We start from the raw sequence: 71262 nt of genomic DNA on the forward strand, positions 1-71262 counted from the left end.
TGAGCTAGCAGCGCTCTCACTTTGTTGCTCTGGGACAGTTCAAAACAACCATCGGCCCTCCTCGCTATTTCCACCCCTAAGTAGTAGCTCACTGGCCCCAGGTGCTTGATAGTGAACAGCTTACTGGCTGTTTCTTGAAACCATGCTAATTGTTGGTTGGAGTCCACTAAGACAATCAGATCGTCCACAAAGATGAGGACTATCATTCTGGACTCTCCCACCACCCTGCTAAACATGCAAGGGTCTGCCAGATGCTGGTTGAATCCTACTTTCATTAATGCTGACTTCAAACACTTGTACCATGCGTGTCCGGCTTGTTTCAAACCATACAAGGCTTTGTTCAGTTTTAACACACCACTCCCACCATCAAAACCGGGGATTTGTTCCATAAACAGCTCCTGGTCTAAGGGGGAGTTCAAATAGGCTGTCTCGAAGTCAAAGTGATGGGCTTGTCGCCCCGTACTTCCAGCCTTACACAATGCTGCCCTGAGGGTTTCAGCTTTTAAAGTGGGGGCAAACACTTGCTGATAATCCAATCCCTTCCTTTGGCTGAACCCTCTGGCCACTAACCTGGCCTTTCGTTGCACGGCTCCGTTTGCGTCTTTCTTTAACCGGTAGGTCCACCTACAGGAGATAATGTTCCGGTTGCCCGGCCTTAGCACCTCAGTAAACACTCTGTTTTTCAGCAAGGAATCATATTCCTTCTGCATTGCGGCAAACCATGCTAGCCTTTCTTTACTATCTAGCTTCAGCACCTCCTCGTATGTTTCCGGTTCAGGGGTGCTGACTTGGTTTGCACTTGGGAACCCGTATCTAGCAGGAGGGATGCCTTTTGTGGCTCTAGCCGACACCCGTGGCCCTGTGCCAGGATTCGGCTCACCTTCTCCAGCCCCACTGGGTGCCACCTCCTGGGCTGGGCTTCTGGGCTGCGCTCCAACATTCTTATCAGTACTTGGCAGCATTCCCAGGTCTCTTTCCGTAGAGTGCAATCTTGCCCAGCTGGACTCACTAAATCCAGCGGACCTACTAAAGGTTAGCTTCGCCCGCTTATCACAAAAGCGATATGATTTGGTTTCTGGCTGGTAGCCCAGAAAGGTTAGGCTCACTGCCCGGTCACCTCCTTTCCTTCTATGTTTCAGAGGAATATTCACCCAGGCTTGGGTTCCAAATACCCTCAGAAAGCTCAAATCTGGGCAGTGGTTATATAGCCGCTTATAAGGCAAATCATTTACAGGCTTACACCAAACCCTATTATGTACGTATGCCGAGCAATGCATCGCTTCCGCCCAATAACGAATTGGCAGCTTTGCATCCTCGAGCATGCTGTGCATTAATGTTTGTAACACGGCGCCTGTTCGCTCGGATAGCCCATGTTCTTGGGGCGTTGCTGGGTTCGTCAGACGGTGGGCAATGCCCTTGTTCTCCAGCCAACGTTTCATCTGGTTAGATAAGAATTCCCCCCCTCTGTCGGTTTGTACAGCCAGGAGATTAACCCCTAATTGTCTCTCCACTGCTTTGACCCACTTGGTGAATGTCTTATACACCTCAGACTTATGCACCATGGTGAAAACCCACGCGTACCTCGTGTGGTCGTCGGTGGCCACCAAGCAGTATCTCCTCCCCGACAGACTCTTTGGCAATGGGCCAATAACGTCTAAATGGACTAGTTCCAGGGCTCGTGTGCTTTCCCTTGAGCTTTCTTTAGCAACAGCACACGCCTTGCTTTTGGTCTTCTTGCAGACCTGGCAATCCAAGTAACATTTGCAAGGATTTACTTTCAAACTAGGCACGAGCTCCAGGGTTTTCTTTAACGCCCTAAATCCGCAGTGCCCAAGTCTCCTATGGAGCAAATGTATACAATTATTGTGCACAGGCTCATTCGACACCTGAGCCACCTGGGCACAATCACTCTGGACCACATACAGTTTACCTTCCCTCTTTCCTGTCACAAGCAACTTTCCCCCACCTCCCAGGATTTTGCAGCAGGTTTTCTCAAATCTCACCTGGTATCCCTGGTCAAACAGTGTGCTAACACTCAACAGGTTAGACTGCAGTGAGGGTACATACAACACATTTTGCAACATACATTTCAGTGCAGGAAATTCCACATTGCCTGAGCAAACAGAATTGGCAGTGGTCCCATCAGCCAATCTCACATACTTATGCTCAGGACTGTCAATGTTTTTCAACAACTCCTTCTCGCAGCAGAGATGGCTCGTTGCCCCGGAGTCTAAAATCCAAGCAGACCCTGTGCTCTCTACTGCAGACGTGACCAGCCGGGTTGCTTCCTCACACGGGCTGGCGGTCCTCCGCTCTCGCCGCACACGCCCCCGCCTCTTCTCCCTCTCAGGGCAAGCTCGGAGCAGGTGCTGCGACGACCCGCATCCATAGCAGCGACGGACTGCAAACGCAGTCGGCTCCACTTCCTCCACCTTCGGACGCCTGCCAGCAGCAGAAGCTGGCTCATTCTTGGCTGTCTTCCCGGACACACCGATAACAGCACGCTGCCCGGCCGACACCCCCGGACAGCTCACGGCCGCAATTCTCTCTTGGAAGTCAAGCAGGTGGGCACAGACGTATTCCATGGTCAGGGTCGCTACGTCCACCGTCTCCAGAGAAGTTATCAGGGGAGTGTACTCAGGTGGCAACGACGACAGCAAAATGTACACTCTGTCGTCTGGAGCTACAGTCTTGCCTCTTGCCTCCAGCTCAACGAAACAGTCCGTTAGCCGTTTGATGTGATCTTTCACACACCCTCCAGCCGGCATAACGGTGCGGAACATCCTCCTTGTCAAGGCCATGAGGGAACCAGCAGTGGTGCTAACATGCACCGCACTCAACGCGTCCCAGGCAGCCTTGGGAGTGTCCTTCCCTCGCACATAAACCAGCTGGTCATCTCCTATAGATAGCACTATGTTGGCCAGTGCCTTATCCGACAACACAGTCTCGGCAGGAGATAAGTCAGCAGGGGGGTTACTCACGAACAGCCATTGCCCTTCACGCTTGAGGTAGTGTTGCATTCTCAGGCTCCACACCGCGTAGTTGGCTGAGGTGAGCTTCTCAACGGCTACTCCAAGCTGTTGCTGAGCCATCGTGCCGACTCCTCCTCACGGCCGGCTGCCGACGTCCCTCTGGCTCTCAAACAGAGAACGGTGGTGCTTCTGTGTCCTTCACCGGCGTTCCTCGCCTCCGGCTCTTTCCAAACTCACAGTCAGCTCAACTCTCAACTCTCTCCTCCGCGCAGCGGAAGCGCCCTGGGCCCATAACCCTGTCGGAGCGGGAGTAGCAGAGTGAGGGAGATGACTTGCCCGACACAGGGCTTCAGGAAAGAAAATCAGGCAGACACGTGCAACTAGTGCCAAAAGGTGTATTAACATATATACACAACAAGTGCTCTCTTGTGCAGTCTATACAATATCACCTCCACGGACAAAGTGCTTCGCCTAACCACCATCTCACAGGGAGAGACCTGTGTGATGCACACACAGATCATATATAGTCCAAGCAGCCAATCCTGGCCGTGCTGACTCAGCAGATTGCATCACTTGGCTTCTGCCGGCTCAAGCCGGTCTGCTGATCAGGTCACTGTGACCTAGCCTGGCAGCTAGATCACCAGCTGTCATACTGTAGCTGTCAGACTGGGTTTATGTAGATTCTTGCTCCAACAGATCCAACATGGCTTCCCTTGTGTTCTTATGTGACACAGAGTGTTGGATGGGTCATTGGCCTGATCCAACATGGCTTCTCTTCTGTTCTTATGTGATACAGAGTGTTGGACTGGATGGGCCATTGGCCTGATCCAACATGGCTTTTGTTATGTTCTTATGTGATACAGAGTGTTGGACTGGATGGGCCATTGGCCTGATCCAACATGGCTCCTGTTATGTTCTTATGTGACACAGTGTTGGACTGGATGGGCCACTTGCCTGATCCAACACGGCTTCTCTTATGTTCTTCTGTGACACAGAGTGTTGGACTGGATGGGCCAATGGACTGATCCAACATGGCTTCTCTTCTGTTCTTATGTGACACAGAATGTTGGACTGGATGGGCCATTGGCCTGATCCAACATGGCTCCTGTTATGTTCTTATGTGACACAGAGTGTTGGACTGGATGGGCCATTGGGCTGACCCAATATGGCTTCTCTGACTCTCTGAGTCGAGGATTCTTACAAAGAGAGTCGGGATTGAGTCGGCGAAAGCACAGGGAAGGAAGACAAGCTAAATGAGACAGAATATCTGCACTGTCCAAATAGATTTTAAAAAAAAACATAAAGCTCATCTGAGTATAGCGCTGCTGGCAACATCTGGACCGCCAACTGTGCATCTGGCACTTGTTGCAGGAGGGGAAGAGAGCTCTTTGGGACTTGTTAGAAATGAGCACTTGTTGCGAAAGGAGGAAGATTCAGCCTTTGGATGTCTCCCGTTTGGCATCGGAGAAGCGCCAGAAGAATTCCAGTGGAATGCGGAAGTCCTAGCTGTGTGTTTCCCTGGGTTTGATGCTGATCTAACCGGGCAGCCCGTTGACTAGCGGGTTGCGCTTCCTGCTCATATCTATCCGCTGCCTTCCAAAAACTGTCAGCGTTTGGTTTTCGGCCCAGCAACTGTCAAAGGACCATGGAGTCTGGTTGATCCAAGGTCTTGCCTATAAATACAAATGAATGCTACAGCTCTAGTCTTGACGCATGACGTTGTCACCGCAGTGATAAAACCTACATCCATACGAACAGGGCGCTTTTTTTGTAGCAGGACCTCCTTTGCATATTAGGCCGCACACCCCTGATGTAGCCAATCCTCCTGGAGCTTCCAGCAGGCCCTGTACGAAGAACCCTGTAAGGAATTCTAGCAGGACCTCCTTTGCCTATTAGGCCACACACCCCTGGTGTAGCCAATCCTCCTGGAGCTTCCAGCAGGCCCTGTACGAAGAACCCTGTAAGGAATTCTAGCAGGACCTCCTTTGCATATTAGGCCCCACCCCACTGATGTAGCCAATCCTCCTGGAACTTCCAGTAGGCCCTGTACTGAGAGCCCTGTAAGCTCTTGGAGGACTGGCTACATCGGGATTGGCCTAATATCAGGGGCGGAATTCTTGCAGGACCTCCTTTGCATGTTAGGCCACACACCCCTGATGCAGCCAATCCTCCTGGAGCTTACAGCACGCCCTGTACGAGAAGCCCTGTAAGGGATTCTAGCAGGACCTCCTTTGCCTATTAGGCCACACACCCCTGATGCAACCAATCCTCCTGGAGCTTACAGCAGGCCCTGTACGAAGAGCCCTGTAAGGAATTCCAGCAGGACCTCCTTTGCATATTAAGTAAAGTAAGTAAGTAAAATTTTATTTGTATCCCGCCCTCCCCCGCCGAAGCAGGCTCAGGGCGGCTAACAATATAATGACCAATGGTACATTAATAAATGAAACAGTAATACACAACACAATGACCAATGGTACATTAAAACAATTACAGCAAGAAACATTAAAATTGGACATTAATTTAACCTTAAAAACCAGTAGAACATTAATTAAACAAACCGTAACATTATCATTGACGCTATTCTAGTTAGCGCTGATGGCGGATATTTCTTCATTATAGAATTGTAATTCAGCTGTTCATAAAAGCTAATTTAAAAAGGGTGGTCTTGCAGGCCCTGCGGAACTGATCAAGGCTCCGCAGGGCCCGCACCTCCTCTGGGCGTTGGTTCCAAAGATATGGGGCCGCAGCCGAAAAGACCCGTGTGCGAGTGTTCTGTAGTTTAATTTCTCTTGGCCCAGGGGTAGTCAGTCTGTTTTTTCCTACTGACCTCAGTGCTCTCTGGGGCTCATACGGGGAGAGACGGTCCTTCAGGTAGGCCGGTCCTCGGCCATGTAGGGCTTTAAAGGTAATAACCAGCACTTTGTACTGGACCCGGTATACAATCGGTAACCAGTGCAGCTCGCGTAGCCCCGGCCGTATATGTTCCCATCTTGGGAGACCGAGCAACAGCCTGGCCGCCGCGTTCTGCACTAGCTGTAATTTCCGGGTCCGGCACAGAGGCAGCCCTATGTAGAGGGCGTTACAGTAGTCTAATCATGAGGTGACCGTCGCATGGATCACCGTTGCTAGGTCCCGATGCTCCAGGAAAGGGGCCAACTGCTTCGCCCGCCTCAGATGGAAGAATGCTGACTTGGCAGTGGCTGTTATCTGGGCCTCCATTGATAGTGAAGGCTCCAGCAAAACACCCAGACTCTTCACCCGCTGTGCCGCCTTTAGCTGCACACCGTCGAAGGTCGGGAGAGGTATTTCCCCTCCTGGAGCGCCGCGACCCACACAGAGAACCTCTGTCTTTGCCGGATTTAACTTCAGCCCACTCAGTCTAAGCCACGTTGCGATAGCCCGTAACGCCCGGTCCAGGTCTCCCGGGGCGGAGGCGGGTCGGCCGTCCATTAGCAGATAGAGCTGGGTGTCATCTGCATATTGATGGCAACCCAGCCCAAACCTCCTGGCAATCTGGGCAAGGGGGCGCATATAGATGTTAAATAACATTGGGGAGAGAACTGCTCCCTGAGGCACCCCGCAATCTAGTGTGCGCCTCTGGGATCGTTCACCCCCAATCGCCACCCTTTGTCCCCGACCCATGAGGAAGGAGGAGAGCCATTGTAAAGCGGACCCCCTAACCCCAATGTCGGCGAGGTGGTGGATCAGTAGCCGATGGTCGACCGTATCAAATGCAGCCGACAGATCTAATAACATCAGCACCGCTACACCGCCTCAATCCAGTTGCTGTTGGAGGTCATCTGCCAAGGCGACCAGGACCGTCTCCGTCCCGTGACCCGGTCGGAAGCCAGACTGGCATGGGTCTAGGACAGAAGCGTCATCTAGAAATCTCTGTAGCTGCAACGCCACTGCCCTCTCGATAATTTTACCTAAAAATGGTAAATTAGACACCGGTCGGTAGTTCGCCAATTCGGCCGGGTCTGCTGTAGATTTTTTCAGGAGGGGACGGACCAAGGCCTCTTTCAAAGGCGTTGGAAAACGCCCCTCTAAGAGGGATCTATTTATGATGTCCCGTAAAGGACATCTAAGCTCCCTCTGGCAAGATTTAATCAGCCAGGAGGGGCAAGGGTCCAGATCACATGTTGTTGGGCGAGCAGCGGAGAGAATTCCATCAACTTCTTCCAGGCTGAGTGTGTCGAAGTGATCCAGCAGTAAATCCGAAGACAGGCGCGGAGCCTCAGTTTCACTTACTGCATCTAATGTGATAGGTAGGTCTTGGCGGAGTGACGAGATTTTATCTGCAAAATATTTCGCAAATGCCTCGCAGCCTATTTCCAATTCTCTAACGTTTGGTTTGCCTTGTGGCAGAGTTATAAGATCTCCAATTACCCTAAACAATTGTGCTGGGCGCGAATTTGCAGATGCAATTTTGGCTGCAAAGTATTGTTTCTTTGCAGCCTTGACTGCCATCTCATATGATTTCATAAACGTTCTATAGGATGTTCTCGTCGCTTCGTCCTGAGTATGCCTCCACCGCCTCTCTAGTCATCTGAGCCCTTGCTTCAGCTGGTGTAACTCCAAGGTGTACCATGGAGCCAGCCTCACACGAGGGCGCCGGGGTGCAATTTCGTCGATGGCCCTGGATAGCTGGTTTTGCCAGACTTCCACCAGGTCATTGAGGGAATCGCCAGTGGGCCAGGGATCCCTCAGGGCTATTTGGAACCGTTCCGGGTCCATCAGGCCCCGAAGGCGAGCCAAAATAGGCTCTCCGCCCATACAGGGTTGGGATGACATCTCCATACGGGCCTTAAGGGCTAGGTGATCCGACCATGGAACCGCTTCATCTGCTTCATATTAGGCCACGCCCCCCTGATGTAGCCAATCCCCTTGGGGCTTTCAGCAGGCCCTGTACGAAGAGCCCTGTAAGGAATTCTTGCAGGACCTCCTTTGCATGTTAGGCCCCACCCCCCTTATGTAGCCAATCCTCCTGGAGCTTTCAGCAGGCCCTGTACGAAGAGCCCTGTGAGGAATTCTAACAGGACCTCCTTTGCCTATTAGGCCACTCCCCCCTGATGTAGCCAATCCTCCTGGAGCATACAGCAGGCCCTGTACGAAGAGCCCTGTAAGGAATTCTAGCAGGACCTCCTTTGCATATTAGGCCACACACCCTTGATGTAGCCAATTCTCCTGGAGCTTCCAGTAGGCCCTGTACAAAGAGCCCTGTAAGGAATTCTAGCAGGACCTCCTTTGCCTATTAGGCCACACATCCCTGATGTAGCCGATCCTCCTGGAGCTCTCAGTAGGCCCTGTACGAAGAGCCCTGTAAGCTCTTGGAGGACTGGCTACATCAAGGGTGTGTGGCCTAATATGCAAAGGAGTTCCTGCTACAAAACAAGCCCTTTGTATGACCAAGTCAAGATGGGGTAGCCACGGTAGTTTGTCTGTAGCCGCAGAAAAGAGCAAGAATCCAGTAGCGTCTGAAAGACTTAACAAAATTTGTGGTAGCAGAGGAGCTTTCAGGAGTCTCCGCTCACTTCTTCAGATGGTATCTGAAGGAGAAGACCATAGATTTATACCCCGCTCTTCTCGCTGAAGGAGAGTCTCAGAGCGGCTCACAATCTCCTTTACCTTCCTCCCCCACAACAGACACCCTGTGAGGTAGATGAAGACATTGGATTTATATCCCGCCCTCCACTCCGAAGACTCTCAGAGCGGCTCACAATCTCCTTTACCTCCCCCCCCCAAAGCAGACACCCTGTGAGTTGGGTGGGGCTGAGAGGGCTCTCACAGAAGCTGCCCTTTCAAGAACAATTCTTCCAGAGCTATGGCTGACTCAAGGCCATTCCAGCAGCTGCAAGTGAAGGAGTGGGGAATCAAACCTGGTTCTCCCCGATGAGAGCTCACACACTTAGCCCAGGAACTTCGCCAATCAAAGCTCCAGTGGCCTAGATAAAGAGTCCGCGCGCTTCACCACTAGATCAGGAGCAACAGAATGGGAGCTTGGTGGATCTAGCCCATAAAGATCTGATCCACTTGGGAGAGCCAGTTTGGTGTAGTGGTTAAGTGAGTGGACTCTTATCTGGGAGAACCGAGTTTGTTTCCCCACTCCTCCACCTGCAGCTGTTAGCATGGCCTTGGGTCATCCGTAGCTCTGGCAGAGGTTGTCCTTGAATGGGCAGCTGCTGTGAGAGCCATCTCCAGCCCCACCCACCTCACAGGGTGTCTGTTGTGGGGGAGGAAGGTAAAGGAGATTGTGAGCCGCTCTGAGACTCCTCGGAGTGGCGGGCGGGATATAAATCCAATATCTTCATCTACCTCACAGGGTGTCTGTTGTGGGGGGGGGGAGGTAAAGGAGATTGTGAGCTGCTCTGAGACTCTTCGGAGTGGAGGGCGGGATATAAATCCAATATCTTCATCTACCTCACAGGGTGTCTCTTGTGGGGGGGGGGAAGGTAAAGGAGATTGTGAGCTGCTCTGAGACTCTTCGGAGTGGAGGGCGGGATATAAATCCAATATCTTCATCTACCTCACAGGGTGTCTGTTGTGGGGTGAAGGGGAAGGTAAAGGAGATTGTGAGCCGCTCTGAGACTCTTCGGAGTGGAGGGTGGGATATAAATCCAATATCTTCATCTACCTCACAGGGTGTGTGTTGTGGGTGGGGGGGAAAGTAAAGGAGATTGTGAGCCGCTCTGAGACTCTTCGGAGAGGAGGGCGGGATATAAATCCAATATCTTCATCTACCTCACAGGGTGTGTGTTGTGGGTGGGGGGGAAGGTAAAGGAGATTGTGAGCTGCTCTGAGACTCTTCGGAGTGGAGGGTGGGATATAAATCCAATATCTTCATCATCTCTCTCCGGCACAAGTTCCAGGGAAAGGAAGGTCAGCAGTAGAAAGCCTCTTGGACAATTGCTTTTCATCAACCCCATGCCCAGGGAGGTCTCCATTTGTGTTGACTGTCTGGCACCAAGACATTTTTGAGAGGTGATATGATCACCATCTTCAAGTACTTGAAAGGCTGTCACTTAGAGGATGTTGTGGAATTGTTTTCTGTTGCCCCAGAAGGTCAAAGCAGAACCAATGGGTTGAAATTAAATTAGAAGAGTTTCCAGCTCAACATGAGGAAGAACTTCCTGACCGTTAGAGCAATTCCTCAGTGGAACAGGCTTCCTCGGGAGGTGGTGGGCTCTCCTTCCTTGGAGGTTTTTCAACAGAGGCTAGATGGCCCTCTGACAGCAATGAAGATCCTGCGAATTTAGGGGGAAGTGTTTGTGAGTTCCTTTCATTGTGCAGGGAGTTGGACGATGACCCTAGAGGTCCTTTCCTCTGCTTCTATGACTCAGACCAAACTCTGACCAAAACCCTTGTCCCAATCAAGAACATAAGAGAAGCCATGTTGGATCAGGCAATGGCCCATCCAGTCTGATCCTCTGTCACAGTGGCCAAAAAACCAAAACCAGGTGCCCTCAAGAGGTCCACCACTGTAGGCGAGTACCATCAATACCCTGTGGCTAACAGTCACTGATGGACTTCTGATGAGCCAGTTTGGTGTCATGGTTAAGCGTGCGGTATTTGGGCGAACCGGGTTTAATTCCCCACTCTTCCACTTGCACCTGCTGGGATGGTCTTGGTTTAGCCAGAGCTCTGGTAGAGGTTGTCCTTGAAAGGGCAGCTGCTGTGAGAGCCCTCTCCAGCCCCACCCACCTCACAGGGTGTCTGTTGTGGTGGGGAGAAGATAAAGGAGATTGTGAGCCACTCTGAGACTCTGTCCTTGAAAGGGCAGCTGTTGTGAGAGCCCTCTTAGCCTCACCCACCTCACAGGGTGTCTGTTGCGGGGGAAGAAGATAAAGGAGATTGTAAGCCGCTTTCAGTCTCTGATTCAGAGAGAAGGGCGATGTATAAATCTGCAATTCTTCTCTGCTCCATATGGTTATCCAATCCCCTCTTGAAGCTGTCGATGCATGTAGCTGCCACTGCGTCCTGTGGCAGTGAATTCCATGTGCTAAGTCAAGCTTTTTAAAAAAAATTTGGCAGTTTCCATCTCCCCACCACCACAGACACACACACACGGCACACTGGGGATTTCTCACCCGCCACCAAACGACCGTGGCCAATAGTTTGGCCGGATGCAGGATTACTCCGGTCTAAGCCCACTGAACTCAACGGACTCAGACCGAGGCAGAAGGCGTTTCCGCACTCGCTAAATAACACAGTTTTCAATTCACTTCAGCAGCTGCTTGCGAGTGGCTTTTGCTGTTTCGTGGAGTTAAACCCAGTTGCAAAGTGCATTGAAAGTGAATTGAAAGTGTGTCGGTTAGTTTGTGTGAAAGGCCCCACGGTGTAAAAGACAGCCGTCCTAGGAGAAGCGGAAGGCAGCAGGAAAAGAGGCAGATCCGGCGTGAGATGGATGGACTCCATCCAGAAAGCCACGGCCTACTGGTTGCAAGCAGGTTGCCTTGAAAGGGCAGCTTCTGGGAGAGCTCTCTCAGCCCCACCTACTTCACGGGGTGTCTGTTGTGGGGGGGATGGGGGAAGAGAGAGGAGATTGTGAGCCGCTCTGAGATTCGGAGTGGAGGGTGGGATATAAATCCAATACCATCGTCATCGGCCGTTTTGTTGAAAAATAGGTGGCGGAGCTAATGAGCATAACTCGTAACCATATCCCTACTAGCAGAAAGCAACCCGATGCTACAAAAGAAGAGAGCCCTAGACGAGCGAGGCCTGCTTGGGCAGGCTAGAGATCCAGCCAGCCCAAGCAGGTCTCACTCACCTGGGGCTCTCCTTGGCCACACACACCCCCACAGTCAAAAGGCCAGCCAGCCACCCACTGCCCAAAATCACATGAGAAGTGGAGAAAGGGTGGCGTGGGCTTCTCCAGCGGTGAATGAGGGCTGCCGGGGGCGTGGCAAAGCCCCGGTGTCTGGCTGGCTGCCCGCTCTTCTAATCCAGGGATTGTTATGCAGCTGCACCTACGATTCAATGGACAAGGTAAGTGGGGAGAAGGGGAACCCTCAGAAATGTTCAGGAGCTGCGCTCCTCTGAGCTCCTGCTGAATCTCAGGCCCGATCATCATCCGTGGCTGCCGCTCACCATGTGACGGAGCAGCAACTAAAAGAGAAGGCCTGTTCGTTCCGTTCTGAGCACGGTTTGTACCGCCTGTGCTGGGCGGCTTTGAACGGCTAACCTGTGGTGCGACTCTTGTCTTGCCCACCTGCCGAAAGGGAACCGAAACATTCCTTCTCCGGTCGTGTTGTCGGGGAGCGGGTGGAATGCAGCAGCCGATGCTCAGAACAGCTCACTTTGTGCGGAGCCTCGAGAACTGGAGTTTTGCACGTCTTCCCAGGCTGCAGCTGTTTTTAGTCTGCCTCTCCCCGCCCCCCCCACACACACACCACCACCAGCCGCCTCCACCCGCAGCAGCACCGGTTTCCTCCTCGCTTCGGACTAAGATTGATGGAAGCCAAGAAAGATAAGTTTGGAGCGACGCAAGAGCAATTACCAATGTGGAATTATGCTGTAAGTAACATATATGCCAGGGATGGCCAAACTTGCCACATAGAATAAAGATTGACGTTTGAGAGCCGCAAGACGGGAAGGAAGGATGGAAAGGAAGGAAGGCAGATAGATGGTGGAGGGAGAAAGAGGTGGAAAGAAAGCAACTTTAACTTTAAATGCATTCTCCAAGCTGCCAGCTGGCTAGGCCTGGAGAAGTGATTTTAAATGCCTTCTGATCAGGTGTGGGGGCTTTGAGAGCCACACGATATGTGTGAAAGAGCCACATGTGGCTCCCGAGCCACAGTTTGGCCACCCCTGGTATATACCAAGAGATGATGTATTTTGTTCCGTTCCTTCCTTCCCTTTTTTTTTAATAAACGAAAAATCGATAACCAGAATTGGTTGAGGTTTGCATGGACCGATTCTTCCCGGTAGAATTTAGCACCCTCTTTTTTGAGCCTGCGCACCCCTTTGGAATTCTTACACAGCATGGGAGGTGCAGCCGCAAAATGGCTGCCGCAGGGGGTGGAGCCAGTCACAAAATGGTAGCTGCAGCTTACCTTCAGCCACACGGTGAAGATCCTTGTGCTGTGGCGCCAGCTGCACAGCCAATCAAATTTCTTATGCCCAATCAGAAGTCTTGCTGGGCAAAAGCCCAACCAGCCCCGCCCGCTTTCAAAAACACATTTGGTGGGCACCAAGAAAGGCGTCGGCAGGTGTCTTGGTATCCATGGGCACCACCACCTTGTGGACCCTGATATAGGGTTGCCAAGTCCAATTCAAGAAATATCTGGGGACTTTGGGGGTGGAGCCAGGAGACATTAGGGGTGCGGCCAAGATCAAGGCTGTGACAAGCATAATTGAACTCCAAAGGGAGTTCTGGCCATCACATTTAAAGGGATGGCATACGTTTTCAATTCCTTCGTTCCATAGGAAATAATGAAGGATAGGGGCACCTTCTTTTGGGGCTCATAGAATTGGACCCCCTGGTCCAATCTTTTTGAAACTTGGGGGGTATTTTGGGGAGAGGCACTAAATGCTAAACTGAAAATCTGGTGCCTCTACCCCAAACAACAGCCCCCCTGCAGAGCCCCAGATACCCGCAGATCAATTCTCCATGATTTTCTATGGGAATAAATATCCATAGGGAATAACAAGAGTTCCCAGCAGACATTTCCCTCCCCTCCCCCCGCTTTCTGATGACCCTGAAGCGGGGGGAGGGTCTCCAAACCGGGGGATCCCCTGCCCCCACCTGGGGATTGGCAACCCTACCCTGATATAGCATATATTCTTGATTTTGAAACCTACAAAACATTCACATCCGCTTATACAAAAGCAGGGCTCTTTCTGTAGCAGGAACTCCTTTGCATATTAGGCTACACAACCCTGGTGCAAGAGGGATCGAAAGGGTTCTTGGGGCATGCTTTACAGAAAGAATGTGGAACAGCCACCAGCAGCCCCAAGTTCAAACCACGCACAGTTATGCTCGTGTGCTAGAACACTTGCAGAGTGCAGGCCTCAGATTCAGCAGGAGCTCACAGGAGTGCAGCTTCTGAACCTTTCTGAGGGTTCCCCCTCCTCCTCCCCACCTACCTTGTCCATTGAATAGGAAGTGGAGCTGCATTACAATCCCTGGATTAGGAGAGCGGGCAGCCAGCCAGTCAACAGGGGTTTTGCCACGCCCCAGGCAGGCCTCATTAACCCCTGGAGAAGCCCATGCCACCCTTTCTCCACTTCTGATGTGATTTTGGGCGGCAGGTGGCTTGCTGACCTTTTGACTGAGGGCAGAGAGTCTCAGGCGAGCGAGGCCTGCTTGAGCTGACTGGATCTCTAGCCAGCCCAAGCAGGTCTCGCTCGCCCGGGGCTCTCTTTTCTTGCATCAGGTTGCTTTTGACTGGGGGGGGGCATATGCTAAAGAGTTATGCTAATGAGCTCCACCACTTATTTGTCTACAAAATGACCCCTGGCAGAGTGTATTTATTCTCGAGAGATCCCCCCTCGGGTGCCTCCTTCCAAATAAGGGACTTGCAATAATCAGTGTTTAGGCTGCAGAAACTTTTGGGGATTAAGAACCAACATGCCAACTAAGAGAAGCGATTGGATTTATACCCCGCCCTTTGCTAGCCAGAGGAGTCTCAAGAGTGGCTTACAAATCTCCTTTCCCTTCCCCTCTCTACAATAGACACCCTGTGAGGTCGGTGGGGCTGAGAGAAGAAGAAATTGGATTTATATCCCGTCCTCCACTCCGAATCTCAGAGCAGGTCACAATCTCCTTTCCCTTCCTCCCCCACAACAGACACCCTGTGAGGTGGGTGGGGCTGAGAGGGCTCTTCCCAGAAGCTGCCCCTTCAAGGACAGGGTCTCAGAACGGTCTATAATCTCCTTTCCCTTCCTCCCGCACAACAGACACCCTGTGAGGTGCATGGGATTTTGAGAGCTCTCCCAAAAGCTGCCCTTTCAAGGACACAGTCTCAGAGCAGCTCACAATCTCCTTTCCCTTCCTCCCCCACAACAGACACCCTGTGAGGTGCGTGGGACTGAGAGAGCTCTCCCAAAAGCTGCCCTTTCAAGGACAGAGTCTCAGAGCAGCTCACAATCTCCTTTTCCTTCCTCCCCCACAACAGACACCCTGTGAGGTGCATGGGACTTTGAGAGCTCTCCCAAAAGCTGCCCTTTCAAGGACAATCTCTGTCAGAGCTATGGCTGACCCATTCCAGAAGGTGCAAGTGGAGGAGTGGGGAATCAAACCCAGTTATCCCAGAGTGCACACTTAACCACTACACCAAATTGGCTCTCAACTGAATGCTCTCCCACAACTGCTCTCTAGCAGAACAGACTTGAGGAGAACTTGTGGCATCAGCAGGTGCATGTGGAGTGGGGAATCGAACCTGGATCTCCCAGATAAGAGTCCGTGCACTTCACCACTACATGAAATTGGCTCTCAATTATCCACTCATGTTAAGTTTGTCGCTTCTTAGGTATGCTGATAAGCATTCTTATCCTGGTTCCTCGACCTCTGCCTCTCTATGTTGATGTAGCTTGGCTCTTTCTTTATGAAAGGTTGATGTAGCTTGGCTCTTTCATTCTGAAAGGCTGATGTAGTTTGGCTCTTTCATTGGGACAAGTTGCTGAAACCTGTTGAATTTTATCAACTCCAAAACGTTTTAACTTTTTTTTTTGGCATGGATACAAAGATGCTCCTGCAGACACTACTGCTTGTTTGTGTGTGTGTGTGTGTGTGTGAGTGTGTACACGCATGTCACCAGTCTTCTTCCTGTTGGCCTCCCTCCCTAACTCTCCCCATCTTTCTGGAGCTTAATTTCGTCTTTGGTGAATAAATCCAGGCGGGCAGCCGTGTTGATCTGAAGCAGTGAAACAAAGCAGGAGTCAAGTAGCACCTTTAAGACCAAAAAAAGTTTTAGAATCATAGAGTTGGAAGGAACCTCCAGGGTCATCTAGTCCAACCCCCTGCACGATGCAGGAAATCCACAAATACCTACTCCAAATTCACAGGATCTCCATCGCTGTCAGATGGCCCTCTAGCCTCTGTTGAAAAACCTCCAAGGAAGGAGAGCCCACCACCTCCCGAGGAACCCCTTGCAGAATGCAAGAAACTCACAAACACCTCTCCCTAAATTCATAGGATCTTCACAGCTGTCAGATGGCCATCTAGCGTCTGTTGAAAAACCTCCAAGGAAGGAGAGCCCACCACCTCCAGAGGAAGCCTGTTCCACTGAGGAACCGCTCTCACCATCAGGAAGTTCTTCCTAATGTTGAGCCGGAAACTTTGATTTCATTTCAACCTATTGGTTCTGATCCTATCTCATTACATTTACTAAACCCACTTTCACCAATAGCTATATAGCCTCAGTATTCCGATGTATTTCTCTTTTAGAATAGCATATCAGAAAAATGCTTTTTTTGTATTGATATACTCAAATAAGGGATATTGGCTGTTTATCTCATTACATAATCCACTATTTTAATGCATTTTTTTTAAAAAATGGCAAACTAGAATGATGTTTTTATATGTGTGTTACATGTTTAAATTAAACCTCTGAGAACCTTATGCCCTCCTTTTGACCCAGAGCAGACTCTCATTTATTGCAAGATACTTAATGGACATCAGTCTGTTATTCTGGCGTTTATTACTGTTTTTGTTGTTTTAGCCAAGTGGATACGGGGCTGGCACTCACAAGGCCCCGGCTTGGGATTCTTTTAATCTGCTAAGGGACGTTTTCATGATTCTGCATGCTGATTCACTGCCCACTTTCTCTATATTTAGGACCGCTTGCCATTCCATGCTATCGTCTGATGAAGTGTGCTTAGAGCACGCGAAAGCTGACATTCTGAATAAAACTTGGTCGGTCTTAAAGGCGCCACTGGACTCTGTTTGGTGAACAGAGATGGCTAAGATCAGCATTCGTGCAGGACCGCAGAGAGGTTGGATATGCGTGCGCAGAAATGACTAGCTAATTGGTCCCCGACAGTTAATTTCTAAGTTTGGCACCTAAGATGCAAGCGTGCCACTCAGAGCAATTGATATACGGTAGGTCAGTTGCCCATTTTTAGAAGCAAGTCATAAGAACATAAGAGGAGCCATGTAGGATCAGGCCAATGGCCCATCCAGTCCAATACTCTGCGTCACTTAAGAGAAGCCATGTTGGATCAGGCCAATGGCCCATCCAATCCAACACTCTGTGTCACACATAAGAACATAAGAGAAGCCATGTTGGGTCAGGCCAGTGGCCCATCCAGTCCAACACTCTGTGTCACATAAGAACATAAGAGAAGCCATGCTGGATCAGATCAATGGCCCATCCAGTCTGACACTCTGTGTCACAAGAGAACATAAGAGAAACCACGTTGGATCAGGCCAGTGGCCCCTTGAGTCCAACACTCTGTGTCACATAAGAACAGAAGAGAAGCCATGTTGGATCAGGCCAATGGCCCATCCAATCCAACACTCTGTGTTACACAGTAGCCAAAAAACAAAACAAAACACACCAAGTGCCACCAGGAGGTTCACAAGTGGGGCTAGAAGCCCTCCCACTGTGCCCCCCCCCCAAGCATCACTGCCCCAGACAGTTCCAACAATATGCTGTGGCTAATAGCCACTGATGGACCTCTGCTACATATGCTTATCCAATCCCCTCTTGAAGCTGGCTATGCTTGTAGCTGCCACCACCTCCTGTGGCAGTGAATTCCACATGTTAATCACCCTTTGGGTGAAGAAGGACTTCCTTTTATCCGCTCTAACCCGACTGCTCAGCAATTTCATCGAATGCCCACGAGTTCTTGCATTGTGAGAAAGGGAGAAAAGGACTTCTTTCTCTACTTTCTCCATCCCATGCATCATCTTGTCAACCTCGATCATGCCGCCCCGCAGTCAACATTTCTCCAAGCTAGAGAGTCCCAAGTCCCATCATTTTGCTTGATCACACACAGCAGCATCGAGCCCCCCCTCCCCCAACTTCTTATGTACATGCCTCCCCAAACATCACAACGTCACAAAAGAACTTTGGTGGTTTTTTTTGTTTTTAATTGACAGAAATAAGTGGCGTCTTCAAAATATACTTTGTAGGAAAATGAAACAGTAATCTTTACAATCCAGTTTTTCCTCGTTTTAAAAATTCCAGTGTATATCAGACTCCTGCTGCGGGGCGTGGGTCTCCCACCGTGCGCCGCCAAAAATCTGTGCAAGGACTCGGGGTAGCCGTCAAACTCGTTACGATCGAACAGTATAAGGTCTGCACTGCAGTCAGTTCAGGTTATCGGCGGGGAGGGGGGCTTGCTTTGAAGACCAACGCAGGAAGAGCGGTGGTCCTGGGTGCGGGAGACAAGAATCATCTCTTTGCTCAATCCCACCCCCCCCCCCAAAAAAAAAATCGCTGAGCTCCTTGGGGTAATTCACACCTTTTGCCCCTCGACAAGTCAATACTGTAATGCAAATACAGAATCCCTTTTGTACCCTATCAATGTGATAAATAAATTGCAGCAATAGGAGAACTGGGGGAGGGGGGAGGGAATCTTTCGGCAATTTAACGAGCCGTCCACGCTCCCAAGTTTCTAGTCCCTGGGAGACACGATCTTGCGTGGCCCGGATTATCTGTTGCGTGGGGTTATTGCTGACTTTAGTTAATTTGCCCTAAATCAAGGCGGGTTAACTTTGCATAGTTTCCTGCTACGGTACATTGAGGGACGGTGGGAGGGGCCAGGTCAGCTTTCTGGAGAGCCCAAAGTGGTTTGAATATCCTGGGCTGCAGCCACCGGGGTTAGCAGAGGACGCAGACACAGAGTGCTGTGAGACCTGCAAGCCTGCGTGTTTCTCTGTCCAGCCCCAGAGCGCTTCCGTCGATCTCACATGACGCTGCCTCACGCTGAATCAGGCCCTTGGGCCTGCAGGGCCGGTATTGTCAACTCAGACTGGCAGCAGCTCTCCAGGTCTCAGGCAGAGAAGTCTTCCAAATCTCCTACCACCTCGTCCTTTTCATTGGAGATGCCGGGGATTGAACCTGGGACCTTCTGCCTGCCAAGCTGTCCTGATCCTGTGCCTAGTGAGGCCTACAGGCTCCAGAGAAGCCTGCCTAGGAGTTACTACAGAAAGCCCACATCTCCCAGGATCCCCTCTGATTGGGTGGCCAGGTTTTGGAGGGGTGGGACCTGGGAGAGCATAAAAGGGCCAAGCACAGACAGGGTGGGTTCTCTCTGGGAAAGGCTGCAGGAGAGATCCCTTACCCAAGGGGTGTGTGGGTGCTCTGGGCCGTCCCTTGCAGACCCTGGCCAGAGTGGTGGCAGCCAGCAGAAGGCCCTCCTAAACCCTGCTGTGTGACACAAGCAGATGCTCTACCACTGAGCCATGGTGCCTTCCTTGAATAGAACTCTCACACAAAACTTCCTTGTATTGAATCAGACCATCAGGGGTCAGTACTGCCTACTCAGACTGGCAGTGGCTCTCCAGGGTCTCAGAGTGAGATCTTTCCCATCCCCTCCTGCCAGGTCCCTTTCACTGGACATGCCGGGGATTGAACCTGGGACCTTCTGCAAGCTGAGCGGATGCTCTACCACTGAGCTACAGCCCCACTTCATGGCTCTCCAGGGTCTCAGGTGGGGGTCTTTCCCGTCACCTCCTGCCTGGTCCTTTTAACTGGAGATGCCGGGGATTGAACCAGGGACCTTCTGCATGCTGAGCAGATGCTCTGCCACTGAGCCACAGCCCCACTTCATGGCTCTCCAGAGTCCCAGAGTGAGGTCTTTCCCATCCCCTCCTGCCTGGTCCCTTTTACTGGAGATGCCGGGGATTGAACCTGGGACCTTCTGCAAGCTGAGCGGATGCTCTGCCACTGAGCTACAGCCCCACTTCATGGCTCTCCAGGGTCTCAGAGTGAGGTCTTTCCTATCCCCTCCTGCCTGGTCCCTTTTACTGGAGATGCCGGGGATTGAACCTGGGACCTTCTGCAAGCTGAGCGGATGCTCTACCACTGAGCTACAGCCCCACTTCATGGCTCTCCAGGGTCTCAGGTGGAGGTCTTTCCCGTCACCTCCTGCCTGGTCCTTTTAATTGGAGATGCCGGGGATTGAACCAGGGACCTTCTGCATGCTGAGCAGATGCTCTGCCACTGAGCCACAGCCTCACTTCATAGCTCTCCAGGGTCTCAGAGTGAGGTCTTTCCCATCCCCTCCTGCCTGGTCCCTTTAACTGGAGATGCCGGTGATTAAACCTGGGACCTTTCGCACGCCAAGGGTCTCTTGATCCTATGGACCCAACGGCAGCCCCTTTGGCTGCGTTCAGACTCGTCTATCTTTTACCGTTGTTGGGAGTTCTTTTTTCTAATGAATTGTTAAGCTTTTTTTTTTTTAAGTGGAGGATGGGGTTTCCTAAGTATCCTTTGCCCTAAATCTCCCTTTACCTGTAAGAACTGTTCTCATAAACTTTTTTTATTTACAATACAAGGAGACTCCCAAGAATCCAGCCCTCTCTCTCCCCTCCCCCACATGGCACTAGCTGGTGCAAAGATAAAAGCGTCTTTTGCTGTGTGGCATTTATCGCATCCTTCATCGCTCTCTTCTGAATGGGGCCGGACAGAACAATCACTGTTATTTCCTCTCAGATTATTTGTCTTGGCTGGCAAAGGGCAGTGCCCTTGATTTTGTCCTCTCTCTGTGGGTATATTTTAAGGCATATTGTTGTAAGAACATCAGAAGAGCCTTGCCGGATCAGCCCAGAGGTCCGTCTAGTCCAACATCCCATCTCACACAGTGGCCAACCACTTCCTCTCAAGGGCCAACAACAGGGCAGAGAGACCAAGGCCTTCATAAGAACATCAGAAGAGCCCTGCTGGATCAGACCAGTGAGGGTCCACCTAGTCCAGCCTCTTGTCTCACACAGTGACCAACCAGTTCCTCTGGAGGGCCAACAAAGCATAGAGGCAGAGGCCTTCATAAGAACCTCAGAAGAGTCCTGCTGGATCAGACCAGTGAGGGTCCACCTAGTCCAGCCTCTTGTCTCACACAGTGACCAAACAGTTCCTCTGGAGGGCCAACAACAAAGCATAGAGGCGGAGGCCTTCATAAGAACCTCAGAAGAGCCCTGCTGGATCAGACCAGCGAGGGTCCACCTAGTCCAGCCTCTTGTCTCACACAGTGACCAACCAGTTCCTCTGGAGGGCCAACAACAAGGCATAGAGGCAGAGGCCTTCATAAGAACATCAGAAAAGCCCTGCTGAATCAGAACAGTGGTCCATCTACTCCAGCATCCCATCTCACACAATGGCCAGCCAGTTCATCTGCATGGCCAACAATAGGGCGGAGAGAATGCCACACCCAGAATTGCAATGGTTACAATTTTCAACGTTGTGCTGGGTTCGACTCACTCAGTGAGAACCTTCCATGCACAACCTGGAATGTTACGGGATTTTTGGTTCCGATTAAATCCGTTTCAAGCACAAGATGAAATCTTGCTAAAGTTTTCTAGCTCTATTTACAATGGGCTCCCCCCCCCCCCCATTCTCATTTACGTCGTTTGTAAGTTCCTGGGTCTTCTGTGTTTTCTGCATGCGTTTTTGTCCCTCCAGTGGCCAATTCGATATTACACAGTTTTATATCTGGCAGCCCTCCTCCGCTTGCAGTTTAAACCTGCAGGGAGATGGGCCAGACATAAACCGATGTAAGACTGGTCTTAGCAGTAGTCTGTGCGAAAAGGATCTAGGGGTTTTAGTGGATCATACGCTGAACATGAGTCAACAGTGTGATGCGGTGGCTAAAAAGGCAAATGCAATTTTGGGCTGCATCAACAGAAGTATAGTGTCCAGATCATGTGAAGTGATGGTATCACTTTACTCTGCTCTGGTTAGACCTCACCTGGAGTATTGTGTTCAGTTTTGGGCACCATATTTTAAGAAGGATCTAGACAAGCTGGAATGGGTCCAGAGGAGGGCGACAAAGATGGTGAGGGGTCTGGAGACCAAGTCCTATGAGGGAAGGTTGAAGGAGCTGGGCATGTTTAGCCTGGAGAGGAGGCGGCTGAGAGGTGATAGGATCACCATCTTCAAGTCCTTGAAGGGCTGTCATATAGAGGATGGTGTGGAATTGTTTTTTGTGGCCCCAGAAGGTCAGACCAGAACCAGTGGGTTGAAATTAAATCAAAAGAGTTTTTGGCTCAACATTAGGAAGAACTTCCTGACTGTTAGGCTTCCTCGGGAGATGGTGGGCTCTCCTTCCTTGGAGGTTTTTAAACAGAGGCTAGATGGCCATCTGAGAGCAATTAAGATCCTGTGAATTTAGGGGGAGGTATTTGTGAGTTTCTTGCATTGTGCAGGGGGTTGATGACCCTGAAGGTCCCTTCCAACTCTATGCTTCTATGATCCCCCCCACCCCCTTGCAGTTTAAACCTGCAGGGAGATAGACCAGGCATAAACCGATGTAATATTGAATTGACCAGCAGAGGGAGCCAAACAGGTGTGAACTGCAGGGAGATAGACCAGGCATAAACTGATGTAATATTGAATTGACCAGCAGAGGGAGCCAAACAGGTGTGGAACAGAACTTCCCTGCCCCCAAAAGAAGGAGAAACCTACAAGCAAGGAAAATGAAGATGCGGGAAAGTCAAATGTCCGCAGGAGCTTGTTGTTTTGAAACGAGGAAATTAAAAAGGGCCTCTCTGGTTCAAAAGTTGGTTTTGCTGTGTCAGGGACAGGCTCTTGACTACCCAAAGCTCTTTAGCGAATGATTCACAAAACCACCACCGTGGCAAACACCTAAAAACATTCTGCATTAACACATTCCTTTAACTGGTGGAAACTAGGGCTTTTTTTTGTAGCAGGAACTCCTTTGCATATTAGGCCACACCCCTCTGGTGTAGCCAATCCTCCAAGAGCTTACAGGGCTCTTAGTGCAGGGCCTACTGGAAGCTCCCGGAGGAATGGCTACATCAGGGTGTGTGTGGCCTAATAGGCAAAGGAGTTCCTGCTACAAAAAAAGCCCTGGTGGAAAGAGTCTTTTTATCAGCGAGTTTTAAAAAAGGTTTTTAAAAAAAGAACTGCATATTTAGTTGCTGGTGATAATGGGGTATTGTGAGGTGGGGTGAGGGGAATTAAACCCCCCCCCCCAGCAGATTTCAGTCTTGATTTCTTTTCCTGCTAGGCACCCATATTTCTACACACAGGTGCCGGCTCTAAACAACTACACGGGCTTATGTACAAACAATGCATCTCAAAGGCACACATCCTTCCCCCCCCCCCCTTTAAGGAAAGGGCGACGCCTTTACCCAGCAGCACACAACACTGCTGCAGTTGAGTGTTTAAAAGGTGCCGCTGTAACCAGGGGGGGGGGGCAATTCTAGCAGAAGCTCTTTTGCATATTAGGCCATGCCCCCTTATGTTGCCAATCCTCTGAGAGCTTAGAAGGCTTTTTTTTGTAAGCTCTCGGGGGATTGGCGACATCAGGGGTGTGTGGCCTAATATGCAAAGGAGCTCCTGCGAGAATCCCACCCCCGGCTGTAACTGCCTTTGACCCCCTTTTCCCATTTTGCCTCAAAGTAGAAAGCCTTAAATCTTTACTGTGAGTCTTCCTCCCCGCGCCTGGCGGAGATCTTTCCATCGAACCCTCGTCCATCAAACTCTCTGTGTCGGAACCTTTTGCCGTTGCCTGCCTGGATCGCCAACAAATTCCCCGCCGCTCAAAATCCGATTGACAAGGCAAAAAAAAGGCGTGCGTACGACTGGTCCAGAAACACTACCAGACGTGCAAGGCGACGCATCTCTCTGTGGCTGCCAAATCCCCCAACTCATTCTTGCAGACGTAACTAGAATAAGTTCCCTCTCATCGTTGTAGGCTTTCTTTGGGGTCCTCGCTTTGATATTTTGAAAGATGGGGGGGGGGAGGAGATACAGTGAAATCAAGGGGGCAGAGGGCTCCAGATCTGGGTCACCGGAAAAGAGGAGGGTAATAAGTATTAAAGCTACAAACCCCCACCGCCTATAGGAATCCAAAGATCCTGGACTCAACCAGAGTCCAAAAGTGACTCAAGATCATGTGAAGGAGGTCTTTTTTTTCTGTAGCAGGAACTCCTTTGCATATTAGGCCACACCCTCTGATGTAGCCAATCCTCTAGGAGCTTACAGTAGGCCCTGTACAAAGAGCCCTGTAAGGAATTCTAGCAGGACCTCCTTTGCCTATTAGGCTATACCCTCCTGATGTAGCCAATCCTCCTGGACCTTCCAGCAGGCCATGCTCAAAGAGCTCTATAAGCAGGGGTGGAATTCTAGCAGGACCTCCTTTGCATATTAGGCCACACCCCCTGAAGTAGCCAATCCTCCTGGGCTTACAGTAGGCCCTGTGCTAAGAGCCCTGTAAGCTCTTGGAGGATTGGCTACATCAGGGGTGTGTAGCCTAATATGCAGGGGTGGAATTCTAGGAGAGGTCCTTTGCATATTAGACTCAAGAGCATGTGAAGGAGGTCTTCCTTATAAGACCTCCTATAAGGAATTCTAGCAGGACCTCCTTTGCCTATTAGGCCCCACCCCCCTGATGTAGCCAATCCTCCAGGAGCTTACAGCAGGCCATGCTCTAAGAGCCCTATAAGCAGGGGAGGAATTCTAGAAGGACCTCCTTTGCATATTAGGCCCCACTCCACTGATGTAGCCAATACTTCTGGAGCTTCCAGAAGGCCCTGTGCTAAGAGGTCTGTAAGCTCCAGGGGGATTGGCTACATCAGGGCTGTGTGGCCTAATATGCAAAGGAGTCCCTGCTACAAAAAAAAAAAAATGTCCTGATGTGAAGTAACAGCGGTCCTGTTTGTTCCTCATTTTAGAGGGGGTCACCGGGCACCGCCTGCCCGATCTTTTTCACCCTGCGGGGCTAGAAACTTTCCTGTTCAAAACCCCCCAGCCAGGCCTCCTTCAGGTCGATTTCGGAACGATTTGCGCCCAACACACTCTGAACGACTCCTATGGACCCTTCGCATCTCGAAAAGCAACGGTTTCGCCTACAGGTTGCCCGATTCTGCCTGCCTCACTTAATGCTTAAACAGAGGCACAGTTTGTGTGTGTGTGGGGGGGGGGGCGTGAAATACATATCAGTGCACATATAATTTTGGGTACAAGCTAGTGGGAGTTCTCTGGGTTTTTTTTTTTTTAAAGTTGTGGCCGTGGCAGATGCCTAACGTGAGACTCTCTGCTCTTATGAAAACAATGCTCTCTCCACTCCCCCCGCTCTGTCGGCACTTGCGGCTGCGATTTCAGTTTTCCTTTTTCTTTCTTTCTTTCTTATTTTGCTTAGTGTGAAGTCCGTTCTCTCTCTGTGTGTTTCTGTTTTTGGAATTATAAATGTGTGTCCTCTTCCTCCTCCAGATCCTCTTTCGTTAGGTTGTCCATCGGGACGATCCAGCTGTCTCCCAGCTCCCCGTTCAGGTTCACCTTCTTCTCCTGCATCTCTGAGGAGGTCTCCATCACCTCCAAGGTGGGGTTGTCGTGGTAGCCATTCTCCATGGTTTGCAGCTCCTCTGTCAGGCGTTGCTGGAAAATAGAGAGGAAATCAGAGAATCCTAGAGTTGGAAGGGACCTCCAGGGTCATCTGGTCCAGCCCCCTGCACAATGCAGGAAACTCACAAACACTTCCCCCTAAATTCACAGGATCTTCATTGCTGTCAGATGGCCATCTAGCCTCTGTTGAAAAACCTCCATGGAAGGAGAGCCCACCACCTCCCGAGGAACCCCTTGCACAATGCAGGAAACCCACAAACACCTCCCCCTAAATTCACAGGATCTTCATTGCTGTCAGATGGCCATCTAGCCTCTGCTGAAAAACCTCCAAGGAAGGAGAGCCCACCACCTCCCGAGGAACCCCTTGCACAATGCAGGAAACCCACAAACACCTCCCCCTAAATTCACAGGATCTTCATTGCTGTCAGATGGCCATCTAGCCTCTGTTGAAAAACCTCCAAGGAAGGAGAGCCCACCACCTCCCGAGGAACCCCTTGCACAATGCAGGAAACCCACAAACACCTCCCCCTAAATCCACAGGATCTTCATTGCTGTCAGATGGCCACCTAGCCTCTGTTGAAATACCTCCAAGGAAGGAGAGCCCACCACCTCCTGAGGAAGCCTGTTCCACTGAGGAACCGCTCTAACGGTCAGGAAGTTCTTCCTAATGTTGAGCCAGAAACTCTTTGGATTTAATCTCAACCCACTGGTTCTGGTCCGACCTTCTGGGGCAACAGAAAAGAATTCTGCACCATCCTCTACATCAGGGGTGTCGAACTCATTTGTTATGAGGGCCGGATCTGACCTAAATGAGACCTTGTCAGGCCGGGCCCCGTTGGACTGAGCCATTTGTGTACCACTTTAAGATTAGGTAGCAGAGATATAAACTTTATAAAGGACACGGACAAAGACAATTACAGTTTTGTTTTGTTTTTTAAAAAACCCTTTGAAATAAAACATGCTTAAAACGTTAGCACTCATTGGTCTTCAAGGTGCTTTCTTTGTATTTCTCCCATGGGATCCAGGGAACTGGGCCAAAGGAAGCTCTGGCTCTTTCCTTCCTTCCCCAGGGGCTCAGGAGGGAGAGGAGCCTCAGCCAATAGAAGGAAGAGAGGCTTGGCTCAGTAGCTGTGCTGTGTGATTGAGAGAGCCTGGCAAAGCAAACTCTGCCTCCCCCACTTCCTCCTCAAGGGAGGAGCCTTAGTAAATGGAGAAAGTAGAGGTTTTGCTCTGTAGTTCCTGTGCGATTGAGTGTGTTGTTACGCAGAAGGAAACGAGAGCGAGGGAGAAGGACGCAGATGACAGCCGGTAGCTCAGGGGCCTGATAGATTTGACACCCTGCTCTAGATGACAGCCCTTCAAGTACTGGAAGATGGTGATCGTATCGCCTCTCAGCCACCTCCTCTCCAGGTTAAACAAGAGGATGGCACAGTGTGATCAAAGCGGAGGCTCTACCAGTGAGCCACAGTCTGACCCCCAAAGGAACCTGTGAGCTTCTCGAGTTGTTGTTGGGTTTTTTTGCCCTGTAATGTTGCTCCGGTCCGGCAGAAACGTGGGCGAGAGGAAACGCCTCTGCCCCAGCAGGAAGATTCATTTCTCCACCAGGTGGAGTGCAGAGCTCTAAGGGGGCTCCTTGTAAAGAGGGCAAAGGAGCTCCATGCATGCTTCTCAGGGGTCGTTTCGCCGAAAAAGAGGTGCTGGAACTCATTTGCACATGCTGCACAGCCCTGGACATCACCGGAAGGTGTTCTAAATAATATCAGCTCAGCGCGTACCTTCAAATGCTTCTTGAATTATGTCGTCATAAAACCTTGCTCCCCATCAGAAGTTCAATTTTTTTTCCCTCCCGTGTAGCCACAGTGACAGGAGGAAGATTTTCATCTTGTCTGCTTTCTATGTTTTGGTTTATTTCCTCGTTTTATGGGGGGGGGGGGTCAAAAGAGATCAGCAAAATTCTCACAGGGGGTTTGAACGAGTGAGCCCAGAATTAAGTATTCTTGTTTGGGGGAGGGGGGATAAGAAAGAAGGAGCACAATAGAAATGAGAAGTTCTGGAGCTCCACTCCTGTTCAAAATGAGGCCGGATGTTTCTAGATATGACCTCCCTCACAGCCCAAAGCACTTCATGTGCACAAACTCCTTCTCAATCTAAAGCTAAGATCGTCCCACAGCTATTCCTGACTGCTTGGAAATAAATGTAGTTGCTGAGATATAAGCCCTTACTATCAGAGTGAACTCTGTGGGGCTTCTGCCCTCTGCTGGCCACTGGATGTAAAAACAGCTTGCTGCCTCCAAACTGAGGGGAGAAAAGTCTTTGGTTTTCTGAGGTGCTGGCTTTAGGAACGTAAGAGAAGACGTGTTGGATCAGGCCAGTGGCCCATCCAGTCCAACACTCTGTGTCACATAAGAGAAGCCCTGTTGGATCAGGCCAGTGGCCCATCCAGTCCAACACTCTGTGTCGCAAAAGAACATAAGAGAAGCCCTGTTGGATCAGGCCAATGGCCCATCCAGTCCAACACTCTGTGTCACATAAGAACATAAGAGAAGCCATGCTGGATCAGGCCAATGGCCCATCCAGTCCAACACTCTGTGTCACATAAGAGAAGCCATGCTGGATCAGGCCAATGGCCCATCCAGTCCAACACTTTGTGTCACATAAGAACATAAGAGAAGCCATGCTGGATCAGGCCAATGGCCCATCCAGTCCAACACTCTGTGTCACATAAGAACAGAAGAGAAGCCATGTTGGATCAGGCCAATGGTCCATCCAGTCCAACGCTCTGTGTCACATAAGAACATAAGAGAAGCCATGTTGGATCAGGCCAATGGCCCATCCAGTCCAACACTCTGTGTCACATAAGAACATAAGAGAAGCCATGCTGGATCAGGCCAATGGCCCATCCAGTCCAACACTCTGTGTCACATAAGAACACAAGAGAAGCCATGTTGGATCAGGTGCTGAACTGGATGTTGTGTTGAACTGGATGGGCCATTGGCCTGATCCAACGTGGCTTCTCTTATGTTCTTATGTGACACAGAGTGTTGGACTGGATGGGCCATTGGCCTGATCCAACATGGCTTCTCTTATGTTCTTATATGACACAGAGTGTTGGACTGGATGGGCCATTGGCCTGATCCAACATGGCTTCTTGTGCTCTTATGCTGGATCTTAACAGAGCCCTAGAAGATGTACAGCACAGAGTTTCTCAGTCACACATGCAGACTGGTTACCTGGTCTTTCCTTTGGGAAATGCGCTGGTGGCAACAGCCATAGATGGCGGCCACGAGGAGAAGGGACGCCGCCATGCAGACGATGGTGATGATCAAGGGCATGCTGAACCGGTCCTCGCTGTCCATGTCTGAGTACTGGCCGGCGTAGCTGACGTTCACTCCAAGCTGCAGAAGGAAAACGGAGCCAGGGGGATGAAATGGCTGGGGGCAAAAGCATCCCTGCTGGAAAGTAAGGGGGAACAGAAGCCACACTGGGGGAGTGATGGTTTTAGTACCCCATCCTGTGAGCTAGTTCAGTCTGGCCTCAGTTCCTCTTGGCGTTCCTGTGACTACCTGCAACCACGGTCATCCTGCCGCTGCCCTAGAACCGACATAGATCTAGGCAAGCTGTATAGCAGGAGTGGCTGAACTTGTTTAACGTAAGAGCCACACAGAATAAATGTCAGATGTTTGAGAGCCGCAAGAGAAGGAAGGAAGGAAAATGGAGGGAGACGAAGGAAGGAAGAAAAACGGAGGGAGAGGAAGGAAGGAAAGAAAGAAGGAAGGAAGGAAGGAAGGAAAATGGAGGGAGAGGAAGGAATGTAAATGGAGGGAGAGGAAGGAAGGAAGGAAGAAAAACGGAGGGAGAGAAAGGAAGGAAAGAAGGAAGGAAGGAAATGTAATGGAGGGAGAGGAAGGAAGGAAGGAAGAAAAACGGAGGGAGAGAAAGGAAGGAAAGAAGGAAGGAAGGAAAATGGCGGGAGAGGAAGGAAGGAAGGAAAATGGAGGGAGAGGAAGGAATGTAAATGGAGGGAGAGGAAGGAAGGAAGGAAGAAAAACGGAGGGAGAGAAAGGAAGGAAGGAAGGAAATGTAATGGAGGGAGAGGAAGGAAGGAAGAAAAACGGAGGGAGAGAAACGGAGGGAGAGAAAGGAAGGAAAGAAGGAAGGAATGTAAATGGAGGGAGAGGAAGGAAGGAAGGAAGAAAAACGGAGGGAGAGAAAGGAAGGAAAGAAGGAAGGAAGGAAAATGGCGGGAGAGGAAGGAAGGAAGGAAGGAAAATGGAGGGAGAGGAAGGAAAGAAAGAAAGAAGGAAGGAAAGTGGAGGGAGAGGAAGGAAGGAAAGAAGGAAGGAAGGAAGGATGGATGGGAAATGGCGGGAGAGGAAAGAAGGAAGAAAGGAAGAAAAATGGAGGGAGAGGAAAGAAGGAAGAAAGGAAGAAAAATGAAGGGAGAGGAAGGAAGAAAGAAGGAAGGAAGGAAAATGGAGGGAGAAGAAGGAAGGAAGGAAGGAAAATGGAGGGAGAGGAAGGGAAAGAAGGAAGGAAAATGGAGGGAGAGGAAGGAAGGAAGGAAGGAAGGAAAGAAAGAAAGAAAGAAAGAAAGAAAGAAAGAAAGAAAGAAAGAAAGAAAGAAAGAAAGAAAGAAAGAAAGAAAGAAAGAAAGAAAATGGAGGAAGAGGAAGGAAGGAAGGAAAATGGAGGGGAAGGAAGGAAAATAGATGGAGGTAGAGGAAGGATCACACTTCTGGAATATGGGGCTTTGGAAAAGGTACTGATCCATGGCATTCTCTGAACGTTGTGGGTGAGGCGGGTGTTAACTAATGTTCCCTCTAAGCTGCAGAGCCTTGTGAGCAAAAATTCTACTTTGTGAGCTCCTGGCATTAAAGTTGCGAGCTACTGCATACATTAGTGTGCTCTGGGGTCATCCTTCCTGAGCTAAGACCAAAATGTGTAAGCTGAGCTGGAGGCTAAAAATCTGTGAGCTAGCTCATGCTAACTCAGCTTAGAGGAACACTGGTGGTAACATACCATAAGGAGTCTGTGCTGGACAACCTTTCTTGATGGCTGGTGAAGGAAACTGCACAACTGAAGTCATTTCCACCTCAGTGTGATGAAGGAGTTCACAGTCACCCATACAGAGTCTAGAATAGAGGTCCACAACCTTTTTGAGCCGGAGGGCACGTTTGGAATTATGGCACATCGTGGTGTGCACAGCCCCCAAAAACGGCTGCCCAAAATGGCTGCCCCAGGAGGCGGAGTCAGCCACAAAATGGCTGCCACATCATACCATCAGTCACATGATGGAAATCCTTGTGCAGTGGGGGCAAGTGCTGCTAAAGCAATGTGTTTTAAAAACCTGGACTGCCAATAAAATCTCCAGCAGCCAATGAGAAGCCTTCTTGGGGGAAAACCCCCCATCTGGCCCCACTCATGTTCTAAAAGCTGGAAAGGTTTTGGCGAGCACCAAGATGCCCCATTGGGGACTCCGGTCTAGATATTTGAAATAGCCAAAATCACACCAGAATTATCTTCTCTTACCTTCTTTAATTCTCCTTCCTTTATTTTCAGAGATTCAAACAGCTCCTCAGCCACAGAATTTACTAATGGGAAAAAGCAAAAGGGAAGGGGGTTGGGGAGAGATGGTCACTGTTTGTGGAGCCCATGGAAAGCATACAGCCTGCTTTATAAAAAGAATCCCGCAGAAGACGCAAGGAAGCGTGCAGAAGCGAAGGCTTCTGCCCCCTCCCTTGGGCTGAGGTCTTTCCCATCACCTTCTGCCTGGCCTGACCTAGCAGGTTTATTTTATTTTTTGGTACGAATAATTTTATTGTATTATTAAACAGCATGGTTTTTTTTTAACCATTACAAATTTGTATATACCGGGGGTGGCCAACTGTAGCTTCTCTTATGTTCTTATGTGACACAGAGTGTTGGACTGGATGGACCATTGGCTTGATCCAACATGGCTTCTCTTATGTTCTTATGTGACACAGAGTGTTGGACTGGATGGGCCACTGGCCTGATCCAACATGGCTTCTCTTATGTTCTTATGTGACACAGAGTGTTGGACTGGATGGGCCACTGGCCTGATCCAACATGGCTTCTCTTATGTTCTTATGTGACGCAGAGTGTTGGACTGGATGGGCCACTGGCCTGATCCAACATGGCTTCTCTTATGTTCTTATGTGACGCAGAGTGTTGGACTGGATGGGCCACTGGCCTGATCCAACATGGCTTCTCTTTTGTTCTTTTGTGACACAGAGTGTTGGACTGGATGGGCCATTGGCCTGATCCAGCATGGCTTCTCTTATGTGACACAGAGTGTTGGACTGGATGGGCCACTGGCCTGATCCAGCATGGCTTCTCTTATGTGATACAAAGTGTTGGACTGGATGGGCCACTGGCCTGATCCAACAGGGCTTCTCTTATGTTCTTATGTGACACAGAGTGTTGGACTGGATGGGCCATTAGCCTGATCCAACATGGCTTCTCTTATGTTCTTATGTGACACAGAGTGTTGGACTGAATGGGCCATTGGCCTGATCCAACATGGCTTCTCTTATGTTCTTATGTGACACAGAGTGTTGGACTGGAGGGGCCACTGGCCTGATCCAACACGGCTTCTCTTCTGTTCTTATGTGACGCAGAGTGTTGGACTGGATGGGCCACTGGCCTGATCCAACATGGCTTCTCTTATGTTCTTATGTGACGCAGAGTGTTGGACTGGATGGGCCACTGGCCTGATCCAACATGGCTTCTCTTATGTTCTTTTGTGACACAGAGTGTTGGACTGGATGGGCCATTGGCCTGATCCAGCATGGCTTCTCTTATGTGACACAGAGTGTTGGACTGGATGGGCCACTGGCCTGATCCAGCATGGCTTCTCTTATGTGATACAAAGTGTTGGACTGGATGGGCCACTGGCCTGATCCAACAGGGCTTCTCTTATGTTCTTATGTGATACAGAGTGTTGGACTGGAGGGGCCATTGGCCTGATCCAACATGGCTTCTCTTCTGTTCTTATGTGACACAGAGTGTTGGACTGGATGGGCCACTGGCCTGATCCATCATGGCTTCTCTTCTGTTCTTATGTGACACAGAGTGTTGGACTGGATGGGCCATTGGCCTGATCCAGCATGGCTTCTCTTCTGTTCTTATGTGACACAGAGTGTTGGACAGTGTGGGCCACTGGCCTGATCCAACATGGCTTCTCTTATGTTCTTATGTGACACAGAGTGTCAGACTGGATGGGCCATTGGCCTGATCCAACAGGGCTTCTCTTATGTTCTTATGTGACACAGAGTGTTGGACTGGATGGGCCATTGGCCTGATCCAACAGGGCTTCTCTTATGTTCTTCTGTGACACAGAGTGTTGGACTGGAGGGGCCACTGGCCTGATCCAACACGGCTTCTCTTATGTTCTTTGATTGGCTGTGCCAATTTTTGAGGCAGGCAAACTAGGCGGTTGCTTGGGGCACCGGGAGGGGGGGAGCCCAATTTTGCGCCCCCACCCTCTTGGCGCCCTAGTTTGTCTAGTGGGCAAGCCGGCCCGGAGTGGCGGCAGGGCCCTGATCGGAAGATCTCCGCTCCAGCTCTCGTGGCTGTCCAAGACGGACGTGGCACTTACTTTGCACCGAGACGCCGAGGATCGCCACAGCGTTGGGATCACTCGCGACGGAGGCCAGCTGCACCAGGCAATGGTCTCGGTTTCGGTTGAAGTTGGGCTTCTGGGCTTTGCAGAGCATGTCAAGCAGCGGTTCTTCCAGGGAGCTCTTGATCAAGTCTTCCTGTAGGACAAAGAAAGCGCATCAACGCAGGGCTGTGTTTGCTGCCGTCTGATGTATGGTCTTGACTCCCGAGGGGAATACATTCGAACAGTTTCCCATCCCCTCAGTGTTAAGGGTCCGTGGCCCCTCTCAAATGAAGCAGATGATGAAGAGTTGGGTTTATACCCCGCCCTTCGCTCGGAGTCTCAGAGTGACTTACAATCACCTTCCCTTCCTCCCGTAGAATCACAGAGTCATAGAGTTGGAAGGGACCTTCAGGGTCATCTAGTCCAACCTCCTGCACAATGAAGGAAACTCACAAAGACCTCCCCCTAAATTCACAGGATCTTCATTGCTGTAGATGGCCATCCAGCCTCTGTTGAAAAACCTCCAAGGAAGGAGAGCCCACCACCTCCCGAGGAACCCCCTGCACAATGAAGGAAACTCACAAAGACCTCCCCCTAAATTCACAGGATCTTCATTGCTGTAGATGGCCATCCAGCCTCTGTTGAAAAACCTCCAAGGAAGGAGAGCCCACCACCTCCCGAGGAACCCCCTGCACAATGCAGGAAACTCACAAACACCTCCCCCTAAATTCACAGGATCTTCATTGCTGTAGATGGCCATCCAGCCTCTGTTGAAAAACCTCCAAGGAAGGAGAACCCACCACCTCCCGAGGAAGCCTGTTCCACTGAGGAATCGCTCTAACGATCAGGAAGTTCTTCCTAATGTTCCTAAAGAGCCGGAAACCCTATTGATTTAAATTCAACCCACTGGTTCTGGTCCTACCTTCCGGGGTCACAGAAAACAATTTTGCACCATCCTATATATGGGAGCCCTTCAGGGACTTGAAGATGGTGATCATATCTCTCAGCTGCCTCCTCATAGAATCATATAGTTGGAAGGAACCTCCAGGGTCATCTAGTCCAACCCCCTGCACAGTGCAGGAAACTCACGAACACCTCCCCCTAAATTCACAGGATCTTCATCGCTGTCAGATGGCCATCCAGCCTCTGTGGAAAAACCTCCAAGGAAGGAGACCCAGCATCTCCTGAGGAAGCCTGTTCCACTGAGGAACCGCTCTAACGGTCAGGAAGCCATGTTGGATCAGGCCAATGGCCCATGCAGTCCAACACTCTGTGTCACATAGTGGCAAATACACACACACACATATAGATATATATATATAGAGATAGATAGATAGATAGATAGATAGATAGATAGATAGATAGATAGATAGATAGATAGATAGATAGATAGATAGATAGATAGATAGATAGATAGATAGATAGATAGATAGAGATATATATGCACACACACTGTGGCTAATAGCCACTGATGGACCTCTGCTCCATATTTTTATCTAAACCCCTCTTGAAGCTGTCTATGCTTGTGGCCGCCACCACCTCCTGTGGCAGTGAATTCCACATGTTAATCACCCTTTGGGTGAAGAAGTACTCCCTTTTAGCCGTTTTAACCCGACTGCTCAGCAATTTCATTGAATGCCCACCAGTTCTTGTATTGTGAGAAAGGGAGAAAAGTTTCTCCCTCATGTTGAGCCGGAAACTCTTTCTGATTTAATTTCAACCCATTGGTTCCGGTCCTACCTTCCGGGGCCACAGAAAACAATTCCACCCCATCCTCTATAGGACAGCCCTTCAAGGACTTGAAGATGGTGATCCTCTCACCTCTCAGCCGCCTCCTCTCTTCTCCGTGGGGCTTCGGTTGGATTTCACACTATCTGCTTCCTCTTTTTTGCATGGCAAACAGAAACCAATCTTTAGAGGATCTTCTTTGCTGTGCGAAAGAGGCGGATCAAGTGGCAGCCCCCCCCCTCCGCCCCAGATAGTGTGAAATCCGGCGGAAGCCCCACTGAGAAGGGAAGAGAGCGGCATACGACTGGTGGGGAATCGGTCTATATTTTCCCCTTCCCTTCCCTCCCTTTTCCCCCTTTACTGACCCAAACCAATAAATACTATATAAAAGCCTTTGGGTCAGCCAAAAGGAGGGAGGCAGAACAGGCGAGAACGGAGCGGATCCTCTGTTGTTGCAGAGAAAGTGGGCAAAGGAAACCTTCTCTCCGTCTCCCCAGAGATTAGAACTCGAGCGCAGCTAATGAAGCTGATGGGCGGGAGGTTCAGAACGTGAGAACAGAAAATTCTACTTTGCCCAGCTGCCCCCAGGCTTCTTTCTGATTGGCCGGTGGATATTTGATTGGCTGTGCCAATTTCTGAAAACGTTGCTTTGGCAGCAGCTATCACCACACAGAGCCCCGTGGCGCAGAGTGGTAAAGCTGCAGTACTGCAGTCGGAGCCCTCTGCTCACGACCTGAGTTAGATCCTGGCGGAAGCTGGTTCACGTAGCTGGCTCCAGGTTGACTCAGCCTTCCATCCTTTCGAGGTCGGTCAAATGAGCCCCCAGCTTGCTGGGGGGAAAGCGTAGATGACTGGGGAAGGCAAGGGCAAACCACCCCGTAAAAAGTCTGCCGTGAAAACGTTGTGAAAGCAACGTCGCTGCAGAGTCGGAAACGACTGGTGCTTGCACAGGGGGACTACCTTTTAAAAAAAATTATCACCGGACTACAAGGACCATTGCCATGTGGCTGAAGGTACGCCATTTTGTGTCTGGCTCCGCCTCCTGCGGCAGCCATTTTGCAGTTGTGCCCTGCCGCACGGTAGTGGAATTCTGAAGCTGCCAGCAGGCTCAAAACACTTGGGGACTCCTGATCCAGAAAGTGACCCCCCCCCCCGCTCTCCAGCATGTCCCAGAAACATCTGTAGCAGCGCTCCAGATGGGTTAAAGTCAACAAGATGCACGTTCCAGAAACCACAGTCGTGAGGTCAGACTTGGAGGATGAGCCACGGAACAGCGGCAAGCTGACCCAAAGTCATCCTTTGTGTTTTAAAAAACCCTCCAGGAACACATGAGGCTGACCAGCTGCCCTCTTCTAGTTTTATCTCAAGGCAGCAGCTTGGAGAGTTACAGGAATAGAAGGTCCCAGAGGGATCTGTTGTGGAGTGGGGCGGAGAAGGCTGCTTCCCCCCCTAAAAAAAGAACCGCGCAAGAAGGCGTGGTGGGCGCTCTCCCGCTCAGAGGACAATGTGCCAGATGTGCTGTCTCTTCCTCTGGCTGCACACTGACGTCCACAGTGCGCTTCCAGCGAGCCTCGATGTTTGAAGTGGATTCTTTGGTGTAGTGGTTAAGTGCGTGGACTCTTATCTGGGAGAACCGGGTTGGATTCCCCACTCCTCCACTTGCACCTGCTGGAATGGCCTTGGGTCAGCCAGAGCTCTCTTATCTGGGAGGACCGGGTTGGATTCCCCACTCCTCCACTTGCACCTGCTGGATTGGCCTTGGGTCAGCCAGAGCTCTCTTATCTGGGAGGACCGGGTTTGATTCCCCACACCTCCACTTGCACCTGCTGGAATGGCCTTGGGTCAGCCAGAGCTCTCTTATCTGGGAGAACCGGGTTGGATTCCCCACTCCTCCACTTGCACCTGCTGGAATGGCCTTGGGTCAGCCAGAGCTCTCTTATCTGGGAGAACCGGGTTTGATTCCCCACTCCTCCACTTGCACCTGCTGGAATGGCCTTGGGTCAGCCAGAGCTCTCTTATCTGGGAGAACCAGGTTTGATTACCCACTCCCCCACTTGCACCTGCTGGAATGGCCTTGGGTCAGCCAGAGCTCTCTTATCTGGGAGAACCGGGTTTGGTTCCCCACTCCTCCACTTGCACCTGCTGGAATGGCCTTGGGTCAGCCAGAGCTCTCTTATCTGGGAGAACCGGGTTTGGTTCCCCACTCCTCCACTTGCACCTGCTGGAATGGCCTTGGGTCAGCCAGAGCTCTCTTATCTGGGAGAACCGGGTTTGGTTCCCCACTCCTCCACTTGCACCTGCTGGAATGGCCTTGGGTCAGCCAGTGCTCTCTTATCTGGGAGAACCGGATTTGATTACCCACTCCTCCACTTGCACCTGCTGGAATGGCCTTGGGTCAGCCAGAGCTCTCTTATCTGGGAGAACCGGGTTTGGTTCCCCACTCCTCCACTTGCAGCTGCTGGAATGGCCTTGGGTCAGCCAGAGCTCTCTTATCTGGGAGAACCAGGTTTGATTCCCCACTCCTCCACTTGCACCTGCTGGAATGGCCTTGGGTCAGCCAGAGCTCTCTTATCTGGGAGAACCGGGTTTGATTACCCACTCCTCCACTTGCACCTGCTGGAATGGCCTTGGGTCAGCCAGAGCTCTCTTATCTGGGAGAACCAGGTTTGATTACCCACTCCTCCACTTGCACCTGCTGGAATGGCCTTGGGTCAGCCAGAGCTCTCTTATCTGGGAGAACCGGGTTTGGTTCCCCACTCCTCCACTTGCACCTGCTGGAATGGCCTTGCGTCAGCCAGAGCTCTCTTATCTGGGAGAACCGGGTTTGGTTCCCCACTCCTCCACTTGCACCTGCTGGAATGGCCTTGGGTCAGCCAGAGCTCTCTTATCTGGGAGAACCGGGTTTGGTTCCCCACTCCTCCACTTGCACCTGCTGGAATGGCCTTGGGTCAGCCAGTGCTCTCTTATCTGGGAGAACCGGATTTGATTACCCACTCCTCCACTTGCACCTGCTGGAATGGCCTTGGGTCAGCCAGAGCTCTCTTATCTGGGAGAACCGGGTTTGGTTCCCCACTCCTCCACTTGCAGCTGCTGGAATGGCCTTGGGTCAGCCAGAGCTCTCTTATCTGGGAGAACCGGGTTTGGTTCCCCACTCCTCCACTTGCACCTGCTGGAATGGCCTTGGGTCAGCCAGAGCTCTCTTATCTGGGAGAACCGGGTTTGGTTCCACCCTCCTCCACTTGCAGCTGCTGGAATGGCCTTGGGTCAGCCAGAGCTCTCTTATCTGGGAGAACCGGGTTTGGTTCCCCCCTCCTCCACTTGCAGCTGCTGGAATGGCCTTGGGTCAGCCAGAGCTCTCTTATCTGGGAGAACCGGGTTGGATTCCCCACTCCTCCACTTGCACCTGCTGGAATGGCCTTGGGTCAGCCATAGCTCTCTTATCTGGGAGAACCGGGTTGGATTCCCCACTCCTCCACTTGCACCTGCTGGAATGGCCTTGGGTCAGCCATAGCTCTATTATCTGGGAGAACCGGGTTGGTTTCCCCACTCCTCCACTTGCACCTGCTGGAATGGCCTTGGGTCAGCCAGAGCTCTCTTATCTGGGAGGACCGGGTTTGATTCCCCACTACTCCACTTGCAGCTGCTGGAATGGCCTTGTGTCAGCCATAACTCTCTTATCTGGGAGAACCGGGTTTGGTTCCCCACTCCTCCACTTGCACCTGCTGGAATGGCCTTGGGTCAGCCAGAGCTCTCTTATCTGGGAGAACCGGGTTGGATTACCCACTCCTCCACTTGCACCTGCTGGAATGGCCTTGGGTCAGCCAGAGCTCTCTTATTTGGGAGAACCGGGTTGGATTCCCCACTACTCCATTTGCAGCTGCTGGAATGGCCTTGGGTCAGCCAGAGATCTTACAGAGTTTTCCTTGAAAGGGCAGCTTCTGGGAGAGTTCTCTCAGCCCCACCCACCCCACAGAGTGTCTGTTGCATGTGTGTGTGTGTGGGGGGGGTGAAGGTAAAGGAGATTGTGAACATTCTGAGATTCAGAGAGAAGAGTGGGATATAAACGCAATATCTTCTTCAGAGAGCCAGTTCGGTGTAGCAGTTAAGTGCGTGGACTCTTATCTGGAAGAACCGGGTTTGATTCCCTACTCCCCACTTGCAGCTGCTGGAATGGCCTTGGGTCAGCCAGAGCTCTCTTATCTGGAAGAACCGGGTTTGATTCCCCACTCCTCCACTTGCAGCTGCTAGAATGGCCTTGGGTCAGCCATAGCTCTCTTATCTGGGAGAACCGGGTTTGATTCCCCACTCCTCCACTTGCACCTGCTGGAATGGCCTTGGGTCAGCCAGAGCTCTCTTATCTGGGAGAACCAGGTTTGATTCCCCACTCCTCCACTTGCACCTGCTGGAATGGCCTTGGGTCAGCCAGAGCTCTCTTATCTGGGAGAACCGGGTTTGATTCCCCCACTCCTCCACTTGCATCTGCTGGAATGGCCTTGGGTCAGCCAGAGCTCTCGCAGTGCTGTCCTTGAAAGGGCAGCTTCTGGGAGAGTTCTCTCAGCCCCACCCACCTCACAGAGTGTCTGTTGCATGTGTGTGTGTGTGTGGGGGGGTGAAGGTAAAGGAGATTGTGAACATTCTGAGATTCAGAGAGAAGGGCGGGATATAAATGCAATATCTGTGCGGACTCTTAACTGGGAGAACCGGGTTTGATTCCCCACTCCTCCACTTGCAGCTGCTGGAATGGCCTTGGGTCAGCCAGAGCTCTGGCAGAGTTGTCCTTGAAAGGGCAGCTTCTGGGAGAGCCCTCTCAGCCCCACCCACCTAACAGGGTGTCTGTTGTGGGGGGAGGAAGGGAAAGGCGACTGTGAGCCGCTCTGAGTCTCTGATTAAGAGAGAAGGGCGGGGTATAAATCTGCAGTCGTCTTCTTTTTGTGCAGTCCACCAACATTTTTGAGAGCTATGGGAAAGTGCTGGTTTTTAATAAGGAGGACACCCTACCGAGCCCAGATCTGCTCCGTGCCGCCTTTTGGCCTGGGCTGAAGTCCCACCCTGTGTTCATTCGCAGCTCCAACGTCCTTTCACCCCACTCCCCAGAGGTGCGGTCCACCAGATGAATGCATTTATGCAGAACAAACTCCCCCCTCTCCCATTTTCCTCCCCAGGGACCCCTGGTCTCTCCCAGTTTTGTCTAAACACTGGCAGAAAGGCTCTCTCCGGAGGTGCCGGGGAGAGGACAGGATATCGGGGGGTGGGGCAGGAAGCCGTGTTCTCTGGACACAGAACGGGAGGTGGTGCTGCGCTGTTAGATTGACAACTGGGTAGGGGGAATTGGGGGGGGGGGCGAGGTGAAATGGACCTGATTCCAAGCACTGTCCTGTTGCTCTGACAAACACCTTGGAGTCTACATGCCACCTGTCGTATCGCGCTTCGGATTTGGGTTGAAACTCTCCTTTCTTGCGTTGGGTTGCTTTTGGCTGGGGCAGCGGTGGCATATGCTAATAAGTTATGCTAATGAGCTCCGCCACCTATTTTTCTACAAAACGACCCCTGGATAAAGGTATACCGTGGCTCAAAGCCAATAATGTATTGTTTACTGACTTCATTTATACTCTGCCTTTTCCCAAAGTGGCTTACATCACTCTAAACTATTTTATCATCACAAACAGCCCTGTCAGGTAGGCTAGGCTGAGAGTGTGCGTGAGTGGCCAAAGATCTGCTGTGGAAGTTGGCTGGGTGAGTGGGGATTCGAACTAAGAGAAGCCATGTTGGATCAGGCCAATGCTCCATCCAGTCCAACACTCTGTGTCACATAAGAACATTAGAGAAGCCATGTTGGATCAGGCCAATGGCCCATCCAGTCCAACACTCTGTGTCACATGTGAACATAAGAGAAGCCATGTTGGATCAGGCCAATGGCCCATCCAGTCCAACACTCTGTGTCACATAAGAACATAAGAGAAACCATGTTGGATCAGGCCAATGGCCCATCCAGTCCAACACTCTGTGTCACATAAGAACATAAGAGAAACCATGTTGAGTCAAGCCAATGGCCGATCGAGTCCAACACTCTGTGTCACATAAGAACATAAGAGAAGCCATGTTGGATCAGGCCAGTGGCCCATCCAGTCCAACACTCTGTGTCACGTATGAACATAAGAGAAGCCATGCTGGATCAGGGTAGTGGCCCATCCAGTCCAACACTCTGTGTCACGTATGAACATAAGAAAAGGCATGCTGGAACAGGCCAGTGGCCCATCCAGTCCAACACTCTGTGTCACGTATGAACATAAGAGAAGCCATGTTGGATCAGGCCAATGGCCCATCCAGTCCAACACTCTGTGTCACATAAGAACATAAGAGAAGCCATGTTGGATCAGGCCAGTGGCCCATCCAGTCCAACACTCTGTGTCATATAAGAACATAAGAAAAGGCATGCTGGAACAGGCCAGTGGCCCATCCAGTCCAACACTCTGTGTCACATAAGAGAAGCCATGTTGGATCAGGCCAATGGCCCATCCAGTCCAACATTCTGTGTCACATATGAACATAAGAGAAGCCATGTTGGATCAGGCCAGTGACTCATCCAGTCCAACACTCTGTGTCACATAAGAACATAAGAGAAGCCATGTTGGATCAGGCCAGTGGCTCATCCAGTCCAACACTCTGTGTCACATATGAACATAAGAGAAGCCATGTTGGATCAGGCCAGTGGCTCATCCAGTCCAACACTCTGTGTCACATAAGAACATAAGAGAAGCCATGTTGGATCAGGCCAGTGGCTCATCCAGTCCAACATTCTGTGTCACATATGAACATAAGAGAAGCCATGTTGGATCAGGCCAGTGGCCCATCCAGTCCAACACTCTGTGTCACGTATGAACATAAGAGAAGCCATGCTGGATCAGGGTAGTGGCCCATCCAGTCCAACACTCTGTGTCACGTATGAACATAAGAAAAGGCATGCTGGAACAGGCCAGTGGCCCATCCAGTCCAACACTCTGTGTCACGTATGAACATAAGAGAAGCCATGTTGGATCAGGCCAATGGCCCATCCAGTCCAACACTCTGTGTCACATAAGAACATAAGAGAAGCCATGTTGGATCAGGCCAGTGGCCCATCCAGTCCAACACTCTGTGTCATATAAGAACATAAGAAAAGGCATGCTGGAACAGGCCAGTGGCCCATCCAGTCCAACACTCTGTGTCACATAAGAGAAGCCATGTTGGATCAGGCCAATGGCCCATCCAGTCCAACACTCTGTGTCACGTAAGAACATAAGAGAAGCCATGTTGGATCAGGCCAGTGGTCCATCCAATCCAACACTCCTTGTCACACAGTGGCAAAAAAAACCCAGGTGTCATCAGGAGGTCCACCAGTGGGGCCAGGAGACTAGAAACCCTCCCACTGATGCCCACCCCCAGTACCAAGAATACAGAGCATCACTGCCCCAGACAGAGAGTTCCAACAATACGCTGTGGCTAATAGCCACTGAAGGACTTCTGCTCCACTGATGGGAACATAAGAACATAAGAGAAGCCATGTTGGATCAGGCGAATGACCCCTCCAGTCCAATACTCTGTGTCACATAGTGGCCAAAAAACCCCAGGTGCCATCAGGAGGTCCACAAGTGGGGCCAGGACACTAGAAGCTCTCCCACTGTGCCTCCCCAAGCACCAAGAATACAGAGCATCACTGCCCCAGACAGAGTTCCAACAATACACTGTGGCCAATAGTCAGTGATGGACCTCTGCTCCAGATGTTGATCCAATCCCTTCTTGAAGCTGTCTATACTTGTAGCTGCCACCACCTCCGGTGGCAGTGAATTCCACATGTTAATCGCCCTTTGGGTGAAGAAGGACTTCCTTCTATCCGTTCTAACCCGACTGCTCAGCAATTTCATGGAATGTCCACGAGTTCTCGTATTGTGAGAAAGCGAGAAAAGGACTTCTTTCTCTACCTTCTCCCTCCTGTGCATAATCTTGTCAACCTCTATCATGTCACCCCTCAGTCGATGTTGCTCCAAGTTGAAGAGCTCCAAGTGTTTTAACCTTTTTTTTTGTAATGTTGTGTCTTTTTTGTTTTGGCATTTACAGTATCTAAAAGAGATTTAGAAAATCAAAGTCCAGAGGGGGGGGGGAATCATGGCAAAAGCAAATTCTCACGCATGTGAAAGGAAACGGAGGAAAACCTACACACTTTGGTCTCTTCGAGCATCTCCTGGACTGACCGGCTGGGTCTGATTTTACTCAGCGAATTGCCATGACTACTATCACCATTTCCCCTTTCCCTGCCCCCCCCCCACATGGTTCCCGCCCCCCGTCAGTCTTTCAGGGGTTTCCACATTCTTTGGCTCCACATAACAGGCTCGGACAATGTGAGTTCATCTCACTCCCACACGGGTGGGAAATCTAAAACTAACATCCCCACCAGAATGATGTCATGGCACTTAAGTCAACAAAGCGAACCCCAAACAGATGCGCGGGAGGGGGGAGAGAGCAGGAGAGAGAGGAAAACATGCTCAGAAGACAGATTTTGCACCGGCTGGAGCCGTGGACTGAGGAGAGTTCCCAGGGTTTGACCGGGTCCGTGAGCGAAAGGGCAGAAAAACCCTGCCAGGAAAAAAGCGAACGAAAAAAACGCCTGAGGTGATTCGAGGGTCACAAAAACATTGCCTATGAGAGGCTCGCAAGATACGAGTTTTCGGGAGAAGTAGAGCAAAGCAGTAGACAAGCGCACCTTTAAGACCAGCTAAGTTTTATTCAGAACGTCCGCTTTCGTATGCTCTTCAGCAGACTTCATCAGACAAAATGGGAATGGCGAGCAGCGGTTCTTAATAGAAGTGGGCAGTGTGGAATCATGGGAATTTTTTTAGCAGATTAAAAGAATCACAAATAGGGATCTGTGTTTGTTAGTGTTAGGACAAAACAGGGTTGAAAAAACACTGGAGGGTGATAAAAAGCAGACTGCCATAAATCTAGGTAACACCGCCCGCTTATATTAAGAATTGCTGCTTGCTGTTCCCATTTTGTCTGATGAAGTCTGATGAAGAGCATACGGAAGCTGGCCTTCTAAATAAAACTTAGTTGGTCTTAAAGGTGCGCTTGTCTACTGCTTTGTTCTATCGCTTCAGACCAACACGGCTGCCTACTGGGATCTCTCTTTCGGGAGAAGTGTTTGCAGGTGGTGGGAACTAGCTGGTGGGGAAATGGTGGTGAAACCCCCAAGCCTGATTTCTCCCTGTACCCTATATGGCTAGGGACCTGCATACCTTAGGGACCACCTTTCCCCACATGTTCCCCAGAGAGCACTTCGGTCAGGGTCACAAAACCTGCTCTCCATCCCTGGCCTTAAAGAGGCCAGGCTCATAACTACTACAGCCAGGGCCTTTTCTGTTGTAGCCCCAAGCTGGTGGAACGAGCTCCCTGAGGAAGTTAGGGCCCTGCAAGAGCTCCCAGAGTTCCGCAGGGCCTGTAAGACGGCGCTCCTCCGCCAGGCCTTTGTAAATGAAGATCGCAGGCTACAGCGGACTCCGAAACAACTGGGCCACCTCTAGCACGAACCTAAGATCGCTCTTTCTACAGAACGCCCAGCTGGAACTACAGAACAGAGAAATTCAAAAGATCATTACAGCACTTGAAACGGGTTTTTTTATGTTTTTATATCTTAATGCGGTTTTACCCCCCCCCGTTCCTTACTCTAACATACCATGCCACGCGCTCCCATTTGGCGACACTTCGTTGCCTTTGGGAGATCACCTAACGAGCGCCACGCGTGACAAAATTTTGCGTGGGGAGTACGTTGATGTGTTCAGCCTCCTGTTTCGTGAGCTCGAAAAGAAAAGTAAGGACGAGCTTGACGAGAAGGAGAAAAAAAAGCTGAAGCGTAGGAAGGTAGATAGGACCTGGGCAAATTTGGAGTGGGGATATAAATTGAATAAAATAAATAAATAAAATACCCCATACCCCAACTCGGTACCCAAGGGTACCGAGATCCCTGCGGACACCTTTCTTGAACATACCTTTGAACATATGAAGCTGTCTTCTACTGAATCAGACCCCGGGTCCATCAAAGTCAGTCTTGTCTACTCAGACTGGCAGTGGCTCTCCAGGGTCTCAAGCGGAGGTTTTTCACGCTTATTTGCCTGGACCCTTTTTAGTTGGAGATGCCGGGGATTGAACCTGGGACCTTCTGCTTCCCAAGCAGACGCTCTACCACTGAGCCACCGTCCCTCCCTGACTGGCAGTGGCCCTCCAGGGTCTTAAGCTGAGGTTTTTCACACCTACTTGCCTGGACCCTTTTGAGTTGGAGATGCCAGGGATTGAACCTGGGACCTTCCGCTTACCAAGCAGATGCTCTACCGCTGAGCCACCGTCCCAGCTCTTGGTGGTCACCAAGTGCTTTTAGAAAATGGGCAGGGCTAGGTGGAGTTTTTGCCCAGGAAGGCTTCTGATTGGGCATTGGAGTTTTGATTGGTTGTGCAGAGAGCCCGTTTGGTGTAGTGGTTAAGTGCGTGGTCTCTTATAGGGGAGAACGGGGTTTGATTCCCCACTCCTCCACTTGCACATGCTGGAATGGCCTTGGGTTAGCCAGAGCTCTGTCAGAGGTTGCCTTTGAAAGGGCTCCGCCTTTCACTCTGAATCTCAGAGTGGCTCAAAATCTTCTTTACCTTCCTCCCCCACAACAGACACCCTGGGAGGTGTGGGTGGGGCCGAGAGAGCTCTCCCAGAAGCTGCCCTTGCAAGGACAGCTCTGCGAGAGCGATGGCTGACCCAAGGCCATTCCAGCAGCTGCAAGTGGAGGAGTGGGGAATCAAACCCAGTTCTCCCAGACAGGAGTCTGCACACTTAACCACTACACCAAATAAGAGTTTGTGCACTTAACCACTACACCAAACTGGCTCTCAGGCTAGTCCAGTCTTGTCAGATCTCCTTAGCTAAGCAGGGACAGCCCCGGTTAGGTCTTGGGTGCAAGATCACCAAAGAAGCAGAGGGACTTCCGGGGAGGAAAATGGCGGGCTGAGTTGTCTCTCACATTGGGAGCAAGCTGAAGATCTTGTTCGGGGTAGTGGAGGGCAATCTAAGCCCACTGCCTACCTTTCTCAGTGAGAGAAAGGACCAAGACATGCACTTAAAACTTTGGAAGAGATTTACCTTGGCTGAAAAGGAACCCTGAAGGGGGTTCCTTTGAGGCTTTGAAGGGTCTCAGAAGTTTGCATAGTTATCGTCTGCAAGATCTTTCAGAGTCATCGATTTGGCATAAGCCCGTCAAGATCCTAACCTTCTGGGACAATTCTAAACAACTAAAGTTTTGGAAGACCAGTGGAACTTGGATAAGTGAAGAAAAAAAGGTACAGAAGCTCTCTTTTCACTCCGGAGTTATTTACAGACTAAAGGGATATATTAAAGGTGGGAAGAAAGGGAAAATATAAAACTTGCAATTAGAAGAAAGAAGTTGAGAAGTTGGGACTGTTTTAATACAAAAGACAGTGTTAAAAACTGCAGATCACCAAAGAAGCAGAAGAAGACTGCAGGTTTATACCCTGCCCCTCTCTCTAAATCAGAATCTCAGAGCGGTTTACAATCTCCTATATCTTCTTCCCTCACAATAGACACCCAGTGAGGTAGGTGAGACTGAAAGAACTCTCCCAGAAGCTGCCCTTTCAAGGACAACTTCTATGAGAGCTCTGGCTGGCCCAAGGCTATTCCAGCAGCTGCAAGTGGAGGAGTGGGGAATCAAGCCCGGTTCTCCCAGATAAGAGAGCTCTGGCTGATCCAAGGCCATTCCAGCAGCTGTGAGTGGAGGAGTGGGGAATCAAACCCGGGTCTCCCAGATAAGAGAGCTCTGGCTGACCCAAGGCCATTCCAGCAGCTGCAAGTGGAGGAGTGGGGAATCAAGCCCGGTTCTCCCAGATAAGAGAGCTCTGGCTGATCCAAGGCCATTCCAGCAGCTGTGAGTGGAGGAGTGGGGAATCAAACCCGGGTCTCCCAGATAAGAGAGCTCTGGCTGACCCAAGGCCATTCCAGCAGCTGCAAGTGGAGGAGTGGGGAATCAAACCCGGTTCTCCCAGATAAGAGAGATCTGGCTGACCCAAGGCCATTCAAGCAGCTGCAAGTGGAGGAGGGGGAATCAAACCCGGTTCTCCCAGATAAGAGAGCTCTGGCTGACCCAAGGCCATTCCAGCAGCTGCAAGTGGAGGAGTGGGGAATCAAACACGGTTCTCCCAGATAGGAGTCCGCACACCTAACCACTACACCAGGCTGGTTTTCGGGAGAGTGGCCCAAGCCACTTTGGGTTCCCATTGAGAAGAAGGCGGGGTGTAAATGAGCTGCGGGGTGACATGATAGAGGTTTACAAGATAATGCATGGGATGGAGAAAGTAGAGAAAGAAGTACTTTGCTCCCTTTCTTACAATACAAGAACTCGTGGGCATTCGATGAAATCGCTGAGCAGACAGGTTAAAATGGATAAAAGGAAGTACTTCTTCACCCAAAGGGTGATTAACATGTGGAATTCACTGCCACAGGAGGTGGTGGCGGCCTCAAGCATAGCCACCTTCAAGAGGGGTTTAGATAAAAATATGGAGCAGAGGTCCATCAGTGGCTATTAGCCACAAAAAAATTTGCCACTGTGTGACACAGAGTGTTGGACTGGATGGGCCATTGGCCTGATCTAACATGGCTTCTCTTATGTTCTTATGAGGTAAATAAAAATTCTCTCTAGCTGCAGCCGAACTTCTCTGCCTTCCTCTAGCCCTGCCCCCTTCAGCCCCCAATGCTCAATCCAATGGCAAAATAGTGACATTAACACATTAGAATCCTAGAGTTGAAAGGGAACACCAGGGTCATCCAGTCCAACCCCCTGCACAATGCAGGAAACTCACAAACACCTCCCCCTAAATTCACAGGATCTTCATTGCTGCCAGAGGGCCATCTAGCCTCTGTTGAAAAACCTCCAAGGCAGGAGAGCCCACCACCTCCCAAGGAACCCCTTGCACAATGCAGGAAACTCACAAACACCTCCCCCTAGATTCACAGGATCTTCATTGCTGCCAGATGGCTGTCTAGCCTCTGTTGAAAAACCTCCAAGGCAGGAGAGCCCACCACCTCCCGAGGAAGCCTGTTCCACTGAACGGTCAGGAAGTTCTGCTGAATGTTGAGGTGGAAACTATTCTGGTTTCATTTCAACCTGTTGGTTCTGGTCCTACCTTCTGGGGCCACAGAAAACAATTCCACCCCATCCTCTAAATCAGGGGTGGCCAACGGTAGCTTTCCAGATGTTTTTTTGCCTACAACTCCCATCAGCTCCAGCTGATGGGAGTTGTAGGCAAAAAACATCTGGAGAGCTACCATTGGCCACCCCTGATCTAGATGACAGCCCTTCAAGTACTGGAAGATGGTGATCCTATCACCTCTCAGCTGCCTCCTCTCCAGGCTAAACATGCCCAGCTCCTTCAACCTTTCTTCATAGGACTTGGTCTGTAGACCCCTCACCATCTTGGTCGCTCTCCTCTGGACCCCTTCCAGCTTGTCTATATCTACATTGTCTACATTAATAAATTCTGGCTTCGTACCACTTTGCCTTCTTAACCGCTGCCCACCAGCTATATGTAGCTCTGCTCACTGCACCCCATTCCATTGTCTTTTGAAGTAGGCATGCACGCGAAAGCTTACATTCTGAATAACGCTTCGTTGGTCTTAAAAGGTGCTGCCTTTCCTATTTTTTATGACGATTGCAGCACTGCTCATACGGGCCAGAGGGTGGCAGCAGCGGGTAACGTAGCCTGAGCTCTTCAGATTTTGGAAGCTAAGCTTGGTTGGTCCCAATTAGAGCCAGTTTGGTATAGTGGTTAAGTACACAGACTCTTATCTGGGAGAACCGGGTTTTTGATTCCCCACTCCTTCGCATGCACCTGCCGGAGTGACCTTGGGTCCGTCCCGAGTTCTCTCAGAGCTGTTCCTCTCAAGAGCAGTTTCTGTCAGAACTCTCTCAGCTCCTCACGTACCTCACAGGCAGCGTTCCCTCTAAACTGAGCTAGCATGAGCTAGCTCACAGTTCTTTGGCCTCCAGCTCACACATTTTTGTCTCAGCTCAAGAAAAATGGCCCCAGAGCAAACTAATTTATGCCGTAGCTCACAACTTTAATGCCAGTAGTTCATTTTCACTCACAAGACTCCACAGCTTAAGAACATAAGAGAAGCCATGTTGGATCAGGCCAATGGCCCATCCAGTCCAATACTCTTGTGTCACACAGTGGTCAAAAAACCTCAGGTGCCATCAGGAGGTCCATCAGTGGGGCCAGGACACTAGAAGTCCTCACACCGTTGCCCCTCTCAAGCACCAAGAATACAGAGCATCACTGACCCAGACAGAGAGTTCCAACAATACGCTGTAGCTAATAACCACTGATGGGCCTCTGCTCCTTATGCTTATCCAACCCCCTCTTGAAGCTGGCTATGCCTGTAGCTGCCACCACCTTCTGTGGCAGTGTATTGCATGTGTTAATCACCCTTTGGATAAAGAAATACTTTATTTTATCTGTCCTAACCCAACCGCTCAGAAATTTCATTGAGTGCCCACGAGTTCTCGTATTGTGAGAAAGGGAGAAAAGGACTTCTTTCTCTACCTTCTCTATCCCATGTATAAACGTGTAAATCTCTATCATGTCACCCCGCAGTCCACGTTTCTCTAACCTAAAGAGCCCCAAGCATTTTAACCTTTCTTCATAGGGAAAGTGTTTGAAACCTTTAATCATTCTACTTGCCCTTTTCTGGACTTTTTCCAATGCTATAGTATCTTTTTTGAGGTGCAGTGACCAGAATTGTACACAGCACTCCAAATGAGGCTGCACCATCGATTTATACAGGGGCATTATGATACTGGCTGATTTGTTTTCAATTCCCTTGCTTATAATTTAATTCCCAGCATAACGTTGGCCTTTTTTATCACAATCGCATACTGTCTCGACATTTTCAGTGATTTATCTACCACGACCCCAAGATCTCTCTCTTGGTCAGTCTCCTCCAGTTAGAGGGAGTACTGCTCACAGGGTATCTGTTGGGAGGGCAGGGGAACATAAGAGAAGCCATGTTGGATCAGGCCAATGGCCCATCCAGTTCGACACTCTGTGTCACATAAGAACATTAGAGGAGCCATGTTGGATTAGGCCAATGACCCATCCAGTCCAACACTCTGTGTCACATAAGAACATAAGAGAAGCCATGTTGGATCAGGCCAATGGCCCATCCAGTTCGACACTCTGTGTCACATAAGAACATAAGAGAAGTCATGTTGGATCAAGCCAATGGCCCATCCAGTCCAACACTCTGTGTCACTTAAGAACATAAGAGAAGCCATGTTGGATCAGGCCAATGGCCCATCCAGTCCAACACTCTGTGTCACTTAAGAATATAAGAGAAGCCATGTTGGATCAGGCCAATGGCCCATCCAGTCCAATACTCTGTGTCACATAAAAACATAAGAGAAGCCATGTTGGATCAGATCAGTGGCCCATCCAGTCCAACACTCTGTGTCACATAAGAACATAAGAGAAGTCATGTTGGATCAGGCCAATGGCCCATCCAGTCCAACACTCTGTGTCACATAAAAACATAAGAGAAGCCATGTTGGATCAGGTCAGTGGCCCATCTAGTCCAACACTCTGTGTCACATAAAAACATAAGAGAAGCCATGTTGGATCAGGCCAATGGCCCATCCAGTCCAACACTCTGTGTCACATAAAAACATAAGAGAAGCTATGTTGGATCAGGTCAGTGGCCCATCCAGTCCAACACTCTGTGTCACATAAGAACATAAGAGAAGTCATGTTGGATCAGGCCAATGATCCATCCAGTCCAACACTCTGTGTCACATAAGAACATAAGAGAAGCCATGTTGGGTCAGGCCAATGGCCCATCCAGTCCAACACTCTGTGTCACATAAGAACATAAGAGAAGCCATGTTGGATCAGGCCAATGGCCCATCCAGTCCAATGCTCTGTGTCACATAAGAACATAAGAGAAGCCATGTTGGGTCAGGCCAATGGCCCATCCAGTCCAATGCTCTGTGTCACATAAGAACATAAGAGAAGCCATGTTGGATCAGGCCAAAGGCCCACCCAGTCCAACACTCTGTGTCACACAGTGGCCAATATATGTTGGGAAGGGAAAGGAGATTGTAAGCCACTCTGAGACTCCTTTGGGTAGTGAAGGGCTGGGAATAAATCCAATCTCTTCTTCTACTACTTGGGTGGGAAACCACCAGGCAAGTCCAGGGTCACTACACAGAGGCAGGCAATGGCAATCACCTCAGAATGTCTCTTGCCGGTCCAAGAAGGTATGTGTTTAAATCAGCAGATTTTTCTCTAGGCTTACGAGTATCCTTGTAAAAAAATCAAGACAGGCCTAAAAACTGCCACGACGCTGTTACCGCCTCACAGTGGTTTGGCCAAGGGAGACCCTTGTTGACGTCTCTTTCTGGGGGAGCAGAAATTTCGTGGCCTCTCCTGAAAAAACTGCGGTCTCTCTGTTACAACCGAGAGCAATTTGGGAAGAGGAATGAGGTAAAAACGGTGACGTGATTTGTACGCAGCTGGGGCATTGCGTTGGCTCAAAAAACCCCAAGTCGTGATCAGAATTATGAATTATAAAGGTTTTTTTCTCCCATTTTGCAAAGGTGGTAAAAAAACTCCTCTAGGAACAAGGACTAACGAATTTTTCGGGATGTACTTACACACGGCATGGACTGGTTGAGGTTCAGAATGACATTCTGGGGTGCCGAAGGTATCGCTCCCTCACACCGGAACTGAAAAGGCAAAAGAAGTTCAAAATGCAGAGCTGACTGCCTACTGGATGTCGGAACGCCACACGCAACCAAAAAGCGCACGGGCGAGATTTATCCTGTCTTTTCCCTGTTTTCCAGTGTCTCACCCCCAAAGCTTTCAGCATGAAAACTGCTTCTTTACAATTCTTTCTTCCTCATGGGAATGGAACTCTCAGTGAGTTTGGGCTCACAAAAGCTTATACCTTGAAAATCTTGTTGGGCTCTAAGGTGCCCCAGATTCAAATCCAGCTCATCTGCTGAAGGGATCTTTGACTCTCAAAATCTTATACCTCAAAAATCTGGTTGGTCTGTAAGGTGCCCTGGATTCAAATTTAGCTCATCTGCTGAAGGGATCTTTGACTCTCAAAATCTTAAAAATCCTGTTGGTCTCCAATGTGCCCTGGATTCGAATCTAGCTCATCTGTTGAAGGGATCTTTGACTCTCAAAATCTTAAAAATCCTGTTGGTCTCCAATGTGTCCTGGATTCGAATCTAGCTCATCTGATGAAGGGATCTTTGACTCTCAAAATCTTAAAAATCCTGTTGGTCTCCAATGTGCCCTGGATTCGAATCTAGCTCATCTGCTGAAGGGATCTTTGCCTCTCAAAATCTTAAAAATCCTGTTGGTCTCCAATGTGCCCTGGATTCGAATCTAGCTCATCTGATGAAGGGATCTTTGCCTCTCAAAATCTTATACCTCAAAAATCTGGTTGGTCTCTAAGGTGCCCCGGATTCAAATCCAGCTCATCTGCTGAAGGGATCTTTGACTCTCAAAATCTTATACCTCAAAAATCTGGTTGGTCTCTAAGGTGCCCTGGATTCAAATCCAGCTCATTTGCTGAAGGGATCTTTGACTCTCAAAATATTAAAATCTTGTTGGTCTCCAATGTGCCAATCTAGCTCATCTGATGAAGGAATGTTTGCCTCTTGAAATCTTATACCTAAGAAATCTGGTTGGTCTCTAAGGTGCTCCAGATTCAAATCTAGCTCATCTGCTGAAGGGATCTGACTCTCAAAATCTTATACCTCAAAAATCTGGTTGGTGTCTAAGGTGGCCTGGATTCGAATCTAGCTCCTCTGATGAAGGGAACTTTGATTCTTGAAAGCTGATACCCTGAAAATCTTGTAGTTCTCTGAGATGCCCCAAATTTGAATCTCGCTCATCCAACAATGGGAGCTTTGACTCTCGAAAGCCTGTCCTCCCAGAATCTTGGCAGCCTCTAAGATGACACTGGACTCAGATCTAACCCTTTCCTTTGGGGTCAAAAAGCTGAACAACACACACTCTCTCTCTGTCTCTCTCTCTCGCTCTCTCTCTCTCCCCCCCCCCCAAATCAACCAAATCCCAAAAGCAGAGGGTTGAAATCACTGATAATAACATAAGACAAACTTTAAAAAAACAAACAAACCCACGGCTATTTTCTACCTGAGTATGGGTCAGAAACCATGAGTGACTGGTTGGGCCATCAAGAGGCGGGCCTTCCTGTGGTGGGCGGGCCTTAGAAGCTGTTGTCCTCACCAAGACCCCTGGGCTGGGGGGTGTGGATTGGTCGGCCGATTGGTGGACTGTAGCCCCAGGAGCCCCCACAGGTATTGCGTTTGTGGTCGGCTGTGTAACCTGGGATGTCGTATGTAGCTTTGCCGCGGGTGTGGTTTGTGGCCCAGCTCCCCCGGAGCTGACTGTCGACGACCCTTTTGTGACGGTTGTGCTGCCCCGGTCGACAGCGACGATTCCCGGCTTTGTTGTGCTGCTTCCTTGAGGTGTGCCTGAGCTCGCTGCTGTTTTCTCTTTAAAAAGGGGGAGAAGCAGAAGGAAAACAAAACAATATGAAGAAGTCATGGCTCCCCCCAGCCCTTCCAGCCACAAACGTTTGGAGGGACTCAGATTTCCAGGTTAGCCTGATCTTGTCAGATCTTGGAAGATAAGTAAGGTCGGCTCTGATTATGGCTTGGATGGGGGACCACCAAAGAAGTCCACGGCCCACCTATGTTCATCCCTTGGCAAGAGACGCTCAGATGTGGTCGGCCGTTGCTTGCCTCTGCGTCACAACTTCGGACTTCCTTGGTGGTCTAGAGAGCCAGTTTGGTGTGGTGGTGAAGTGCGCGGACTCTTATCTGGGAGAACCAGGTTCGATTCCCCACTCCTTCACCTGCACCTGCTGGAATGGCCTCGGGTCAGTCATAGCTCTCGCAGAGTTGTCCTTGAAGGGGCGGCTGCTGTGAGAGTCCTCTCAGCTCCACCCACCTCACCGGGTGTCTGTTGTGGGGGAGGAAGATAAAGGAGATTGTGAGCCGCTCTGAGACTCTTCGGAGTGGAGGGCGGGATATAAATCCAATATCTTCATCTACCTCACAGGGTGTCTGTTGTGGGGGAGGAAGATAAAGGAGATTGTGAGCTGCTCTGAGACTCTTCGGAGTGGAGGGCGGGATATAAATCCAATATCATCGTCATCTTCTTCTGCATCCAAGTACTAACCAGGACTAAGGCTGTCCCTTAGAGCAGCGGTCCCCAACCCCAGGACTGTGGACCAGTACTGGTCCGTGGCCTGTTCGCAACCGGGCCATGAGTTGTGTAATTATTTCATTCTGTATTACAATGTAAGAATAATAATAAGACGACGACACTGGATTTATATCCTGCCCTCCACTCCGAATATCAGAGTGGCTCACAATCTCCTTTATCTACCTCCCCCACAACAGACACCCTGTGAGGTGGGTGGGGCTGAGAGGGCTCTCCCAGAAGCTGCCTTTTCAAGGACAACCTCTGACAGAGCTATGGCTGACCCGAGGCCATTCCAGCAGCTGCATGTGAAGAAGTGGGGAATCAAACCCGGTGCTCCCAGATAAGATTCTGCACACGTAACCACCATGCCAAAACAAGGTGCACAATTGTATCATCTCAAAACCATCGTGCCCAACCCCTCTGCCAGTACGTGGAAAAATTGTCTTCCACAAAACTGGTTCCTGGTGCCAAATAGGTTGGGGACCACTGCCTTTGAGGACGTCTTCCATCAGGAGGTAAGGACGTTTTTGTTCCCTTCGGCACTCCCTTGTTCCTGACCCACAATTTTATTGCCCTTTTAATGTTTTTGCATGCATTTCATTTCTGCTTTTCTTGACTTCAGTTCTGTATATGGGCTTTAAAAAAAAACAAAACAGGGGCTGCTTTTAATGGTTTTAATTCTTATTCTTATTACGTACGGGTTATCTTGCTATTCGCCTTTGTGTTCCATGGCAGAAAGGCGAGATACGAATTTCATACAATAACTTTTAAACTTGATTAAAAAAAAAACGAATGCTCAGAATTTTAGGCTGATAGCTTTGCTACTGCAGTCCTCCACTTCTGTGTTCAAGTATTCCCTGACGGAAAGCGGAATGAATTTCAAAAACAGGCTGCAATATTGTTATCTGCAACATGTCCATTGTTAACTGAAGCTGCAGTACTGCAGTCCTAAGCTCTGCTCACGACCTGAGTTCGATCCCAGCGGAAGCTGGTTTCAGGTAGCCGGCTCCAGGTTGACTCAGCCTTACACCCTTCCGAGGTTGGTAAAATGAGTACCCAGCTTGCTGGGAGAAAAGTGTAAATGACTGGGGAAGGCAAGGACAAACCGCCCCGTAAAAAGTCTGCTGTGAAAAAGTTGTGAAAGCAACATCATCCCAGAGTTGGAAACGACTGGTGCTTGCACAGGGAACCTTTCCTTTCCTTTCTCTGTCTTAAGGAGTTAAGGTTTGAAATCTCATTCCCTTCCCCTCAACAGACACCTTGTGAGGTAGGTGGGGCTGAGAGAGCTCTGACAGAAACTGTTCTTGAGAGAACAGCTCTGAGAGAACTATGGCAGGCCCAAGGTCACCCAGTGGCTGCATGTGGTGGAGTGGGGACTCCAAGCTGGTTCATCCAGATTAGAGTCCACCACTCTTAGCAACTACACCAAGCTGGCTTTCAAATCAAAATATGCCATGTATTTTGCCATTTCTGAATTGGGAAATACCTGGAAGTTTGGGGAGGGGGCAGAGCCTGAGGAGAAGAAGAAGAATAGGTTTCTATACCTTGCTTTTGTCTGCCTTAAGGAGTCTCAAAGCGGCTTCCAATCTCCTTTCCCTCCCTTTCCCCACCTGTGAAATAGGTGGGGCTGAGAGAGCTCTGAGAAAACTGTGACTGACCCAAGGTCACCCAGCTGGCTGCATGTGGAGAAGGAGTGGAGAATTAACCTGGTTCTCCAGATTTGAGTCTACTGCTCTTACCCATGCTGATTCTCACTGTCAAGGGCTGCCCTTGTTATGCTCCACCTCGAAATTTCCAGGAATTTCCGCATGCTGGAGTTGGCAACGCTAGTAATAGAGACAGGGCTTTTTTTGTAGCAAAAACTCATTTGCATGTTAGACCACACCCCACTGTTGTAGCCAATCCTCTAAGAGCTTACAGGGCTCTTCGTACAGGGCCTCCTGTAAGCTCCAAGAGGATTGGCTACATTGAAGGGGTGTGTGGCCTAATATGCAAAGGAGGTCCTGCTACATAAAAAATCCCAGTATAGAGAGATCTGTAAAACCTCAGTTTCAAAAAGATTACCTGGGAAAATACCTCAAGTGAGTGAAAATCAGCGGATTTACGGATTAGACTGAACGTGTAAATGAATGTGTTGATGTCTGTTAGTTTCCATGACTCTAGACCAGGGGTGGTCAAACTTGCTTACCATAAGAGTCACATAAAATAAACATCGGATGTATGAGAACCACAAGGCTTGAACATTGGGAGGGAGGAAGAGATGGAAAGAAAGCAACTTTAACTTTAAATGCATTCTCCAAGCTGCTGACCGGCTTAGCTTGGAGAAGTGATTTAAGGAGAGAAATGCCTTCTCCAAGCTGGCTGATGGGGCAGTGGGGGCTTCAAGAGCCACACAATATGTGCGAAAGAGCCACAGTTTGACCACCCCTGCGCAGGGGTGGCCAAACTGCAGCTCTTTCACAAGTATCGTGCGGCTCTCAAAGCCCCCAGTGCCTCGTCGGCCAGCTTGGAGAAGGCATTTGTTTCTTTAAACCGCTTCTCCAAGCCAAGCCACCTGGCAACTTAGAGAGTGCACCTGAATTTAAAGTTGCTTTCTTTACACCTCTCCCTCCCTCGTCTCTCTGCCTTCCTTCCTTCTTTCCCTGCGGCTCTCAAACATCTGACGCTCATGTCTTGCGGCTCTCAAACATCTGACGTTTATTCTATGTGGCTCTTACCTTAAGCAAGTTTTGGCCACCCTTAGCCTACGGGCTTTTAAATCTAATAAACCGAACTGAAGGGAGCTCGATCGTTACAACAACCGTGTGAGGTCACTTCGGCTGAGAGCGTGGGACTGGCCCAAGTTCACTCAGCGAGCTTCCGTGGGGTGTGGGGATTCGAACCCGCGTCTCCCGGACCCTACCCCCCATGCTTTAACCACCGCACCATGCTGGGATCTGGGATTCCCCCAAGACAGGAACAGGCGCATAAGCATGACAAATTTCTCTGTTTTCAGATGTTCCCTCAGGGAATACCTGTGGGGAGTCCAGGGGTCTTCTGGGCCGGAGAAGGAGTTGCCGCCACCTTAGCTGAAGTTCCACCAGAGGGCGCTGTCCCTGTCGCCTTGCCAGCTGTTGAAGGGGAGTTCGTTGCTTGCAATGGGGGCAGGGCAGTTACACCTGTTGGGGGGGAAACAGCGGGGCTGGCGGTGGTGGCGGCAGTCGAGGTGAGACCCAGTGACGTGGCCTTCCCTGGGCTGGCTCCCGGGGGCGATGTCGCCGGCGGGTTGGAGGTCTTGGGGCTCCCATCCTTCGACGTGGATTTTTGTACGGACGCGGTGCTTTGGGTAGACTTGATGGCAGGGGTCGTGGCACTCGGAGTCGTCTGCTTTCCCGGCGTGGCAGAGACGGACGTGGAGGATGAAGGGTTGACCGTGGCGCTTCCGGAAATTTGTGTTTTTGGAGTCGTCGCGCCTGAAGCAGACGTGGCTGCTTTCGCGGTCGTGGCCGACGTGGTGGAGTCCTGTGCGTGGCCTAAAGAGACAGAGAAAGTGAAGTATGTTATGGAAATTTTTACCGGGTTCTCAACTCAATGAAGCGAAAGCATTTCAAAGGAGTGGTGGCCAGAACTTTCTTTGGACTTCAACTCTGCTTGTCACAACCTTGCTCCTGGCTCCACCCCCAAAGTCCCCTGATATTTCCTGAGTCAGACAAGGCAACCTGACAATAGAACCCGCCTTCCAAAGCAGCCATCTTCTCCAGATGGACTGATCTCTATCACTTGGAGAGCAGTCGTAATAGCACAGGGCTGCAAACTCCCTGGTGTGGGCGGGGAATCTCCCGCCTGGGAGGTTCTCAACCCACCGGCTCACATTGGGCCGGTCGGGGGTGGGGGGAACCTTTCCCTACATTGATGGCACGATGACGTCACCTAGAAGTGACATCATCAAAATGGTGGTGCCCCATGCGGGGCCGCTCTAGGCGTTTCCGGGAGAACTCTATGGTTTTCCGAGACACTCTAGTCATTTGGGAGGTAAAACTCTATGGCACAATAGGTACCATAGAGTTTTAACCTCCCAAATGGCTAGAGCGTCCGGGAAAACTATGGAAACACCTAGAGCGGCCCCGCACAGGCGCCACCATTTTGATGACGTCACTTCCGGGTGACGTCATTTCATTGCGCACACGAATGTCCCCCACTAGGGGATAAAGAGGACTTGGCAATCCTATAATAGCAAGGGATCTCCAGCCACCACCTGGAGGCTTGGCAACCGGGACCCCCAGCCCATGGCATCTGCTTTTTTAACATTTCATTCTAAACCTACCACAGAAGCCAATCTCTACCTGAGAGAGCATTTTACCACAAGGCCGAGGACCAGGGCTGGTCGGTGGGAATAAGGGCTGACTTTTTATCAGGGGTTGACATCACCGGAAGGTGGACTAAATTATATCGGCTCAGCATCTATCTTACAAGGCTTCTTGAATTATAATGGTCATAATAAAAACCGTACTTTTAAAACGACTTTCTCCTGTGTGCTTGATTATGTTTTGGCTCTTTCCCCATTTTTTTTTTTTTTGTGGGGAAAAATATTAGAAAGTCTGTCAGATCTTAAGAGATCAGCAAAATTCTCACAGGGGGTTATTACTCGTTTCTTTATATTCCGCCCATTCCCCACAGGGGCTCAGAGTGGAGCGCTACAGGAAGAATAAAACCACAATAAAATCAACGTAACAATAAAACAGCGTAACAGTAAAAAAACGATTACAACATTCAGTCCAACAGAATAGTTCAGCAGGACCAAGGTGGTATGAACCATGGAGCCCAGAAGCAAGTATTTCTTGAGGGGGGGAGGGATTTAAGAAAGGAAGAATAACATTTCGATGTTCCAGAGCTCCGTTCCTGTGAACTTCTGCCCAAAACGAGGCCTACTTTTTATCTATTGAGGGCCACCCTGGCCAGTTAGAGCAGCAACAAAGCTGAAAGAGGAACGTCCCCATCCTGTCCCTTCCTCCTCCACCTTCCCCGGAGCTTCGGTGGTTCCTCCCCCGAAATCCATGACTTGCCCGAGACCTTTTGTTTCCTAGCGAGGGGACTTCCTTTCCCTCCCAGCCGCCTCAGTGACACAACCTGGGTTGGCTCAGGAGCTATTAATAGCGAGGAAGGGGAAAAGCCGAAGAATAGCTTGGGAAATGGAGGGAGAGACGTGCTCCGTTCGACCAGGCGGGTCTCTCTGAGCTCTCCTGTGGTGCCGTTGGCCCAGAGCCACGGAGCGGAGGAGAAAGGGACTCAGCGGAGCAGGGGGGGCGGTTTAGTGTCTGACTTGGAAATCCGGGTTCCCCTCGGCAGCCTCTTTCGGGATAAGTGGGGGCAAGGGGGTTAAGTGCATCCAAGGGAGTTGGAAGTCCTTTTTCACCCAAAGGGTGATTAACACATGGAATTCACTGCCACAGGAGGTGGTGGCACCTGCAAGCATAGCCAGCTTCAAGAGGGATTAGATCAACCTATGGAGCAGAGGTCCATCAGTGGCTATTAGCCACAGCGTATTGATGGAACTGTCTGACTGGGGCAAGTGATGCTCTGAATTCTTGGTGCTTGGGGGGGGCAGCAGTGGGAGGACTTCTAGTGTCCTGGCTCCACTGGTGGACCTCCTGATGGCACTTGGGTTTCTTGGCCACTGTGTGACACGGAGTGTTTGATGGATGGGCCATTGGCCTGATCCAACATGGCTTCTCTTATGTTCTTATGTGACACAGAGTGTTGGACTGGATGGGCCATTGGCCTGATCCAGCGTGGCTTCTCTTATGTTCTTATGTGACACAGAGCGCTGGACTCAATGGCCCATTAGCCTGTTCCAGCATGGCTTCTCTTATGTTCTTCTGTGCCACAGAGTGTTGGACTCGATGGCCCACTGGCCTGATCCAACATGGCTTCTCTTATGTTCTTATGTGACACAGAGTGTTGGACTCGATGGCCCATAGGCCTGTTCCAGCATGGCTTCTCTTATGTTCTTATGAGTTGGAGATCCCACAGATACTTCCAGGGCAAGAAGCTGGTTTTGTGATGGGGAAGGCTGTGGCTCAGTGGCAGAGCATCTGCTTGGCACGCAGAAGGTCTCAGGTTCAATCCCCGGCATCTCACTTTAAAAGGACAAGATGGTAAAGGATGGGAAAGACTTCTACCTAAGATCCTGGAGAAGTAACTTAGTGACAGGAAAGACCTCAAGATGGAGTCAGTCCTTGGAGAGCCGCTGCCAGTCTGAGCAGACTATACTGACTTTGATGGACGAAGGGTCTGATTCATTTGCATGTTATGCCACACCCACTAGGGACTCATTTGCACATTAGGCCACACCTGCTGATGGCACCATTGTTTCACAAAGGGCTTTTGTGTGGGAAAAGCCCAGCAGGGGTTCATTTGCATATTAGGCCACAACCCCTGATGTCACCATTGTTTCACAAAGGACTTCTTTGTGGGAAAAGCCCAGCAGGGACTCATTTGCATATTAGACCACACCCCTGACACCAAGCCAGCAGGAACTGTGTTCCTGCTCAAAAGCTACCACCACCACCACCATCATAATCCACAGAGTCATAGAGTTGGAAGGGACCTCCAGGGTCATCTAGTCCAACCCCCTGTACAATGCAGGAAACTCACAAATACTTACCCCTCCCAAATACCATTATTAATTATTTTTATTATTATTATTTACATTTTAACACCATCCATAGCCAAAGCTCTCTAGCTGGTTTACAGCAGTTGTAAATCTTGGAGGTCTCCAGGCCCCACCCGGAGGTTGGCAACTCAAGCACTGGCCTACCCTCCTAAGTGACCTGGATAGGTTTCTTTGTGTCATGAAGGGTCCCTGGGGTAGGGCTGAATTCTCCCCATCCTTGGGGAGTTTCCCAGTGCCTACGGGGAAGGCAGGAAGAGGGCCGGCATTTGTCCATTGTGCCTGTACACCGCTCCCACTGAGGGACCCGCCTTCCCCCAAGGAGCATTTGCGCAAAACGGTGTTATCCGATTCCTGCCAGCTTCTTTGGAAGCCGAGCCTGCCTGAAAAATGAAGATATAAACAAACACACACCCCCAATGACAATTGCAGGGCTTTTTCTGTAGAAGGAACTCCTTTTCACATCAGGTCACGCCTCCCTGATGTAGCCAATCCTCCAAGAGCTTGCAGAGCTCTTCGTACAGGGCCTACTGTACAGGGCCTTCGTATAGGGCCTACTGTACAGGCCCTGGAGGATTGCTACATCAGGGGTTTGTGGCTTAATATGCAAAGGAGTTCCTGCTACACACACACAAAAAAGTATTTTCTCGACTGCAAACAGCCCTGGAATAAGCGCCCTGCCTCTTTTTTCACCCCTGTGCCCTCCAGTCTCCCAGAAACACAGAGATCAGTTCCCCTGGACAAAATGGCTGCTTTGGAGGGCAAACTCCACGGCACTGTCCCCCACTGAGACCCCTCCCCTCCCCAAACCACGCCCTCCCTCAGGGGTGGAATTCTAGCAGGAGCTCCTTTGCATATTAGGCCACACCCCTTTGATGCAGCCAATCCTCCTGGAGCCCCTGCTAGAACCCCACCTCTCGGGATGCCAGCTCTGGGATGGGGAAATTCTTAGAGCTTTTTTTTGGGGGGGGGGGGTGGAGCCTGAGAAGGGGGTGGGGTTGAGATTCACAGGAAGAAGCAAAAACCAAAGAGATACATCGCCATGAAAAATAACCAAATTACACTCATTCGATTTTATATCTCTACGTTCTTCTTATGAATATCCTATTGTAGACATATGTTTGCGGTAAACCACAGAACTGCTATCTCAAAGTCCTTCAAGAATAGGCTTCCCAATCCCCAGGTCCCAGAGGGGGATCCCCCGGTTTTACAAGCTTCCCCCCTCCCCCAGCCAGCTGGCCGGCGGGGAAGCCCCACCCCCCCATAGCCATCATGCACCTCCATGAACGATTCCCATAGGGAATGATGGGGAATTGATCTGTGGGTATCGGGGGCTCTGGGGGCCCCGTTTTTTGAGATAGGGGCACCAAATTTTCAGTATAGCATCTAGTGCCTCTCCCCAAAATACCTCCCAAGTTTCAAAAAGATTGGACCAGGGGGTCCAATTTTATGAGCCCAAAAGAAGGTGCCCCTATCCTTCATTATTTCCTATAGAAGGAAGGCATTTAAAAAGATGTGCAGTCCCTTTAAATGTGATGGCCAGAACTCCCTTGAAGTTCAATTATGCTTGTCACACCCTTGCTCTTGGCTCCGCCCCAATTTCTCCTGGCTCCACCCCCAAAGTCCCCAGATATTTCTTGAATTGGACTTGGCAACCCTATTCAAGAAGTCCAATCTCCAGCTCCACTCAAGGGGAAATGAAGTGCTTTAGTTAGTTCTTGCAATAAAGTGCTTGCACTATTTAGAAAGTAGGGTTGCCAATCCCCAGGTGGGGGCAGGGGATCCCTGGTTTGGAGACCCTCCCCCCGCTTCAGGGTCATCAGAAAGTGGGGGGGGGAGGGAAATGTCTGCTGGGAACTCCATTATTCCCTATGAAGATAGATTCCCATAGGGTATCATGGAGAATTGATCCACAGGTATCTGGGGCTCTTGGGGGGGGCTGTGTTGTGAGGTAGAGGCACCAAATTTTCAGCATAGCATCCAATGCCTCTCCTGAAAACACCCTCCAAGTTTCAAAAAGATTGGACCGGGGATCCAATTATTTGAACCCCCAAACAAGGTGCCTCCATCTTTCATTATTTCTAATGGAGGGAAGGCATTTAAAAGGTCCCTTGAAATGTGATGGCCAGAACTCCCTTTGGAGTTCAATTGTGCTTGTCCCAACCTTGCTCCTGGCTCCACCCCCAATGTCTCCTGGCTCCACCCCCAAAGTCCCCAGACATTTCTTGAATTGGACTTGGCAATCCTACTAGAAAGGAGTTCGTCTTATTCGTATATAAATAGGATATTTATATAGCGATATTTATATAGCGATATGAAATTGAATGAGTGTAATTTAGATATTTTCCACAGTGATTTATTTCTTTGGTTGTACCACCTGGAGACTGGCAACGCTAGCTCCGCCCTCAAATCTCCAGGAATTCTTGAAACCGGAGATGGCCAATCCTTGTCTGTGGTACTTCCTGCAACTGGGGACGTAACTTTGGTGGAAGCTGTTCTAGAAAAGCAGTTCACCTGAAAAATCTTGCAAGGAGCTGGATAAAGTCCTACCCTCTGGGCCAAAGATGTTATCGGTGAGTCTCTGCCTGAGTCTGAGGTCAATGTCATAAAACGACCTGGCCCCTAGCTTCTATCTGCAATCACATTCAAACGAAAAAAAGGAGTACTTTGAGTCTGCGTCCCAAGAGACGCTTCCAGATAGCCCTTTTCTCAACGTATTAGGAAACTGGTTGAAATTTAAATAATCAAGAGATGATGAACTAAAAGACTGACAGTAACGGTGAAGAAACTTATAAAAAACAATGATAACGATAATGGAATTAAGGAAAGAATGCTATTAAACCGGATCTAAGAGAAATTCAAGTGTTAAGAAGATGGGATTTGTATCCTCGTGACAATAGTGGAATGCATTGTTGGTGTTATTTACATACCGCGTTGAAATTGTAATTGCAGGGGGATTTCTACGTTTCTACATAAGGGGGGAGTAGAAATGTAAAATCAATACAATCACACATTTACTGGATGGAAGGAAGGATATAATGCTATCGTATTAAGTTTTATAAAGTGTTAGAAGACTTGCAATATTATGACAAGAATTAGAAGACTGGGTTTGTCTTATTATACTGAATGCAATAAATGCAATAACTGAATGCACTGTTAGAGTTTTCTACGAGCTGTGTTGAGATTACAAATGTAGAAGGAGGATACTCCTGTATCTTTATAGTTCGTTATTTCTTATTATTTTTCTTTCTTCATCTCTGAATTCTTTAAAAAAAGTAAAGATAAAGGTAGTCCCCCGGTGCAAGCACCAGTCATTTTCGACTCTGGGGTGACGTCGCATCACGACGTTTTCACAGCAGGCTTTTTACGGGGTGGTTTGCCCTTGCCTTCCCCAGTCATCTACACATCCCCCCACTCAGCAAGCTGGGGACTCCTTTTACCGACCTCGGAAGGATGGAAGGCTGAGTCAACCTCGAGCCAGCTACCTGAACCCAGCTTCTGCCGGGATCGAACTCAGGTCATGAGCAGAGAGTTCGGACTGCAGTACTGCAGCTTTACCACTCTGCGCCACGGGGCTCTGAATTCTTTAATTCTTTAAATCCAACTGAAATCTTTGAAGATCACCCTTTTATTTTATAATAATCTAGTCTGCATGTAATATGCTTTCTTAAGGTACAAACATTGTCACATATTGTTATCTCTTTACATTAAATCATCAACATCTAGGTAATGTTTCAGTGATTGTAGGTTTTCTTATAAAAATGTCTACTTGAGCTTACATTGTCCAATATAAATGATATTATAATCCAAAATACAGGAGAAAGGAGATATAAAGAACCTTAGAAGTCTTGAGCATCTAGCCAAACATATAATTTCACCCAATGTTTTCTTGCTTCTTCCTTAGGTTTCCCAGCCATCAGCTGAGATAAAGATCACCCTTTTCTGTTCTGTGCCCCAATGAAGGAGAGGCCTGGGCAAGCGTTCTCAGTCCGCTCTCTTCCCTCCCAGCCGATCCTGCTCTTATCGGCCGGACTCAGATGGGGCTGGCAGGATAAAAGAGTCCAGAGTTGTCACGCTTTACGAGATCGCCCAGGCAAGGAAACGCACTGACGGATAGCTTGAGATGCCCGTAAAGACACATCGGCCGCCAGACAACCCAAATGAGGAAGAAAAGCATGAAACCGGTAGCCCTGGAAACAGAGGGGTCTCTTAGCCAGTTTGGTGTACTGCTTAGGTGCGCGGACTCTTATCTGGGAGAACCGGGTTTGAATATTAGAATAAGAGTCAGTGTGGTATAGCAGCTGGAAGAAGAGCTGCAGATTTATACCCCGCCCTTCTGTCTGAATCAGAGACTCAGAGCGGCTTACGATCTCTTTATTTATTTATTTATTTATTTATTTATTACTTTGCATTTATATCCCGCCCTCTCCGCAAGCGGACTCAGGGCGGCTTACAGTATCATAAAAACAATCAATTCCATATATCTTCTCCCCCCACAACAGACACCCTGTGAGGTAGGTGGGGCTGAGAGGGCTCTCACAGCAGCTGCCCTTTCAAGGACAACTCCTGCGATAGCTCTGGCTGACCCAAGGCCATTCCAGCAGCTGCAAGTGGAGGAGTGGGGAATCCAACCCGGTTCTCCCAGATAAAGAAGAAGAATTGCTAGCTCTGAGTTTCTGATTCAGGGAGAAGAGCGGGGTATAAGATAAAGGAGATTGTGAGCCGTTCTGAGACTCTGAGATTCAGAGTGAAGGGTGAAATATATATCCAATATCATCATCTTCTTCTCCTCCTCCTTTACTACCACCACCACCAAAAGGAGAATCGCAGACAGTGCTCTAAAACTTCTTGGAGGATCACTGGAATGGAAATGATTAAATAGGTACTTTGGGAGACACGTTTGCCTGACCAGTATTCATTATTCATTTAGTTGGCTTATGCCCCATTCTACGCTCCAGTGGGCAACCACAGTGGCCCACACAGTACTCCTCTTCTCCTGGCTATCCTCACAACACCCCTGTGAGGTAGGCTACGTTCAGAGCGTGTGACTGGACTGAGGTCACCCAGAGAGGTTCTGTGGCAGCAGGGGGAATCTGAACCTGGGTCTACTAGATCCTATGACCACACTCGAACCACTATACCACGCTGGCTGACATTTCCCAAATGTCTGACCGCTGAAATGTCCTCCGCAGCTTCTGCTTCTCTGAGCAAATGCACCGAAGAGCATGAGCAGGACGGTATGGTGAGGTCGCTTGGTTGTGGAGAGGATTCTTCCACATCTATGACCCTTGGCTTGTTCCTCGTATGCTTCCTGAATCTGTCGCTTGTGCTTTCTGTCTCTTAGTCCAGTGGCGGCCAACGGTAGCTCTCCAGATGTTTTTTGCCTACAACTCCCATCAGCCCCAGCCATTGGCCCATGCTGGCTGGGGCTGATGGAAGTTGTAGGCAAAAAAAAACATCTGGAGAGCTACCGTTGGCCACCTCTGTCTTAGACTATGGCCTACAGTCCTACTGTTGACACCTGTGAAGTCACCCCTGGAACCGCCTCTTTCTATCATGTGATTCCGATATCATGCTAGCAACTCCATGATTCTGAGGACCAGAAGGGTTGAAAGACCACAGCTGTACAGTATAGTAGCTTTATTATTATTATTATTATTATTATTATTATTATTATTATTATTATTATTGTTAGTTTATTTCTATTCCGCCCCTTCCCCCTTTTGGGGGGCTGAGAGCGGAGTGCAACAACTTGAATTAAAATCACAATGAAATCACTATAAAATCAACTTCAACATTCAGTAAAGCGCAACAGATTAGTTCAGCAAGACGATACGAAGCAAGATAGTATAGCACCACAATACAGTGGCGCAGCGGGCCGTGAGGGCGTAGGGGGAGGTCAGCTGATCTAATAGATAGGTAGATGCCCGCTGCCTCATCCAAAGACCTGGCGGAGCAGCACCGTTTTACAGGCCCTATGAAAGCCCAGAAAGCCAGGTAGGGCCCGGATCTCCATAGGGAGCTGATTCCACCAGGTCAGGGCCAGGACCAAAAAAGTCTAGGCTCTGGTAGAGGCAAAACAGGCATCCCTTGGGCCGGGGTCTATTAGAAGATCCTGCTGGTGGACCTCCTGATGGCACCTGGGTTTTGGCCACTGTATGATACAGAGTCTTGGACTGGTTGGGCCAGTGGCCTGATCCAGCATTGCTTCTCTTATGTTCTTATGTGACACAGAGTGTTGGACTGGATGGGCCATTGGCCTGATCCAACATGGCTTCTCTTATGTTCTTCTGTAATACAGAGTGTTGGACTGGATGGACCATTGGCCTGATCCAACATGGCTTCTCTTATGTTCTTATGTGACACAGAGTGTTGGACTGGATAGGCCATTGGCCTGATCCAACATGGCTTTTCTTATGTTCTTCTGTGATACAGAGTGTTGGACTGGATGGGCCATTGGCCTGATCCAACATGGCTTCTCTTATGTTCTTATGTGACACAGAGTGTTGGACTGGGTGGGCCACTGGCCTGATCCAACATGGCTTCTCTTATGTGACACAGAGTGTTGGACTGGATGGGCCATTGGCCTGATCCAACATGGCTTCTCTTATGTTCTTCTGTAATACAGAGTGTTGGACTGGATGGGCCATTGGCCTGATCCAACATGGCTTCTCTTATGTTCTTATGTGACACAGAGTGTTGGACTGGATAGGCCATTGGCCTGATCCAACATGGCTTCTCTTATGTTCTTCTGTGATACAGAGTGTTGGACTGGGTGGGCCATTGGCCTGATCCAACATGGCTTCTCTTATGTTCTTATGTGACACAGAGTGTTGGACTGGGTGGGCCACTGGCCTGATCCAACATGGCTTCTCTTATGTGAAACAGAGTGTTGGACTGGGTGGGCCACTGGCCTGATCCAACATGGCTTCTCTTATGTGACTCAAGAGTGTTGGACTGGGTGGGCCACTGGCTTGATCCAACATGGCTTCTCTTATGTTCTTATGTGACATAGCGTGTTGGACTGGGTGGGCCACTGGCCTGATCCAACATGGCTTCTCTTATGTTCTTATGTGACACAGAGTCATGGACTGGGTGGGCCGCTGGCCTGATCCAACATGGCTTGTCTTATGTTCTCATGTGAAACAGAGTGTTGGACTGGAGGGGCCACTGGCCTGATCCAACAAGGCTTCTCTTATGTTCTTATGTGACACAGAGTCTTGGACTGGATGGGCCATTCGCCTGATCCAACATGGCTTCTCTTATGTTCTTATGTGACACAGAGTGTTGGACTGGGTTGGCCACTGGCCTGATTCAACATGGCTTCTCTTATGTTCTTATGTGAAACAGAGTGTTGGACTGGGGTGGCCACTGGCCTGATCCAACATGGCTTCTCTTATGTGACTCAAGAGTGTTGGACTGGGTGGGCCACTGGCTTGATCCAACATGGCTTCTCTTATGTTCTTATGTGACACAGAGTGTTGGACTGGGTGGGACACTGGCCTGATCCAACATGGCTTCTCTTATGTTCTTATGTGACACAGAGTCATGGACTGGGTGGGCCACTGGCCTGATCCAACATGGCTTGTCTTATGTTCTCATGTGAAACAGAGTGTTGGACTGGAGGGGCCACTGGCCTGATCCAACAAGGTTTCTCTTATGTTCTTATGTGACACAGAGTCTTGGACTGGGTGGGCCAGTGGCCTGATCCAACATGGCTTCTCTTATGTTCTTATGTGAAACAGAGTGTTGGACTGGAGGGGGCACTGGCCTGATCCAAGATGGCTTCTCTTATGTTCTTACATTAACCACATTTTCTTCCAGTGGAAAAATCTGTGTGCCAATCCACCCATCGGTGGACAGCGCGACTGAGAGAACGGGACCAAGCAAAGGCCCTTCCCCCTCCTTCCAGAACTGAAAACAACACAAAAAACATTTCCCACACATCTGTACGATCGGAGCACACATATCAATACATCTACACCCTCCCTCCCCGCCTCTTCTCCATGAACAAATTTCCGGTGAGGCCTGAGGGGGGGAAATATCTGCCCAATGCTCCCACTACGATGGACACGGAAACAAATGACTTGCATGACTCAGGAAATGAGGGAGGATTTGCCAGACAGGAAGAAAAGGGACCGTGTTCCAAAAAACAGGCTCTCTGCAAAACTTCATGAAGAAGAACGGCTGGGATACATTCTTCCGCCAGACTTTTCGGAGGGCTTTCGTTTTATCTCCTCCCCAACCGAGGCCCAGCGTTGCTCACGTTCTTCCGACTTAGCCTCACAATGGCTCTGTGAGGTGGGTCAGGCTGAGAGATACGTGACTGGCCCAAGGTCACCTGACACGCTCCCATTGCACGATCAGGATTCGAACCTGGACCTTCCAGGCACGAGTCCGACGTTGCCCCGCTTCAGTTTGCTTTGTGTGTTCAGTCACCCGGTGGTCGTCTCATGAAAAAGAAGACAACGACTACAGATGTATACCCCGCCCTTCTCTCTGAATCAGAGACTCAGGGCGGTTCGCAATCTCCTTTATCTTCTTCCCCCACAACAGACACCCTGTGAGACGGATGGGGCTGAGAGAGCTCTCCCAGAAGTTGCCCTTTCAAGGACAACTCCTGCCAGAGTTACGGTTGACCCAAGGCCGTTCCAGCAGTTGCAAGCAGAGGAGTGGGGGAATCAAACCCAGTTCTCTCAGATAAGAGAGCTCTGGCTGACCCAAGGCCATTCCGGCAGCTGCAAGTGGAGAAGGGGGGAATCAAACCAGGTTCTCCCAGATAAGAGAGCTGTGGCTGACCCAAGGCCATTTCAGCAGCTGCAAGTGGAGAAGGGGGGAGTCAAACCAGGTTCTCCCAGATAAGAGAGCTGTGGCTGACCCAAGACCATTCCAGCAGCTGCAAGTGGAGGAGTGGGGAATCAAACCCGGTTCTCCCAGTTAAGAGAGCTCTGGCTGACCCAAGACCATTCCAGCAGCTGCAAGTGGAGGAGTGGGGAATCAAACCCGGTTCTCCCAGTTAAGAGAGCTCTGGCTGACCCAAGGCCTTTCCAGCAGCTGCAAGTGGAGAAGGGGGGAATCAAACCCGGTTCTCCCAGATAAGAGAGCTCTGGCTGATCCAAGGCCATTCCAGCAGTTGCAAGCAGAGGAGTGGGGAATCAAACCCCGTTCTCTCAGATAAGAGTCTGCGCACTTAACCACTACACCAAACTGGCTCTTTGCAGGTCTCAGCACTCCAGACTTGAATACTGGAGCCCGGGCTGCCGACAAAGGTGGCGTTAACAGATAGGATTTGATTAGGAAGTGATCTCTCTCCCCCCCCCCCGACTTTTTTTATTATTATTAGAATAAACTCAAGATGATCTAGCACAGGTAAAGAAACGTCTTTGAATTGTCTGAAATGTCTGAATTGCTTGCAATGTTTAAAGTCCGCCCCCGTCTTTGCAAACCTGAACGTTGTTTCTGGTAATTTTAAAGAAAGCAAGAAAGGGGAAAAAATGAAAGAAGCTCTTTCTTCTGCACAGCCGGTGGTTCCGCCTCTGCAATTAACGGGGATGCAACTTGGCTTCGGAGGACCGAAAATAGCAGGGTCCGTGTTCCCGTGGATGGAAGATGCCACGTTTTAATTCCCCGCATAGTTTGACAGCTAAATACAACCGAACAGTGTCCCACTGTGAAGTCTACGGTTTGCTCCTCCCGAAAGATACAGGAAGCTCTCAGGTACGCAGAGGTATTTATTATGTTCACTGTTGCGCAAGCAAAAATGACTTCGGTCAAGCCCATGGGCAGGGCCGCCAACCTCCAAATGGGTTAAGGGAGAGAGGTCGCTTGTAGGATAAAGACAGCAGAGCCCAAGTTATAGTGACCAAATAACTAAGAATGTATTGAAACAAAATAAGAACATAAGAGAAGCCATGTTGGGTCAGACCAGTGGTCCATCCAGTCCAACACTCTGTGTCACATAAGAACAGAAGAGAAGCCATGTTGGATCAGCCCAATGGCCCATCCAGTTCAACGCTCTGTGTCACATAAGAACATAAGAGAAGTCATGTTGGATCAGGTCAATGGCCCATCCAGTCCAACACTCTGTGTCACATAAGAACATAAGAGAAGCCATGTTGGATCAGCCCAATTGTCCATCCAGTCCAACACTCTGTGTCACATAAGAGAAGCCATGTTGGATCAGCCCAATGGCCCATCCAGTCCAACGCTCTGTGTCACATAAGAACATAAGAGAAGTCATGTTGGATCAGCCCAATGGCCCATCCAGTCCAATGCTCTGTGTCACATAAGAACATAAGAGAAGCTATATTGGATCAGGACAAAGGCCCATCCAGTCCAACACTCTGTGTCACATAAGAACATAAGAGAAGCCATGTTGGATCAGGCCAATGGCCCATCCAGTCCAACACTCTGTGTCACATAAGAGAAGCCATGCCGGATCAGCCCAATGGCCCATCCAGTCCAATGCTCTGCGTCACATAAGAACATAAGAGAA

The 71262-nt window shown here is 50.0% G+C and overlaps 1 protein-coding gene and 1 non-coding gene across 2 annotated transcripts; both read right to left on the bottom strand.

The window, feature by feature from the left end:
• Positions 1-19612: 19612 nt before the first annotated feature.
• Positions 19613-19684, bottom strand: TRNAA-AGC (transfer RNA alanine (anticodon AGC)). The gene has a single exon. It is a non-coding gene; the product is annotated as a tRNA-Ala (tRNA).
• A 5401-nt stretch (positions 19685-25085) lies between these two features.
• Positions 25086-57162, bottom strand: PODXL (podocalyxin like). The gene is made up of 7 exons (XM_060244621.1): positions 57133-57162; positions 53042-53403; positions 51526-51597; positions 33063-33222; positions 30974-31035; positions 28675-28839; positions 25086-25477 (listed from the first exon to the last, which is right to left on the bottom strand). The coding sequence occupies exons 3-7, from the start codon at positions 51532-51534 to the stop codon at positions 25283-25285; spliced, it is 591 nt and encodes a 196-aa protein (XP_060100604.1). The 5' UTR covers positions 51535-51597; positions 53042-53403; positions 57133-57162; the 3' UTR covers positions 25086-25282.
• Between the last annotated feature and the right edge of the window lie 14100 nt (positions 57163-71262).

The sequence above is a fragment of the Heteronotia binoei genome, chromosome 8 (assembly GCF_032191835.1).
Source record: "Heteronotia binoei isolate CCM8104 ecotype False Entrance Well chromosome 8, APGP_CSIRO_Hbin_v1, whole genome shotgun sequence".
NCBI lineage: Eukaryota > Metazoa > Chordata > Lepidosauria > Squamata > Gekkonidae > Heteronotia > Heteronotia binoei.

Bases quoted from the DNA above. Each gene is read 5' to 3' on its own strand.
- PODXL (XM_060244621.1), bottom strand. The intron at 31,036-33,062 runs GTAAGTGCCACG...TTTTCCCATTAG, and splicing joins CCTCGGCGTCTCGGTGCAAA to TAAATTCTGTGGCTGAGGAG. The intron at 25,478-28,674 runs GTAACCAGTCTG...TCTATTTTCCAG, and splicing joins TTTCCCAAAGGAAAGACCAG to CAACGCCTGACAGAGGAGCT.